This window comes from Xyrauchen texanus, chromosome 8, assembly GCF_025860055.1.
Source record: "Xyrauchen texanus isolate HMW12.3.18 chromosome 8, RBS_HiC_50CHRs, whole genome shotgun sequence".
NCBI lineage: Eukaryota > Metazoa > Chordata > Actinopteri > Cypriniformes > Catostomidae > Xyrauchen > Xyrauchen texanus.
This window is the reverse complement of record NC_068283.1, coordinates 39,690,270-39,750,580: the sequence shown is the minus strand read 5'-3', so window position 1 is coordinate 39,750,580 and position 60,311 is coordinate 39,690,270. Positions and strand designations below refer to the sequence as shown.

The following is a 60,311-nucleotide window of genomic DNA, read 5'->3' as shown; positions in this document are numbered from 1 at the left end:
CGGATGACTGAGCTCCTCACCCTATCTCTAAGGGAGAAGCCCGCCACTCTTCTGAGGAAGCCCATTTCGGCCGCTTGTACTCACGACCTAGTTCTTTCGGTCATGACCCAGCCTTCATGACCATAGGTGAGGGTAGGAACAAAAATTGACCGGTAGATCGAGACCTTTGCCTTTCGGCTCAGCTCTCTTTTCGTGACAACGGTGTGATAGAGCGAGTGCAATACCGCCCCCGCTGCCCCGATTCTCCGGCCAACCTCCCACTCCATTGTCCCCTCACTCGTGAACAAGACCCCGAGGTACTTGAACTCCTTCACTTGGGGAAATACCTCCTTCCCTACCTGGAGTACGCACTCCATCAGTTTCCTGCTGCGGTTACCATATTTATGGTAATTATAATATAAAGTTTTGGTCCGGATCTGGGCCTCATGGGGTCTAGTCTTGGTCATGGTCCTTATTACAACACCGCTCAAAGCCTGCCTTCTCCTGTATCTTATTCAGTAGACCTTCATCCTAGCAGATGTGAACACATTAACCAAAAGTTATCAAACTTACTTTTCACCAATACATTTAAAAATGCATTGTGATATCTCTTTCTCTCTCTCTCTCTCTCTCTCTCTCTCTCTCTCTGACTCATGACTTTCTCCACCACTTCTGGACCTTTCTTTTAAAAGCTGGCGGCCAGCCTGTGCCTTCCAGATGTGGTACACACTGTTGGAGGGGATTTAACAATATTTCACAAATACTTTGTTGTGTGTGAACAGCTATTGTAGATCGTTTGTATCGGGTGTGGCAGAATTTAATACACCTGTTTGTAATTGTTAGTGTCTGTTTTGGAGTGTTTCTTTTAATTACCATGTTTATGGAAAGTTAGTTAGTTTTTATCTCCAAATTTAGGAATGTTGGCTAAAATTAGCACAAGAGCAAGTGCTAGGGTGGGCAGTTACGTATCCACTGCATCCAACTTTATATTTGAATACACTCTCAGAAACTAGGCCCCAACCAACCACTGCTTTGTATAAAAGTCTGTATATATATCTATATAATAAAGTATTCTTGCTGTTCACTTATGTCTTCTAGAAGTTTGTCTTATATAAAATTTATAAGTTTCCATACGTATTCTGACCGAAGATTCAAACTAATCACCTATTCCTTTTGGTTTCCCCACAGATTTCTCTATTCAATAATCCTTTCCGTTTTTTTCAATTCCTTATCGCTCTGGGCACAGCGCTGTCTGGGCTGCAGGTTGAGCTCAAATGAAATGCAGAAATCCCACGGATTTCAGGATCACCTGCTTATCCTCTCCCTCCCTTGTTTTCTGCTTCATCTCCATCAGTTGTCCTCCAAAACAAATGACCAGAGAGATGAGGTGAAAGCCGAATTTGACATGCCAATTGCCATAATCAAGAGCTTAGGGCATTATTATTATTATTGCAGACAGCTTACAATCTTTCAAACAGCCAATCAGCTCCCTGTGAGCACAGAGAAAAGATTGTTGTTCTCTTTTCATACATTCTTCAAACATTCATAAGCACGGAGCAAAGAAATTGTGTTTCAAAATATGTTGATGGATTTTAAACAGAGGGCAGACTCTGACAATATTTAGCCTCTGGCGGGGCCAAGGTCAGACCACCACGGTGTGGTAAGACCCTTGTCTTCCTCTTTCTCCTTTCCCACATTCCATGCCTCACTTGTTACGAGTCGAGCAATTACGCTGCCACACCCCTCCCCTGAATTCCCTGCTTCCTTGCTTTTTTTAAGAGTTCATTGACATGTGGCGGACACTGTCCGACACATCTGATGCAACTGGGTTCTTCTTACTGAGTTGTAGGAAAGCGAGTGCTGGTGGACCAGCATAGCTATGCTTTTCACCAACCAAGATTAGTTGGTGTAACAGGTGGACCAGCACAGTCTCTTTGGTGCAGCATTGTTGACCATGGAAGTCTAGTTGGTTAAGCTGTTGAAGAATCCAGATGAGGACACCAGCACAACAGAATCTCAAGCTGGGGGTCATTATCCAAAACACAACAGTTCCTAATTTTAAGATTGAACCCTGTCCCCATACCTAAACCTAGCCATAAATTGTAGCCCCTTACCCAGTCCCTAAATATAACCATGATAGTAATGTAAAAATCCCTGTTGTGTATGAAGGAAGAAAGAGGGACTTCCATGTTTCGAATGAACTTTGTGATATTTTTCCTAATTGTGACCACTAACCCATACCCCATTCCTACGCCTAACCATAAAGTGCAACCTCTTACCCAGTCCCTAAACATAACCTTGATGGTAATGTAAAATTCTCTGTTGTGTTCAAAGGAAGAAAGCAGACGTTTTGGGTTCTGAGCACGTGTTCGTGATACATTTAGTAAATTTACCCCCATACCTAAACCTAACCATAAATTTCAACCTGTGACCATGATTGTAATTGATAAATACGTGTTGTGTAGGCTACGATGGAAGGAAAATACGAGGGTTTTGAAGGAGACTAGCGAAGCATATGTGATTGGTTGGTAGTTTTGTACAAAGTCATTCGATTTATTATGAATTCACCATCTTGTACTATTCTTACGAATTCTCATGAGACTGTGTTGTCTTTGCCAACATTAACATGATTAATCTTCATAGATTCATCTTGTCAAAGGTTTGGAGTATAAACATAATACTTATGTCGCTAGAAAGTTGAGACTTTCCATTTTACTTTGGTATATAAAACTCAAAATAATGGTGTATGTCTCGTATCCTGGTGACCAGCAACCCAGATATTTTCAGCAGGGATATTGCTGAGTATTCCGAGCATTTGCAGACTGCTAAGACTAACTGGAATTATAGAAAGAATCCTGTACACAACCCTCCTGTGGATCATCCTCACCTCACCTCACCTCTTCAGAGGGCCGTTCTTCAGCCAGACCCGCACCTCAGACCCCCGGTGTCCTGAAAATATATGCTACCTTTCAGGATGAGCTGCCAACACTATAATATAATCATGAAGCCTGGGATTGGAGCATGCATTCCGGCCGATGGGTAGAATACCGTATATACGTATTCCCCTCAAGCAGCGAGGCCCAGGGAAGCCTTCTCAAGAGGAGCCGCCACCCCACGCTCCTCAGAACCTACCAGGGGAGTGCGTGCAGCTTCTGGACCCCTCCCACTAGCACCTGAACCATTCGCACTCTGCACTACCTTTCCTGCACATTGCCCCATGCACCGTGAAGGCCAGATTCCCCTTTGTTTTAGACACTTTCCCCTTTGGACAATTTATTCCCCATTTCTGTTGTTATTATTTTAATAGACACCTCTCCGAGGCCTGAAGCCACACCCACCATGCTTGCCTCTTGCTCACCCTGCAGCCTATTGAAAATCATTCTGTCTTTCTGTCAACTGCTGTGGGACCACAGTGGTATATCAGCGAACCTGCCTGGTGCCTTGCACCACCATCACCTCCCCTATCACTCTTACAAACCAGCTCGCCTGGTCTCTACTCCATACACGTGAGCGGGAAACACAGTTACAGAAGCAAATCCTGCAGTTAATAGGAAGATGCCAGCCAGAAACGTACTTACGCCAGCTCATTTTGTGCCAATACTTTGTGCAAAAGCAATAGTTTCATGCATGAATTCTTTCACTTTGATAGTGTGAATGTGCAAATTGCTGAGTGGAAAAGTGATTGGTTGGACTATGTGGCACGGAGTGGATAGAGGTCAGATTCCTTGGTGGGGTAAAATAATATATCTTTGAACATTTAACTACCTCTCTATAAACTGTGTGTGTTTGTGTTTGCAATACTCTAATGTAAAGTGTTTGTGTTCTGATATTCTGTCAGCTTTAAATCGATCAAATCTGCCGTGTCATCACTAAATGTGTATAGCTGGAGCTCCGCTGGTTTCAACTCAAGGAGAAACTGACAGTAAATGGGCAAGTATCCTTCACCTCTGACTCATACTGTGATTTCATTACAGTCTGACGAGGGTATCAGTTTGTCTGGAGGTTAAGTTCTGTTTTATTTACTGGTTGCATGGTTTGTCCAAATAAAATGTGAAGTTAAAAATAGCCTAACGAGTGGTGGAATGGCAGGGAGGAGGTGCCCACCTCCTACTGTATCTCAAGCAGACAGGGGAGTGTTATGTGCAGTGTGATTACAGTACATCTAAAGCATTTTTAAGATTTATCGGCCTGTCTGTCTTCCAAATTTTCCAGCTTACTTCCAGCTAACTGAACTATGTCATTACATTGGCATTTACATATTTGAAGTTATAATGCAGTCTTTCTTATGCACCTTCAGTCGCTTGTGGAAACAAACAGTCATCTTCTTGTGGAACATATTCCAGTACTGTTTTATGGCTGCATTTACTGCATTCCAGCTTCTGTGAAAGTCTTTATTGAGCATAATGTTGTTAGGAACATACATTTACCAGTGAAACTGCTGTTTAACAGTGTGAGACAGGGAAACCCTCTCAGGTGCCAGACTGCTCACTTTATTCCCTTTCCCTTTACCGTTATTCTAGTCCAATAATAAAGTTTTATACAGCACCTTTCTAAATCCTTAGGTTGCTTTAAAGTGCATAAACTAATGCAAGTGAAACATATCAAGGGAAAACATAAAGACAGGTGTAAAAAAAAAAGCAATACAAAAGACAGTTGATACATGTATAAAAATAACAAAATTAGTTGTCAGGAATTTGTCTTCTCCATTTTTCACTCTTCATGATTTCATTCTGCATTCCCTGTTCCTGTATTGCATCCTTCAAGTTTCATTTCCTCTTATCTCTGACTGTTGTTCCTTCCTCAAGTGATTCTGCTCACTTACTGTGCATCTTACTCTCACCTTCTTCTCGTTTCTCTGCATGAAATATGAGGTAATGAGAAAGTTTTCAGTCTTACATCTGGATTCCAGGATTATTTTCTCACGTCAATTAGAATTCTGAGGAAAGCAGGAGTAAAAATGGAGTACCAATTGTACGATTTCATTACAAATGAAGAAACTTTATGAACATGGGGTTCATTTTTATAGTTTCTTTATAGGGTACAATAAAGCTGAGGGGCCAATCCTTAAGGCCAGAAGGATATGTGCTTTTGCTTCTCTGGTCACTAAGTTTACCAGTATTGAAAACATAAATGTCTTTTTATTTAATTTGTGTGAAAATAATAGCAGAAGAAAGTTTTTATTAAAATGTACATATACTGTATATATACTGTATATATATATTTGACCTCCACACTTAGGGTAAAATGCACTCCGGGATATTATTGTGATATAGTGTAGATCAGACTAATCTCACAGTGAAGTTGGAAACAGTAGGTTGACTTTACTTTAGCTATAATTCATCTTTGCTTACTGAAATTTCAAACACTGCTCCCAGTGACCAAAACAATAAGTGCTGTTGGGCATAAGGCACGTGTGCGCTCGATTTTCCTGGTTTAATATTCATAGAGTGGCACCAAAAGGGAATAGTGAAGCGAATTGTTTTCAGCTTTACAGGCTGTAAAACAGTGAAGAGGAATGCATATTTTAAAAACTGTATCCCCCAAACCCAAACCTAAACCTTACTCTCAGTGGAGTAAGTAAAATAGCATTAGAGGCGTTATTTCATAACATTTCTAGTGTTCTGTAAACAAATTAAAGTTGGTTTAAGCGATTAAATCTTTCACGTGACCGAGCCGTTGAATTAGCCACGCCCCCTCGTTCCAAAACCCCACCCTCCAAAGATAATTTTGGGACCAAATCCGAGCAAAAGAGCAACATTGTTTTTTCCTGTGGCTGTCAAATTCAACAGTGGCACAATAGCGCCCTCAACTGACAAACGTGAATCATAGCCTCAATGATCCACTTCAAATACAACACTATGAGAACGAGCAAAATGATTGACAGGTGAAAAGCCTGTGTCAATGTCTGTGATCTGCAGACACATTCTTGTTTGCTGTTTACAAAATCTACAGCTATCACAGAGACCAGAGAGATATCTCAGGACACTTATTTCATTAATATCTTTAAGGGAGTACAAATATTTTTGCATACTTTTCCATGAAAAAAAAAATCGCTTACAGCACATTTAATCTCCACTGTGATTGGATCAGTAAATGTGAGCCCACAATGAACATTCCTCATAACATATCAATTACCCCAATTAAGAAAATGTGTTTTATGAGGGGCTTTGTTTGTACCCCAAACACTATACTTTCACTTATTGTACTGTTAAATATATTTAATAAAAAAAAAAAATGATTCAAAATGTTGCATCGTAGTATATTTTTGTGTAGCTATATTTTGATCAAATATTATAAAAAGATAGTTCCGGTCCTGGGTGCTGACTGCTAAAGCAAGTCCCATCGCTAACTGTTTTTGTTGCATAGCAATGTCTGTTAAGCAGGGGCGGTTCTGGGTGGAGGAGGGCCTGACCCCCCCATTGAACCCTAGTCAACGAAATATAATCAACGAAATCTTGCCCGCTGTCTTGCTGTCCTTTTCTGCATATCATGGCACCATTTTGTGGCCTGTTCTGCGTAACCTTGCGCCTCATTTCAGCCCATTTCAGGGCAGGCCCACCGGGTAAAGTCCCGGTTCTCCCAATGGCCAGTTTGCCTCTGGATAGTATGCAGATAGTACTGTACACGGAGCCTAATAACGCCATTTAGCTTCGACTACATGCTCACTTTATTGCTTAAAAATATAGTAGGCCTGCATTATGATATAATTGTGAACCTTGCCAAGTGTGAATAGGCAACTTGCAATTATATAAACATTTTGCTTGATAAATAAGTTGTACTGATACCTTTAGACTGTATGTTTTTATGCTTTAATATTATTTTTAATGTTCAAAATCCAATTGTTACCAGGTAAATTGAGTTAATGAGGGAAATTTCAGTCACTGCTTACTCAAAGCTCATTTGTACATTCAAGTGCCACGATGAGGGGTTGAAGGGTTAAATTTCACATAAAGCTCCAGCCAACCGGCTCCTCGAGCGGTGATCGGTGATTACTGGAGCGGGAGGGAGGCGCATATATTCCGCAGATCACACTTGCATGAGACAGCATTCAGTGCACGAACCTCTCTGAACAAGACAAGCCATGAGCGCTTCCCTCCTGCTTTTCCTACCCTCTGTTCAAGGATACTAACCTGGGATTGTACTGTACTACCACTCCATGACGACCTACTTCTTGAAGATACACTCTGAGCTGCATATGCACTCCAATACTGAACTTATGTCAAGTTTATGAAGCTCTAAGAAACTTCAGTCTGGCAGTTGTTATAGCATATATAGATATTAATAATAACTTTATTGCATTGGAATTTCTCATTGAATTTGACTCTTTATGGATTGGATTGTCATGAAGATTTTTTGCACGTTAAATTGCCTTTGAGATTCGGTATACAGGACGCATTGGACCAATACCAGGACTTTGAGTGGATCACTACCAGCTTCCATGAGTTTGGATTGTTCCATGCAGACTTGAGCTGGTGGTGGTTCGGGTGATTTAAAGTGAGATCTTTTCAAGGTATGGTTCTGGACTCATTGCGCTCAGGAGCGACTCCAAGGCTCCTACAGTCTTCATATTTCTTATTGGGTGTAAAACTGACACTGGATGGAGATGAGAACCATATTCTGCTGGTTTCTGGTCTTATTTTCGACCCTTCTGCTGGCAACTGCTGAGGTAATGTGGCAAATATTTTACAAGAGCTTGCTTGGAATAAACAGGAGGCTTTTATAGCCATAAGTTATTGTTTTGGTCACATTGGCGCAGGCCATTTAGGTGAGGTCAGTCCTCATGATTCCTCCAAATTTTGAGATCAGTGTTTTTTTTTTGTGTGCATTTTCCCTCATTCCAGTGTTTGACTATAAGCGCTTAAGACATAAAATACAATTATATTGGTTCAGTTTTAATGCCCAATTTTGAAGGTGAAATGTATTGAGGTTATACTCTAATTTCATGAAATTCCAAACATTTTTAATTATATATATATTTTTTTAATTTATAGCATCAACTCTTAGACAGATTAGCCAGTGCTATTGGTTTAAAACACGATATTCAAGTTGCATTTTTACTGAAATAATTTCAGACGTCCAACTATAAAGAACAATTGTGGCTGCGGATGAAACATTTAAAGCATTTGTTTGGCCTATTTATTTGATTGATTGATCAACATTTGAATACTGTCAGTTTACGGAGTTGGAAATAATTACTGTGTTGCTTTTGCGCTCAGCGCACCGATGCACCTGTGTGAGCGCCGCCCGCGCAGCGACACTTCAAAGTCATAATGCATGTCACTGCGTCATAATGCATGGCGCTACGTCATAAGGTATGTCTTAAATTCCTTTACGTGTTTTCTTGTACCCCTTGTGTGTGTGTGTGTGTGTGTGTGTGTGTGTGTGTGTGTCGCTAGAAGGAATTCCCAATCCCTCAAGATTTCATAGACAGACTGTCGCACAGTGAAATCAACAGCATCAGCGACCTCCAGCGGCTACTGGAGGTAAATTCCCCAGGTAAAGTCTGCTCATTGTCTTCTTGACACCTCTGTGGACTTTGTTCAATAACTTATCTCATGTGGTATATGGCATGGCTGTTTACATGTGTTTATTTTAGTTGCCGTGGTCTAACTTGGTATATCCCACAAAGTAACGAAGCTGCATTTTATGAGTGGCACAAAGGAATTTATAGGTACCCTTTATGCTGTCCAATGGGCTGAGAGTCATAAAGAGTTTTTCACAGATTGTTTTTGTTTTTATAGCACTAGATGTATCTTACGTCACAGCCAACTGGAAGGTTGCTGCTACCAAGGTGTCCTATACTTAAGCTGTCTGCAAGTGGTTTCATTTGCCCACTATAATTTCATTTATAAGCAAATTACCACAAGCAAAAGGTAATTACACAAACAAAACACTCAAGAGAGTATAATTTGGGGTATGAGTGTAACCAGTCTGGTTTCTGTGGTGAGACCATAGGTGTGCAAGGGGACGGGGTGAAAGTGGAAAGAATAATGATAAGAGAGTGTCTGCACATGTCATAAATACTTGCTTCCACAGCCGAATATATGTTTGGGTGAAAGTCCTCAGGGCATTCGATGATGGAACAGAAGTGTTTATGAAAGTGTCTGTCTGTCTGTATGTCTGTCTCTAAATCTCTACCTATCGCTGTACAGATAAAATGTTCAAAGTACAACCTATACAGTCTTCAGACTTTACAGCTTTTAGACATGTTGTTTTCCTTCTTTTGTATCTTCGTCATCCTCTTTTAGTTTGGATAAATGTATTGGGATCACTAACACATGCCATCTCCATGTTGAGCTGATATTTACACAGGCACTCGTAATATATCAAACGCAGGGTTTCCTTTGAAGCTTTCATATGAAATTAACCCAAACAAACTAAAATTTACTGTAACCATTCACCCGCTCAGTGACACTTGCAATTTATTGTTATTTTGTCTTTTTGGCTCTACAATTGGTCATATAATATGTGTACACACCCATATATATTATATACTTATATAAATATGATCATATAATTTATGAAATATTATAGTTTATTTTTTTTATACTATGTGCTCATAAAGGAATTAGCATACATGTGTAAAATAATAAAATGCTTTGATAGTACTGTAGTAATCGAGTTATTATTGGTCTCAACAGACACCAGCAGACTAATCAAACCTGACGTTGCCAGCGATGCTGTATTTTCAGATCATTGTTGCTATAGGCAACAGCACTTGAAAGTCAGGGCAGACTATCAAAATGTCAGTTAAAGAAAATTAAAAGTGAGAGATAGAGGACTTAAAAGTGATGTGTGTACTTTTTTATTGGTCAAAAATAGGCTACTTTCTTATATCCCAGATTAATATGCAGAGACAGCTTTAAGAAAGCATCAAGACTTATCTCAAAATGAAATGAGAAACAGTTGGTTGACTTTTCTTCTTACGAAACTCGAAACACTGCCCCCCCAGTGGCCAAAGTGGTAAGTTTTGTTGGGTGTATTGGCAAGTGTGCGTGTAATGTCCACAGAGGGGCGCTAAAAGCAAGTTGTGGAGCGAGTTGTTTTCAGATGTACAGGGTATAATACAGTGATGACGAATGCATATTTTATAAACTGTACCCCTCAAGACAAACCCCAAACCTAACCATCAGTGGAGTAAAAATGTAATACTAGAGTTAAAATTCAACCTCAGAAGCCTAATCAGTGACCTCCTGGTTTCGATGTGGGATTGGAATCTTGTTTTCTTACGCTGCAGAAGCAGTGCACTTCCAGTCGCACCTCAAGCGAAGGTAAACAAGCTCGAGCCCATGCATTTACATTTACATTTATGCATTTGGCAGACACTTTTATCCAAAGCGACTTACAGTGCATTTATTACAGGGACAATCCCCCCCCAGAGCAACCTGGAGTTAAGTGCCTTGCTCAAGGACACAATGGTGATGGCCGTGGGGCTTGAACCAGCAACCTTCTGATTAACAGTTATGTGCTTTAGCCCACTATGCCACCACCACTCCCATGCAAAAATGATTGAAGGGAGATGTCGCTTGTCAGCCAGCAAGATGTTTCCGATCCTAGATTACTGGAACTCTCGGAAACAACATGCCGACCTCCTGTGTGATCCTACTGACCATTCAAAGGTGATTTGACATAGAAAGTTGACACTTTGCAACCGAATGTTCCAGCACCGAGCCATCAAATCCAATATGCCAAGTTACTGGCAAGAGCTATCTCCCATCAGACATTTCATTAATTCAAACATGTTTAACTTTTTCTGTTGTGCGACTGATGGCGTTTGGCGTCAGCAGCCCTAGAGTCACGAGTTCTGCTCCTGTGGATACCAGGAAGTAATCGCTTTCACATAATCAATAATGAGCACGATTCTGTGGTTGCATTATCCTTTAAAGATTATATGCAGTGTCCCTGATCTTGAATGAGAAACAAGCGACCTGGTCTGGAAAAACAAGCCCAAAATAATCTTCTTGCCTCACCAAAACAAGCGAAAATAAGCGACCCTAACTTTTCAGTATGGGGTCGGACTTATGGTGTCAATTTAAGTGATCAGCATAGATAGATTAACATACAGAATAGGCAGAATATAAAATTATGTCTTTCAATAAATGTACCCTTAGTTTAGCCTATAAACATATCCACAAAACAATTGTATTCATACAACTTGCCATCTAAACTCCAATAATGAATAGCCTTTAATGAATTTTCTATTTTTTTTTCTATATATTTTATGAGTTTGTAAATGCTTATGTGTAGAGTAACTTGCAATCCATAATGATGTCTAAATCGTCAGTGAATCGTTCTTTTGAGTGTGTTATTTTGAATGTGGAAAAACACATGGAAATTTCGATCATTCATTTCAGGTCTGCTTCTCTGCCAAACTCAGGTCGAATCAAATCTGTATTAATGTATTATATCTTTTTAACCAATCAAAGACTTCACTGGATGAAAAAAGTGCGGAATCCCACCACATGGCCGTCTTCCTCTGGCCGCGTGTTTGACACCACTGATGTAGATGGGGTTATTTGGCAGCTGTTATTAGTGGTGGGTTGCAGTATATTGTGCTCTGGGAACCCAAGCAACAAGGACATGGCAACACTGATAGGGCAGTGGTTAAGGCTCTGGGTTACTGACCAGAAGGTCAGGGGTTCAAGCCCCAACACCACCAAGACACCACTGTTGGGCCCTTGAGCAAGGCCCTTGAACCTATCTGCTCCAGGGGCGCCGTATCATGGCTGACCCTGCACTCTGACCCCAGCTTAGTTGGGATATGTGAAAAATAAATAATTTCACCATGTATATGCAGAAATTTATGTATAAATGTATTTTATTTATTTATTTATTAAGTTTCCTCCACTGATGGTTAGGTTTTGGGTTGGGTTTTAGACGGTAGAGTTAATTAAATATGCATTTCTCTTTGCTGTATTAAATAATTTACAACTAAAACAACTCGCGTTACAACTCGCTTTTGGCGCCACCATGTGGAGATTTTACCCAAAAACTGGAACTCACATATTGCCTATACATTCAAAAACACTTCCTGCTTTGGTGACTTGAGAAAGTGGTTAAAATTTCAGTAAGCATAAACTAATTTTCAACATAACGGAAGATTGGGGGGAGTGTTCAGGAGTCATCATTTTTGCAATTGCGTTTGGAGATGATAGTGCTTCAGAAATCACACATTTACATTTACATTTATGCATTTGGCAGATGCTTTTATACAAAGCGACTTACAGTGCACTTATTACAGGGACAATCCCCCCCGGAGCAACCTGGAGTTAAGTGCCTTGCTCAAGGACACAATGGTGGTGGCCGTGGGGATCGAACCAGCAACCTTCTGATTATCAGTTGTGTGCTTTAGCCCACTACGCCACCACCACTCCAGTCCACTTCAGCTTTAACTATTTATTCCTTGTTGTAAATACTTGATTGTGAAAGGTTTTTAGGTCTATATTACTGTTGTCCTAGGACAAGACTGGGAGCCTCTACATAGCCCAGCTGACATCAACATAGTTTTGTGCGATCATTGATATCGTTAGTGATTATGCCATTATCAGTGTTTTCCTGTTTTCCTTTCTGATTAGTCTCATTTGGGAAGCAATAACGGACTGTTATCCCTCAGATCACAGTGCTAACCTTGTCATCTATCTATATGAGGAGAGTATGATGAGAGGAGGAAGGCACAGATATAGATATCCCGCTAATGGACGGATAATTAGAGGTAATGAATGCAGTGACAGTGAATTAGGGAGGAAACGGTGTCTCTCTTTCAGTGAGGTCATTGCACGGACCATCTCCGCTCACCTGGAACAGGCTGCACTTGTTCTACACTGCCCAAACCCTTTTACCTTATCTCCGTCCATCTGTCTGCCTCTCCTGTCGCCCTGCGCTTTCACATCCAAAAGAAAACATCACAGATTGAGGGACCTTCTTTTGTTGAATGAAAGGACAGCTGTCAATCCATGAAGAAGGGCTAATGCTCTGCTTTGTAAGTCGTTCAGAGAAAGCACTCACAGTTAGAGACGAAGGAAAGGTATAGTTGAAAGCAGCTCATGAGTGACATGTCAAATGAGAGTGAATGAGAGTTTTTGATGACGGTGGCCTAGTGGTTATGATCTGCACTGGTAATGCAAAGATTATAAGTTCAGACACCGCAATTTACACAGTTACTGGAAGAATGCTTTCATCAGTATTGTGCAATAGTGAGTTAGGTGTGTAAATCCAGGTAGCTGCAAGTAGAATTGGACCTGTAATTTAATCAGGTAATGTGGATAAAAATCACCTGCCAAATGATACTTAATGTGTCCGTTTCAAAGTGAGCAGAGGAGTTAAAAGAATAGCTCACCCAAAAATGATAAATCTATCATTAATTAACAGTACCTGACTTTCTTTCTTCTGCTGAACACAAAAGGAGATATTTTGCAGAATACTCAAGGCTAGTGTTGTCCCATTAATGAAAGCATACAGTGTAATTATTGACCAATATATCAGCCAGACTGATTAATTGGACGATATTTGGTAATTTTGATAGTGCTGTCATCGACTGATAATAGCAATGCATGCTTGGCCGATTAATAGAAGTGCCAGTTCCCCCTCGTGTCAGATTTGGTTAATAGATAATTTACATTTTCAGTGATTTTATAAAACAACATTATTTAAAGTGAATGTTTCACACAGAAAACTGATTTCCTTCCATGCAATTTTGCCTTGTTTTCCATTGAAACTATCTAAACATTCTTAAAACATGGTACATTTACTTTTAAAAGCAAAATGGCATGACATATTTTGTCTTGCTTATATAGAAATCGAACAAAATTTGGTGGGGTTTATGCTTATATCGTGAAAACAATATTGCCAATTGGTTAAGAAAAAAAAACCTTGATTCATACGTAAAAACAAGTTCATTTTTCTTACCTAATTGGCAAATCGTTTTTTCTTGATTTAAGCATAAAACCCACCAAATTTCGTTAAATTTCTCTGAAAACAAGACTTAATATCTTATGTCATGTCTGCTTCTCAAGTAGACTTGTTTTAAGGATAAATTAAACTGGAAAATAAGAGAAAAATACTCTGCATATCTCTATATTATATGGCCACTAGCCACCCTTATCTCTAGATATAGATGTCGTTCAACCACTAATATTGTGACCAGAGGTTGTCGATCTCCAAAAGGACCAAAAAACATAAAGCACCATAAAAGTTGTCCGTAAATTTCATCCACTGTATTCCAAATCCCAATCTTCCCTTCTGCCGCAGCTATTATAATCTCATTTGTGGTTGCACACACATTACTTTAAGTGCACTTGGACAATAGTACATTTTCCCATCAATTTTCTTGTGTTGTTGAGACATAATAACAAGGGTTGAGTTTTGATCTGAACATGAGATAAGGTGTGTTTTGCGGGATCAAATACTGAACTCTCTCTTTCTCTCTCTCTCTGTCTATGTGGGTCAATGCTTCATCTTTGACTGAGTCTGAAAACAACTTAAAAACAAGGGCTTTCCATTTGGAAGGAAAGATGAGAAGGGCTAGAGACGTAGAACAGAGTAGGGCTTTTGTTTACATGTCACTTGTGTTTCCTGCTTCAGAACTGTGTGTGGTCATGCAGTCTTTTAAGTTCAGCAGTGTGCTTGGGTGCTCTCTCTCTCTCTCTCTCTCTCTGCATTCCTGAATGACCCACCCTCATCATTCAGCAATGGGTGCAGTTCTTCTGGCAAGTTCGATATAGTTTGATGTTTAACTGCGTTAAATGCTTGGTTAAACTAAACGGAACTATAATACCTTACAGAACAATGTCAGATAAAGACTGGAATAGTTGTTGTCACTGTAGTAGCAACTTCTGATTTCCTTCTGTATTTCTCTGGAATTAATTAAGTAATCACACACATCATTTAATTCCTTAATATAGTTTTTTTCTTGCTGTGATAAGTCACCTATTAGTAATGTTTGCTAAGGCAATCGCTATTACCATTGCTCATACTTGAGGCTAGGGTGTACTTTGTTTTTTTGATTGCCGTTACGTCTTGTGCACAGTCGAGCGCTCTAGCCTTTCAAAGGATACATTTACATTTATGCATTTGGCAGACGCTTTTATACAAAGCGATTTACAGTGCACTTATTACAGGGACAATCCCCCCGGAGCAACCTTGAGTTAAGTGCCTTGCTCAAGGACACAATGGTGCTGGCTGTGGGGATTGAACCAGCGACCTTCTGATTAACAGTTATGTGCTTTAGCCCTCTACACCACCACAACTCCCTTGACTGGGAGCCTGTATGGATGCATTCATTCAAAGTATATGGCCTTTGAATGATACCTCAAATTGTGCAGCTTGTGAAAAATGTGATATTCCTTTTGTAAGCAATCAGACTTATGGTTTTCGTCTGGCAGATGATAATACAGGCGAAGAAATTCCATAGATTTACATTGATGGACTTAAATATCGTGGAGACATAATGGTGAGCTTTTGTGACTTGGCGAGTAAACAACCACTAAGCAACAATTTGCAACTGCTTAGCAAAATGCTAAAACCCAATAGCGAACACCTTAGCGATGCCCTGGCAACCACCCTAGCTACGCCCTGGCAATCACCCTAGCTACACACATGGCTGCGATTTTTGCATATGCAAGCACCACTTACATTTTCTACAGAAAATGTAAAAACGTAGTTCTATTATATACTTACCTGGATGCCTACCCACTGTAGTGTGTATTCCAGTCACTACATCTAGTTTTATTTAGAAATAAAAGGAAGTGATGTCTTGTTTCACAGGGAGACTGATAATGGCTTTATTCAAGCACTTTCAAAATGCAAGATGCATACATGATTTTGACATTTAATTACCTTATTAAGGATTGTCTTATTTTGGACTGATGGAAAGCGTGTCATACTTGGATAAATGGATGGCACACACTTCATTATCAGTTATGGAACACTACTAATTAAAATGTTTATGCTAATGTAACTTAACAATTATATGAACTATCGGTTGTTTAAACAGTACATGATAACTAAACTGATTTTGTATAAAGTGACCTACAGCCCATCCTCCTCTTTAAATAGTGCAAAATGGTCTTATTCATTTGTGCCAGTGGCAGAACCATGCTAGAGGTTGTCAGAAGTTCATATTTGTTCTTTGTGCTTGTCTGTTGTACATAATACAATCTTTGCAGCCATATCCAGGCCCAATATGACATAGTTCTTCCAAAAATCCGTCATGGTGAATTTCCAATTAAGCTAGTGAATAAAGCCGCTATTGTTTGTCAAGAAATTAGTTACTGCATATGTCTGAAGATGGAAATTATTTCATGCTTTGGTGAAGCCATCCAGCAGCCACTCACATCAGTGTCATTTCGCCTCTACAGGCTCCAGGGCATCCATTGAAGACTTTGAATAGCTTTATTGTGGATTCATGTTGGCTTTAAAAGGGAAAAAGTGATTTCTAACTTTTTGCTGTGTAACTTGAAAGTAATACGGAGAACCTGTGTTTTGATGAGGTCCTGGAAATGAGGTGATTGAGGAGGTCAAACAGAGACACCATCAGAAGAATCATCACCCATATCAGATGGACTCCTCAGATCTGAAGAGTCACCAGCTGTCTCACAGACGGAAGAGGAGCGTTGGTAAGATTGTCTTATTTAAAACGTTACAATACTCACTGTTTCAAAACTATAGCCACGACATGTATACACCGCCCATGAAGTGTTATCATGAATAACCTGGAATATTCCTTTAAGCATTTAATTGGCAAGTCATTTGTGAACTGTCAAAATATATCAGCTCTGATATTGTGTGTCCTGTATGCACACACAAACCATTTGATACACCCTTCAACTCACCCAATAATAGTATCGTCAAAATTGTATGTTACATAATCAACAGGTTGGTGTAAATCCAATATCGAGTGCTTAAAAAGTAGGGATGTCACTTTTATTTAGGAAATTGCAATGACTGGAGGGCACTTCATTATTTTATTGTACACAAGAGTATTTTTATTGGTGCTACATGCGAGGTCAAAACGAATCTGAGCCAGGAAATTCCAAACATTCAAAGTTCATGTCACAGCTCGTTGAACTCAACACAGTTCAGACAGGCACACAGAGTGCACTGACATTCACTCTTCCTTTCCTTTTCAATCCCTGTGTGCATGTCGGGATATTTGGCCCCTCTGTTTGTTCTGATCGCTCGAGCACTCACAGAAAACTGTTCAGGCCTCAGAATAGCTGTGTGCCATCAACTGTTGCTATCAAAGCATCTAAACTTTGGGATCGAATGGCTATCTCGGCACTGTGGTCTCTCTTATTTTTGGCTAAGTAAATATGGAGGCTCACAAATATTAAAAACCCTCTTTAATATTTGGCACTCATGTAGTTGTTAGGGGCATTTTTATTGGGCTGGGTGGCATCAGCAACAGAGAAGCACATGGACAAAGAGGCAGTTTTGTCTTGCTTAGATTATATAACCCAAAAAGTACTGTGGCAGTGCCATGTGATGTATCAAATGTTACTGAAAAGCCATGATACTGAATGACCACCATGGTTTTGCATGATACTCTAAGGTACTTCAAAGAATACCATGGTACTATCACAGTACTTATTAACAATCATGGTACCCTGTCATTGCAATATTGGCTTGACTAATGGCGTGAGTTTGGGGTGGGACTATCTGTGGTGGGAAAACAGTTTGAAAATAGTCATGGTTTTTGCTATTCCATTTTATTACACTTGTTGTGCAGAAATAATACACTTCATTACCACATCTAATTTGATTTGTAGCTCAAGCTAATTAATTAAGGAATCTCATGAATTTCCAATATTCTATGTCTTTACTTGATTGCAATTTTGTTCTTTTATTTCATGCATAATGACACTCCCTCATTTATTTTGTCCAGTAGAGGAGGCGGTGCCAGCCACGTGCAAGACACGAACAGTGATCTACGAGATCCCCCGCAGTCAAGTGGATCCCACTTCTGCAAACTTCCTAATATGGCCTTCGTGTGTGGAGGTGAAACGCTGTACAGGCTGCTGTAACACCAGCAACATGTGCTGTCACCCCTCCAAAAAACACCACCGCACAGTTAAGGTAGGACCTCTCCATCGATGTTATGTTCCAGTAATGTGATTTAAAGATGCCACAGAGAATGATAAGATTGTATCCCATGCACCAAAACTGAGATGTTTTCACAGTGCTTTCTATTGTCTCATTGTGTCCAGATGAACAACAAACTCTCTCATTTGTTCTCTAAATAAGATTGGATATATATACATATATGGCGGCCAAAACTTTGGAATAATGTTCAGATTTTGCTGTTTCGGAAAGAAATTGGTACTTTTAGTCACCAAAGTGGCATTCAACTGAACACAAAGTATAGTCAGGACATTACTGATGTAAACAACAGCACCATCACTATTTGAAAAAAAAATATTTTTGATAAAATCTTGAGTAATCATGTTAAATTATAGAAAATAGAAAATCACTTGCCATTATATCAAACACAATTGAAAGCTATTTGGTTCGTTAAATGAAGCTTAACATTGTCTTTGTGTTTGTTTTTGAGTTGCTACATTATGCAATAGACTGGAATGTATTAAGGTCAATATTAGGTCAAAAATGGCAAAAAAGAAACGACTCAACACCAGTTTCAAGTACAGCAGTAAAGAGAAGTATGAAGGATTTTAGGAAATCCGTATGGAAAAAACGAATGGGAAAAACGTATGGTTCTTAGTCACGGGTAGACCATGCATACAGAGACTTCACATACTGTGCACAGTATCAATACTATATATTCAGCACACATCGCTTATGCTTTTGTACTGACATAGGGCAGAAGGCTCATCTCTATTAGGTCAGTGTTTAGCTCTCTTGTTTACATCAAGAGTTGCACTGGAAAATGTATATCACAATTGATAAATACTCTATATACTTTCTTAGTCTTTACTGTGGTCTTTCTGACATAGATGCCTTGAGGAACCATAGAGCACTACATTTTATTTCAATACTTATTTGTTTGTTCACTTATTTATATTCCCTTATTTTCTGAATGGTTGTTCAGTATTGTACAGTTTGATGCCATACAATGAATACAAATGTTAGTGTAGTTAGTGAGACCAGAATATATTATGTGTGTTTCTTTCCAACTGTGGTGGTATATATTTGAAAAGATACTATTAAGAGGTTTATTTTCCCTTCTCTGTTTTTCCTTCTCATCCTAAAAAAGAAGCAGGCCAGCACAGGCTACTGCTGTTCTGATGCGTGATGTAAAAAAGACATGACTGTAAATAGGCCTAAATGCACAGGGAATGTGTGTGTGTGTGTGTGTGTGTGTGTGTGTGTGTGTGTGTGTGTTTTGCCAGATCTCTGCTGTACTTTGGTTCATTGCAGTGATAAGCTTGTCTCAAAGGAGACACTGCTGGGTGTGGAACATAACACCGGATAATGAGAATACAGAAAACCAACACTTACTGGAGTATAAGATACTTTACCCTACTTCTCTTTCTTACACACTCTCTGTCTGTCTGTCTGTCTGACTGTCTGTCTGTCTGACTGACTGTCTGTCTAAAGTTACTTTCATTGGTGTAATTCAGATTGATTTCGTTGCTGTTACTATAGATTGTACTTTACAGTAGACTGCATAATCTGCGTATAGAGAACGGCAGAACTGCAACTCTACATATAGTAAATGGATCATTCCTACAATCCGGTGACATTCTGGCTTTTACATTCTTCATGTTCCATCATAATGGATATATTAACGATTGTATTAGTCATACTGGTCAAGCTAAATTACTAAAGAAATCCAGTTAAATGGGCAGCATCAGGGTGGACAATAACAGGGTGGACAATCAGTGGATAAATTAGCCACTACATGGTCTGTGATTGATATGTAGGAAACATATTTGTAAACTAATATTTACAATTTTGTTTCTGTTATCATAAATACTGTATATTGAAATGTTATTCTATTCATTTCCCATATATCTTCCCATAACAGGGTGGACATGCTATGCTTGATTACATATGAGTAACACAACAAAATAAAGGAAAACATAAATAATACAATAGAGTTATAAAGAAAGTAATTTTGCAGAATGTGTGATGCCCACCTCCATAGTGTGTGTGTGTGTGATTTCATAACATATATCTTCAATGAATGGTCATAGTATCATGACATAACAGGGTGCGCAATGAATCAAGGGACACATAAAAAACCTCCATTATCAGTGTTAAAATGACACATTTACCACAAATGAATACATGTTAGTGAGAGACTGTTACACTAATCGATGATGGCAGTGACAACAGTTGTCAGGGTGGGGAATGGTAGAATCAATCAATCAATCAATCAATCAATCAATCAAATCTGTCTGTCTGTCTGTCTGTCTGTCTGTCTGTCTGTCTGTCTGTCTGTCTGTCTGTCTGTCTGTCTGTCTGTCTGTCTGTCTGTCTGTCTGTCTGTCTGTCTGTCTGTCTGTCTGTCTGTCTGTCTGTCTGTCTGTCTGTCTGTCTGTCTACCGGGGAGTGGTGTAGTGGTCTAAAGCACATAACTGTTAATCAGAAAGTCACAGGTTCTAACCCCACAGCCACCACCATTGTGTCCTTGAGTAAGGCACTTAACTCCAGGTTGTTCCGGGGGGGTTGTCCCTGTAATAAGTGGATACTGGATGAACTGTAAAATAATGTTTTGGATAAAAGCATCTGCCAAATGCACAAATGTAAATGTAAATCTATCTGTCATTTCTGTCTATTATCTATCTATCTATCTATCTATCTATCTATATCTCTGTCATTGTATCTATCTATATCTCTGTCATTGTATCTATCTATCTATCTATCTATCTATCTATCTATCTATATCTCTGTCATTGTATCTATCTATATCTCTGTCATTGTATCTATCTATCTATCTATCTATCTATCTATCTATCTATCTATCTATATCTCTGTCATTGTATCTATCTATTATCTATCTATATCTCTGTCATTGTATCTATCTATCTATCTATCTATCTATCTATCTATCTATCTATCTATATCTCTGTCATTCTATCTATCTATCTATCTATCTATCTATCTATCTATCTATCTATCTATCTATCTATCTATCTATATCTCTGTCATTGTATCTATCTATCTATCTATCTATCTATCTATCTATATCTCTGTCATTGTATCTATCTATCTATCTATCTATCTATCTATCTATCTATCTATCTATCTATCTATCTATCTATCTATCTATATCTCTGTCATTGTATCTATCTATCTATCTATCTATCTATCTATCTATCTATCTATCTATCTATCTATCTATCTCTCTCTCTCTCTCTCTCTCTCGGTCGTTGTATCCATCCATCTCCTTGCCTCATGTTTTTCTCTTTTGCAGTCATTACTTTTATATTCATTTTTTTTTTGGTATTTAGTCAAACCCTGTCTACATCTTTCTCTCTCTCTCTCTCTCTCCCTTTCTGTTATTGTAGTGATTGAGCTGTTATGTAAAGTGTAACAGGAGTTAATGGCTGCTCTTCCTTCTTATACACACACAGCATATTCCTCTGAAGGTTTCCGTTCACTTGCCAGCCATCTTGGCAGCACCCCAGGGCAGTTATTTTCTAGTCATGCAAGTAGAGCTCCTATCTAACTGTTAAATGAATAGTTCACCCAAAAATAACAGTTCTTATAATTTTCTCACCCTCAAGCTCATGCCATATGACTCATTTGACTTTCTTTCTTCTGCAGAACACAAAGATTTCTTTAAATGATACATAATATACATCATGCATAAAGGTAATACGTATGACTCGAGTGATTTAATCCATGTCTCCTGAAGTGACACGATTGCTTTCGGGGTGAGAAACAGACCAAAAATGTATTTTCACTATAAATCTAGACACACTCTGCTCGTTTTCAGTGTGGACAGAAATTAAAAATAGCAGGAAACTTAGAAGCAAGTGTTATGACAGTAATGAGACGGATGAGTAATAAGACTGGCCATTGAAAAAGATTGGCTTCCATTGCTGCAGCCACAATATTTAGCGTAGCAATTTCCTCCATTCTTTTTTCAATGAGTGGTCTGTCTCAGTACTGTACAGCACTAATGGTTTTCCCAGAACTGCTGTGCAGCAGAAGGTGTCTGGTTATGAACCATGCTCAAACACACACCCATACACACACTTGCATGCAAACATAATCACATATTACTACAACAACAGGTGCTGGAGTAGAGTGCGGGGGTGGGGAAAGGAGTTGGACCCTAGACAGAATAAACCTCATTTTACAGTTAGGAGTCCCTGATCTGACCTGCAGTGAGTGAGAAAAACAGACACAAAATAGACACTATTTTACAGTTCATCCAGTATCTACGATAGAGAGTTGAAAGGGGTTGAACTGGATTTTCCTTGCTCTTTTGAAATTAAAAACTGTATGTATTATGTAGATATAACGTTCACAATGCAAAGCTACCTCCCAAGTTCACCCAGACAAGCTGCAAAAATGGTATTGACGTCACAACCATAAGCACAAAAACATATGATCCTCTGCATTCATCAATGCTTAGTCAGTATTCAGCACAGTGGTGGGCCGCTTTAATTCACATCACATTTGAAGGGGTTAGCTAATCTTAAAGGTACAGAAGTAAAAAAAGCCTGTTTACATCTAATGGTCAGAGCGAGAGTGGATAATGGTCATGAAAAACTGTATTAAGACTATTGCTCTTGAAACCTTTACTAACATTATGGTTGGACAAATGTGTTGTATATGGCCCATAAAAATAGCTGCGATCCAAACCTACTCTGTAAATGCAATGTAATAGGTACTTTACTTACTTTTTTTTGTATTTTGAAACATAATACACTCTGAATCAGAAATGAATGACATTAAGTGTCTGCAAAGGTTTCTTAATGTGGTGTTGCTTGGATTTGTGGCATCATATCTTTGTCTCGGGCCGAGGTTTAACCCAACCTGAGCAAATGTTTTCCATTTCCTCTGCATCAACAATGAACAAGTCAGCAGTGGTTTCTTCGAAGTAGGAACATCTAGATAAGTCCTTCACTGGCAGCTGAGAGCGTGCGAGTGTCGTTTATTTTACTTTCATCGCTGGTTTAATCGGACTGCTAAAGTTACTAAATCCGGCACACCGCTGTTCATTCCTAATGAGGATACTAACTGAGGATTTTCCAGATTTGAAATGTGTATGCACTATTAAAATAATTCCATTCGTGTGTAAGAATACACCATGTGATGTGGTTTAAAAGGCAAGTGTTTATGTGTTTGGATGTGCCGGATTTGGATTGCTGCTTTAGAGGTCGGTATAAAGGGAAATCAGACATGGTTTACACTGGCACTGGAGGCATGAGGTGTTTTAAGAATGTTGATTTTGGCCATTGAAGGGCCTCGAAAGGCCCAGGCGAGTAAGGACACGGGCCTCGGCTCTGACGCAAACACTGAGGAAATACAAATAGAGCTGAATTGAATGAAAGTGGTTTAATATAGAAAATTAATCTGTAAAGGTATAATGCAGCAAAAGAGCCTGTCGTATTTGAGTGGAAAGGCTGATGTAGTTGACAAAGTGTGAATTAGCTCTGTGTTGTTCAGGGATACTTTTTACAGTAAGTTGTATTAACAATGTCTCGCATATTCGTTTTTTTCTTTCATCTGTCCATAAAGTTGAAAAAGGGATATTGTCTATAAATACATATCAAAGAATCTCTTACATAAAATGCGCACCATCAGACCGAGTTGATAAATAGTATTACCTCTTGTCTTTTCTTAAGCTTGGATACATTGATTTGGCTAGCTCTCTATGAGGGCAGCATTAGTCTTGTCTCTACTGGCTATTTAATTAATTAACGGAAGTCAATTAATATAGTGTAAATGTACAGTTAGTCATTTAGCAGGTGCTTTTATCCAAGCAGCTTACATTTATGAGGAGCTCTACTCTAGCTTATATAATGATAGAAATAATGGTGGAGTTGAGTTGGTGAAGGGATGCAGGATAAATTGTCGCAGTGGTAAGCAGCCGTTTATACAGTGGGTATGCATCCAGAGTGAGCTTTCTGCCACCACGATCACCGCGTTAATGAGTCATTAGCAGATTTAAACCACTAAGGGGCGCTATAACCACAGAATTTCTACACCACCTGGATTGAGGTGAGTCACTACAACCCACCACGAGGACTTAGAGTGGATTGGGAATTGGGCATTCCTGTTTCCTGTCTCCATTCTTAATATTATCTTTTATAAGGACAGATTCATGTTTCAACCCCATTTCATGTCATCGAAGACACATCTTTTAATTTATAAAACGTCCACAAAGTATTTTAAACGTTGAAATAAAATGTCTGAAGGGAGTGAGCTGTTGTTCTCTCAGTGATCGGCGGTTGGGATTGCGGTGGGCGTTTTCTCTGACAGGGGATCTCAGCGTCTTGGTCAAATTAAATTATTATCTTAGACATTGGATGATCAGTAGAGCGCCAGTTTACGGTGCTAATAATGGTTGTGGGGTGGGTTCCAATTCGGCTTTTCCCAAACCACTTTTCATCCCATGTCATGACATCAGCGAAGACAGACTCTTTCTTTGATAAACATGAACATAAAATATGGCTTCAAAATTAAATAAAATCCTTTAAATGCTGAGAATATGTTTTAGCATTTGTTTTGAAAGTTTAATTGACTTTTAAGGCATCTATATCAAATATTAATATTTATTTGAATAAATGCATATATGATGTATGCAATAATGGCATATCACATGACAGTTGGGTACATTTGACTTCAAGTAGAGTTGAGGCGAATCTTTCTAGCAAGTCAGTCCACTGTCGGACATCTTTGGAATGCTCTCGGGAGGCTATTTCCAGTCATGCCAGTGCAGCTCCTATCTACTTGAACGGGGAAAGACAGAAATCTCCAAAAAGATCGGTCAAGATTACAATCAAAGTACATATTTCAAATCAGCAATACAATTTGAAAATATTGGAATAAGAAATTGCGCTTCTTTACCTCATTTTACACTAAAACACGCAATATTCTGAACACGGGTTCAGAGGGGTCCCTTTATTGTGTATGAGTGACAGTAAAGGGATTTTATTGGATTTGACCAAGCCATCACGCACTCATAACACATGCACAAATGGTCAAAACAACTTAATGCGCATTTTAACTAATGCAAATCTCTGCAAAATCCACCTCCTCTTAGCGCATTAAATATTAAGCGAATTTTGAGAATTGATTTGCATATCAAGCATTTCCATTCAGGATTTCTTATGCGCATTTTTAAAATGAGCATAAAAATAGTTGGATAGGAACACAGCTAGTGCCAGCCACATCGCACAATGCATTTATATGAATCTGCTGGATATATTTTACTTACCATGTGCATCTCTCAATCCTGCAATTTGTTACACATGTCATTCTATCGTACCGATCACACTACCACTAGGCTATCAGTCCACATGAGATGACTACAAGATCTTGAGCTTTTCTCAACTACACACCATCCTCTGCAACTTTAAATATAAATCAAATCATATCATATATCATTTTAAAATAATGAGCAATATACTGGCGGCCAAAAGTTTGTAATAATGCACAGATTTTGCTGTTTTGGATTGAAATTGGTACTTTAATTCACAAAAGTGGCATTCAGCTGATCACAATGTATAGTCAGGACATTACTGATTCAAAAAAAGAAACCCCATTTCCAGCAGCCATCACGCCAACACCTTATCCTTGAGTAATCATGCTAAATTGCTAATTTGGTACTAAAAAAAATCACTTGCCATTATATCAAACACAGTTGAAAGCTATTTGGTTCATTAAATGAAGCTTAACATTGTCTTAGTGTTTGGTTTTGACTGGCCTATGTTAAGATTTCAGAGAAAGAAACAGCTTTCTCTAGAAACTCATCAGTCAATCATTGTTTTGAGGAATGAAGGATATACAATGCTTGAAATTGCCCAAAAAACTGAAGATTTCGTACAAAGGTATACACTACAGTCTTCAAAGACAAAGGACAACTTCTCTAACAATGACAGAAAGAGATGTGGAAGACCAGATGTGCAACTAAACAAGAGGATAAGTACATCAGAGTCTCTAGTTTGAGAAATAGACGCCTCACATGTCCTCCGCTGACAGCTTCATTGAATTCTACCCGCTCAACACCAGTTTCATGTACAACAGTAAAGAGAAGACTCAGGAGGTCTTATGGGAAGAATTGCAAAGAAAAAGCCACTTTTGAAACAGAAAAACAAAAAGAAGAGTTTAGAGTGGGCAGAGACACACAGACATTGGACAACAGATAACTGGAAAAGAGTGTTATGGATCTTAAACCCATTGAGCTTTTGTGGGATCAGCTAGACTGTAAGGTGTGTGAGAAGTGCCCGACAAGACAGACACATCTGTGGCAAGTGCTACAGGAAGTGTGGGGTGAAAGGTCACATGAGTATCTGGACAAACTGACAGCTAGAATGACAAGGATATGTAAAGCTGTCATTGCTGCACGTGGAGGATTTTTTGATGAACTCTTAGTTCATCAAAACTAAGCAGTAGTTTTGATGAACTACTACTAAACAAAACTCTAGCAGTAGTTTAAGAAGTTTTAAATTGTAATAGTAATTTTTCACGTTATTAATGTCCTGACTATACATTGTGATATATATATGAGATCACATATTTCGTTGAGTACCCACTGTATATGCCATTACATACAGTAGGTATCTATTGTTAGAACTCCAAGTCTTTGCACCAAATATTGCAGTAACTTAAAGGGATAGTTCACACAAAAATGAAAATTCTCTCATGATTTACTTACATTTAAGCCATCCCAGATGTGTATGACTTTCCTTCTTAAGCAGAACCGAAATGAAGAATTTTATAAGCCCTTTTCAGCTGTGTTTGCCCATACAATGCAAGTAAACAGGTGCCATCAGGCTGCTTGACAGTCTACAATTGCATATTTAGACAACATACAAGTAATCCACAGGACTCCAGTCGATTAATTAATGTCTTCTGAAGCAAACCGATAGGTTGGTGTAAGAAGCAATTAGATAATTAAAACATTTATAACTTAAAATAGTTGCTTCCGGCACTGGATTGCTATTGGAAATGACCTAACTCTCATGTGACGTTCATTCCTCAGTTGTAAACAAAGTGTGTGCTTCCGACTTCTTGTGTGAATGCGCCATTGCGCTATTACCCATGTTGCACCTCTCAGTCTTTGTCTTTAATGTCCCTGATGCCTGTTCTTTCACTCGCCCTTTATTTTTCAGCCTTACTTGTGTGGAAATCCCAATGCCTGTTATCCCAAACCCCGGACAATAGTCCTCACAGAGCGCAAGGCGAGTCATAAGGGGGTTAAGGTGGATTTCTAGAATCAGGTTCTTGCTCTTTCTGTTATGGGGAGCTGGGGCTGGATCAGATGTCACACCATTAGTGCGGTGTGCGTGGATTTCGCAGGGCATTCGTTTTGGCATAAAGTACTGTGGTTTATAAATAGCACTTGCTGGGCCTCCTAAGGAGCACTGGGTTTTTTTTAAATCATATTTGAGTATGTGTGCAACTGTGTGAAGTCCTGCCGCATTCACGCTAGTCAGAAACAGAGCTGCAAAGGCGATGCTAAAATTGAATTTGAATAGAAATATTGGGTCGGGGCAGAAAATGGCCTGGGGCTCTTCTTTCATATTTTGACCCTTTCCTGAACCCCTTACCTCTTATCCTCAGTCGGAGAACATTCTTGCACGCCATGGGCTGTTATAGACTTGGCTCTGTAAATATAGCCAAGTGCAAGAATGTCCAAGAGGAGAGAGAGTTGTGTGGTAGACAGTGGGACAGAGGTAGAAAACAGTGACATGGTGGACAGAGTCCTGCAACTAGCCTGTCACTACTTGCATTTTCACACTCTATATGTTTGCTTAACTGTTTGTGGGAGTTTCCGACTTCGTGTTTCATCATATGCATATGTTTGCTCTCTGTGAGTAATGCACTGGAGTTTGAACTTGTTTTAGATGGGTTTTGGATTTTAAGCATGTGATATCTACTTTGTGTGCTTTGATTTGGGAGTGCGAGGGAAAGTTGTATCAGTGTCATAGCATATAGAGATAATTCATATAGCGATGTTGGCAACCTAAAGAGAACAAAGCATCAATATTAAACTCCTACCTGAACTCTCAACCTCAAACTAAGTGCCTAAACAGATGTTACTCCTTCAAGAATTTCACCATCCTGGTTGGCATAGAAATGTTTTGCTACTGACCTGGTACTAACCTGATCCTACATAAGCTTGAAAGAGTAGATGCATCTTCTTTCAGAAGGGGTACAGTTCCTTGTCCTAGTACAAAGCTTCTCCAGCAACCCACAGGACCCTGCTGAAAAGACCAGCTTATATCAGTATTTACTTCATAGAGTAAGGGGGAAAACAAATGCCTGCATAGCATTAAAATTTAATTTCAGTCAAACCCTGTGTAAGGCTCTATATTTATTTTGAGTTTAGTTTGGTGCAGTGGGCTTGAACATGTAACTGTTTTGGGCTTATGGCCTAGAAATTGTTCAGCTGAGTTTTCCGTTGTTGCATATAATTAAGAAGTTGGCAGTGTTAGCAAGTTAGCTAGCTGAGCTAACTGAGTGTGTGGTACCCTGACATTAAGAAAATTAAGAATCTATGGTGCTACAACACTGTAACAGATGTTCCTATTGGGATCAAAAGGAGGAAGTGGGACACGGTCATTCCAACTCAGGAATGTCGATTTTTCATTAACAGAAAATAAACATGTTCACTTAAAGCACAAAGGTTAAGCTTCAATTTAAACACTCAAACATGGAAACATGGCAGCAGCCAACACAGCTTCTCAGCTGGGCTCTCTCTCTCTTTCGGTGGACTGGGCCGGATTTGATCTCCCCTGACTTTCACTGTGAACATGGAAATGGTAATTAGTCACAATTCTTCTCAGGTGGATGTCCTTACCACTTTCTCTCTCCCCAGATGGGTGCTTGACCATGCCCTCATCTATACAAACACATACTGAATGTTACAATATTCTTGTACCATAATGTACTCCATGGTATTTCGAAGAATGCTATGGCATTATTATGGAACGTATCTAAAAAGCACAGTATTACCATGGTACATGTCGAAAAAGATGGTATTATCACAATTCTTGTCATAAACTTAATTGGCACTTTTTAGTGTAATGAATCACATTTTAAATAAAAATGGGGCCTTTCAGACAAAATGCAATCTTGCAGTTAAATAAGCTAGACCCAAGAAAACAAATGGAACAGAATATAGGTGCCTCGAGGTGTGCTTATTTTTTTTATAGATGAAGTCCTTTTACCTTGATAGGGCATCTTAAAAACATGCTTCAATGGTCGAACACATCTGATTACCCTATGTTTACATTGAATAACAATTTAAAACAGGGCAGACTGCATTCAGTGTGAATGGCCCCTTATGTTGTGTATGGCAGAGGAAACCTTTGCAGTCCCCATTTGACAGACTCTACTGACCAACACCAGGATAAAGACACTCCTTTGGTAACGTGATCTCTCCCTCTCTCTCCAGGTGGCAAAAGTAGAGTTTGCATCACGTAAGAAAACAAAATTGAAAGAGGTGCTCGTCAGGTTAGAAGACCACCTGGAATGCGTGTGCACGTCACAGCATCAAGTCATGGAGCATGTGGAAGCAGACACAGGTATATATCTTTCACACACTTACAGAATGGCCTGATCATTGAATTAATATTTGGCTATTGAGTGTGCACCTAGTGGCATTGTGTGGTCGCCAAAGACAAACACACCTGTTCGCCAGTCTGCTATTGCCAAACGTCAATGCTTGTGTGAGCTCACATTTTGCTGTGTTGTCCATGTTGAAGTAATGATGCAACTTGGTGGATAAGGGAAACCACAGGTTTGTTGCTTTGTGTTTGAGTGTGTTAGAAAGAAATCAAATGATAAAAGATCTGAAAGTTTGTCTGAAAGTTCTTCTTCAGGTTCAATGGGTTTCTGTTCCTCGTGTCAACCTTGTGCCATGATAAAAGGGTTGGAAGCTCATATAAAGCTCAAATATTCCTAAAGTCCAATTGCAGTCAGTTTTATCCCTCCCAGCAGCCATAAAATATTGTTTTTTCTTTCTCTGTCTATCTATCTGTCTGTCTGTCTGTCTATCTATCTATCTATCTGTCCACTGAACCACACTTTGTCTGTCACACATCTGCTTGCACCCTTCCTCATAGCTGTATTTCCAGGCCCACGCAAAGTTAAAAATGGTAAAAAATGGAAACGCAGAAGGCAAGCAGTGGCAGCACAGGTCAACAAGGATATTCAATAAAAGGCAGATATTTCCTAACTCTCAGTGGACCAAAATATCCTGCAGGTAGGAAAGTGGCAGAAAGAGCGTGTCGTCCAATCAGAATCACGCCACACTGAATGAGAGACATTTGCACTGTGCTGTGTTGTCGCTTTGCTGCATGTGCCACGGGAATGTCTGTCTGCTGCAGCTCTTCACAAAATCAAAATGTGCCCACAGCTGTATCGTGTAGCTCTTTTCCAAATCCTAGTGAGCTACCTTGCTGTGTACAGTATACATAAAAGCAGCTGCTGTACCATTTTCTAGGCAGCATCATAATACATAGCACACTAAAAGATTGTGTAAAATAGTCAATTGTAAAGGTGCACTCGGTCATTTTCTTCCTCATTAAGCTACCAAAAAAATTAATAGTCATTTTGAAACATATGTACCATGAGCACTAATATGAGATGAAGACTCCAGTCATATCAGTAACCTTATAAAAGCTGTTTTATTCTACATGGAGAGGGTTCCCACATGGGGGAAGCCATGTTAGCATCACATGACCAGCCCAATACTACTCACTTAATCTCAATAATCACCCTGTTATTTGACACTTTATCTCATGGATTCAATTAATCCTGCTAACAATGAATAGTGAATTTCTACAATGGCATCAGTAACTGAAAACTATTGAGTTTGAAGAATGCTGCATCCAAGCCACTAGGTGTCAGGCTACAGTAAGTCCAAGATGAGATAACCAAAATACTGAGTGCACATTTTAATTATACTGAACTGTTTTATTGACATATGTCTCGAATTATCTGATGACTTGCTGTCTTAAAATTTGGCTAAAATTAGGTATTTTAGTGTGTTCACACTCATAGTTCGATTCTCTTGATACACACCGAACCTAACGTTACAAAACCAAAGGCATCAGGGAAAGTCACGACTTGATTGGACTGCTTTTATGACGTATATTTTTTTGACAGAAATTACCGAACATCCAAAACAATGCTGGGGAAATGCACTCATTGGATGTATATATGTATATATGGTGGTATTTTTACCAGCTGAGAACAAACAAAGAGTTAATAAAATGTGTAAAGGAGTCAAAACAGCGCCAGGAATTCCTGCAACGACAGCTGGCGGGCGGTTCCGACGCCAGTACTGAACTGTAATGGGAAACATAGCTCCTATGATGAGAAGAACCAGGTATTCTTGGGATCAATATTAGGCAAATTACTTCCTGTTTTTGGTCCATGTAGACATCTTTTGTCCATGTTGCGTTCATATATCAATTGAACCGTACCAGAGTACGTTTGGAAGCGGACCGAGACCCACTTTTCAGGCGGTCTCGGTTTGCTTGTTTAGTGCGCACCAAGGTTCGGGTGACAGCATTCACACTTGTTCAAATGAACCGCACTAACAGAGCAATCGCACCAATCCTGCCAAGTGTGAACACACCCTTAGAGGACAGATGTGTAAAATGCGGTGTTAGTTCCCAGCCCACTAGATTTTGTGAAATAACTTGTGTGTTTGCCATAATTATGAGTATACATGTACAGTAAATTAAAATATATGGATTAATTGTTTGGTTAACTTGATCACAGAATGTTCCTTTCACATTATTCTTTCTTTCTGTCTTGTGCGCTCACTCTATGCCCAATAATAGACATTAACATCACTGTGTGGTGGATATGTGCACCTCAAACACAAAAAGCATGTCTTTCTAAAGAAGTAATCATAATCACATTACTTGGAAACAGCACCAAATTCCACAGACAAGTGATCTGGATTGCTTGTTAACATCTATTCTTTTTCTCTCCCTCTAGTGGACATGAGGTGAAACCACATTAAACAAGTCATTAAAGGACAACAGCGGTTTTATAGTGCGCCAACAGCACTGGGACTTTGACCTCTGAACTCTGACCCATTGTTGTTAAAAAAAAAGAGACTGTATCCACAGGGACTTCATACAAACCCAACGCCAAAGGTGCTTTTTACTTTCTCAGAAGTACTCTGTCAAACACTGAAGACAAACAAGATTGGTATTCAGTTAATTATTAAGTGGTAGTACACTGGGCAGAAACAAAACTGAAATGGAAGATGTTTGCTTCGTTTCTCTGTTGTTCATGTATATGATTCTCGTAAAGGTCAAGATGAGGTGAAATCCTTTTGGAGAACACTAAGTTTGTAGAGACTATAAACTTCACATGCTTTGGCTTGGATCTGCTCAAGAAAGACTATAGATGCCTATGAGGAATGGACTTGACAAACTCACAAGGCTCTAGTAATTTAAAACGCGGAAGGATATAAAGGGATGTTTGGGCAAGCACGAATGTGTTGTCAACTTTGCTAAATGGAAGAGGCTATTTTCTGTTTTTCTACAACCCAACCTTGGTCCACTTGTGTCCAAAGTATTTACATTGTTATTTCAATGTGCCTCTAGATGTTTTTGTCCTTCTGAAGAGTTAAGCTGCCTGTCCATGAACAGAGAAAGACTCGAGAATAAAGAAGACAAAGTGTAATGCAGTAATTATGCCAGAATAAAGTATTTATGTATGCAATCTCTTTCTCTCAAGGACTTTTTCTGCATCATTTTCTCAAAATCTTATTTCATTGTTGCTCATATTTTACAGCATATCTCAGAACTAGGTTTTTGTGTATATAATTTCTTTGATAGGAAGATATGTAAGAGACAGTAATGTAAAGATGCTTTATGTTTTGTTAAACTACATACAGTTGAAGTCAGACGTTTACATAACACCTTCCCTGTCTTAGGTCAGTTAGGATCACTACTTTATTTTATGAATGTGAAATATCTTATAGTAGAATAATAGTCGAGAGAATGATTTATTTTTGCTTTTATTTCTTTCATTACATTCCCTGTGGGCCAGAAGTTTACATCTACTTTTTTAGTTTTTAGCTAACAAAGGGAACTGAATTAACAATCAACAAAACTTTAATGAGACACCAACATAAAACTGAAACATAATGACACTCACAGAGTGGCCACATGCATCTCTCTCTCTCTCTGGCTCCTCTTTTTATCTCTCTTCTGCTTATTGGACAACTCAGCGACGGGCGTGCATCCTCTCGGCTACACCCTCCTCCTCGTCACACCCCCACCACCCGATTCAGGCCGGGGAACCTCCAGTCTCACTTAACCACCGCCCCGTTCCTGGACGGGAGGAGTTGCCCCTTTGGATATTCCATCACCGGCTAGTCTTCCCCACCTCCTGGGTACCTGGGTAGGAGGAGGAGATAAAGAAAGAGAGTGAAAAAAAAGAAAACCGGCTCCCGCGGGTATGCCGCCCACCCGGTCCTCAGCCAGTCCTCCGCCCCCTGACGGATGGCAGCGGTTCCTCCACCTCCTGGCGGACGGCAGCATGTCCTCCATCCCCTGGTGGATGGCAACGGCTCTTTAGCTTCCTGGCAGACGGCAGCGGTTCCTCTGGCTCCTGGCAGACGTCAGCGACTCCTCCATCCACTGGTGGACGGCAACAGCTCCTTCTCTTGGCGGATGGCAGTGGACAACTCCAAGACAGCTAGCCCTTCCTCCCTAACCGGGTTTTGGCACCAGTGTAACAGTTCGGGAAAGTATGATGCTGGAACCGAATTAACAATAAACAAAACTTTAATGAGATACCAACATAAAACTGAAAAATAACGACACACACACAGAGCAGCCGCGTGCATCTCTCTCTCTCTCGCTCTCTGGCATCCCCGGCTCCTCCTTTTATTTCTCTCCCTCTGATTGGGCAACTCAGTGCCGGGTGTGCATCCTCTCGTCCCGGCCATGCTCTCCTCCTCCTCATCACAAATTTCCTTAGGTATGAAGCTATGTAATAAATAAAGAGATCTAAACATATAAATAGTACATTTGATCATATTCACATACACTTTTTTTTTCAGGTAAAAATATTTAAACTGTTTTAAAAACAAAAATAATTACTTAATATGAAGGATGACATAACATTTATCCAAAAGTGACTAATACATTCAAGGTATACATTTTGTCCGTTTGTGTTTTTCCTGGGAAGAAAAGATATTACGTTTTGTTTTCAGAGAAATATAAAAGTGGGGTTAATTCTAAAATGTATTTGCTGCTTATTTTACTGAAAAATAAAATAAAAAAAAAATCTATTTTTTTCATTTTCAATTTTATTTAAGTTCAAAAAGACACACATTCACATTGTGTCTAAATCATAAATACATTGAACAAAATAGATTTACAAACATTTTACACTGAAATTTGATTGAGATCCATTTCCTCAAAGCCATTTATATGTTTGTTTAGGCTCTGTCACACTTACCTTTGCACATAAAAATTCCACAGACTAAAAACAGTCATCTCAATGGAAATCTGCCCAATCAGGAATTTCCCAACATGAATTTTGTGTGGAGTTCAAGTTTGGAAAAATTGTATACAAATTTGCAGCGTTGACCAATAGGAAGTTGCATGGTTGGGCAGTGACCTCTGTTTGGGTAATGTTTCGTATCTATGCTGATTATTCTCAGTAGACAAGTTAATAATTTTAGCATTGAGTTTATAACTTAACTCTCCCATATGAAGTGCGGTATAAAAAATATGCTGCTTGACAAGTAGTTTTTGTGGGTTTCACACTCGCTTCACCTCCGCCCTTGCATTTTTTTGCCTGTGAAATCTCGCCATGCACAGGTAAATGTGACCATGCCTTTGTACTGCCTACCGTATACCATTTTATTCAGGTTTATATGTAAAATGCAATTAGATACATACAGGATTCTTTACACAATTGTAGAGGTGTGCACGGGCCTTGTAAATAAAGCCCGAACCCAGCGCGTACCCATGACCCCAACCCAAATCGCTCACTCGGTTTATAACTTTTTCTCCAAGCAAGTAAATTTGTTAGAATAGGATGTATTTTATGTAGGCTACATTTATAACAGTAGAGTAGAAGTAAACATACACTGTTTTAACAAGGCACCGTGGCCCCTCATTGGCTTACCATTTATCAAGCTCTGAAACTTTGCTTGGTGAAGAACAATCTGGAATCATGCGTGACAATGTAACAGTCACTTAAAGTCCTCTTTACAGCCTGAACTTCTTCAGAACATCAAATCTTTGTGACACCTGCACTGAAAAAGCAAGACCGAAAGCATCTAATGCAATAAAATGTCTCGATTACGTATGTAAACTCCGTTCCCTGAGACGAAGTGAACGAGACATTGCGCCACGAAGCTGACGCTATGGGGAGTGTCCTTTTAAATGTCCTATTTGAAGCCCTTCACAATAACGGCAATTCTAATATTGGCTATGGTGTTTAAGCCCCACCCTTTTAGGCGCGAATCTGTCTGGTACAAAAGCAGGCACACAAACACCATTCCTCAGAATTTTCTGATAGAGGGACAAAGAGTCTTGAAGTGTGGCCAGCTTACGCAATGTCTTGTTCCTTTCGTCTCAGGGAACCGAGGTTACATATGTAACCAATACATTCCCTTATGACTCAGTAAACTTGATATTGCGTCACTAAGCTGACACTATGGGGAACAGAGTCCCATCACGCCGCAATACACGACATAACCTGCCAGAGAGGAAACATGATGCCGCAGTCCTGCAGGACACAACCGACATGAGTATGCTGCAAGTGAATGGCACTCATGGTGAACAAGGAGGGAAACACTCAGAACAGATATGAACTATATTTACATACAATTCTGAAAAAGTTGGACAGTATGAAAAATGCTAAAAACAAAAATGAGTGATTTGAAAATTATATTCACCCTTTGCTATATTGAAAGTACTACAACTACACATTATATGATGCTTTAACCTGTGAATTTCATTTGTATAAATGTATACTAATATAATGTATACATATATATGTAATATAATGTACACTCATTTCAAATCAGATTATTGAATCAGAATATATGAAGTCTATGTTGCCGTATTGTGTGCTTCATATTGCACCACACATTCTCAAAAGGAGACAGGTCAGGACTGCAGGCAAGCCAATCTAGCACCCGCACTCTCTGTTTACACAGCCATGCACTTGTAATCCGGGCAGTATGTGGCTTGAAGTTGTCCTGCTGAAAATGCAGGGATGTCCCTGGAAAAGACGGTGCTGGATTGCAGTATATGTTGCTCCAAAATTTTTACATATCTGTCTGCATGGTGTTCTCAAAGATGTGCGAGTTACCCATGCCATGGAAACTGACACACCCCTGGCCCATACAGACACTGGCTTTAGGACCTGATGCTAATAACAGCTTGAATGGTCCTTTTCTTCTTTGGCCTGGTTAACATGACAGCTGTTCCACTCTTACAGTTACTCTGTTCTACTTTCCATCTAAGATGAGAACGAGCCCAGAGAGTTCAGCAGCGCTTCTGGACAGTGTTGATGTATGGCTTCTGCTTTGCAAAGTAAAATCTTAACTTGCATCTGTAAGTGGCAAGTGATGTTGACTAACAAAGATTTACTAAAGTAATCCCAAGCCCATGTTCATGATATCCATTACAGATAAATGATGGTTTTTAAGACAGTGACGTCTGAGGAATCAGAGATCACACGCATTCAGAAGTGGTTTTCGTCTTGCCCTTTACGCACCGAGATTTGACCAGATTTCTTGAATCTTTTAACTGTATTGTGCACTGTAGAGGGTGAAATGTCTCAAATCCTTCCAATTTGTCTTTATGGAACATTGTTCTCAAAGTTCTGGATTATTTGCTGAAGCATCTCTTGGCAAATTGTCTTGAGCAATCCTTGCTCTTGAAGACTAGGCTGTTTTGGAGGCTCCTTATCCAGTATACAGTACTATGACACAATTGCCTCACCTGTTTAACGTCTCCTTTTTCACATCGTCTTGTTATTTCAACTCGTCAAATTGTTTTTAGTCTTAAATGGCCCATTTTTGGAGCATGTTGCAATCAACTGATTTGAAATTACTGTACATTTTCAAAAAACTATGAAATTCACAAGGTAAACATCATATAATGTGTAGTTGTAGAACTTTCAATATAGCAAAGGGTGAATATAATTTACAAGACACTACTTTTTGTTTTTATTCTGCCCAAACTTTTTTGGAATTGGGGTTTTATTATGGATTAACCCCTTCACGAACCCAGTTGGGAAGCAAGTTATTTATAATTAAGTGCTTGTGATGGGAAGTGCTTGGGAACACAACAGTCAGAGTGCAGGCGGTTGTGTAAAATGACAGAGAACCTGTACTTAAAAAGATGGGCATAAATATATGTTTGGCCAATAAAATAGGAAGCGTGTCTGTGAGTGAGAGCGCGTGCATGAAATTATGTAGGCGTATTTATTTTTTCCTTAATTACAAACCCAAACACGAAGTTATTCTTGAAAACTGACTCGAACCCGTCCCAAAACCCAATGGTTTGTTGTGTCCCGTCACGCCTCAACATAATCAGCACTCTTAAGTGACGTTCAAGCAGTGAAAACTCAGAGGGGTGTATTTATTTTCAGTAATTACATAGTGTTGCACTACTTAACCTAGCTAATCTAAAGGGATATTTCACTCCAAAATTAAAAGAAAGTCATAATTTACTCACCCTAATGTCATTCCAGAAACAAACAAAAAAAGTAAAATGAGTTTGGAACAGCATGATGGAGAATAAATTATATCAGAATATAATTTGTTTGGGTGAACTATCCTTTTAAAAGGGATGTAAGGGGAAAGTTACAAGTATAGGGACTTCCAGAGAGTAGTCCAAGTCGTAGATGGTCAAAGGTGTCTGTTCAATTTCATTGAACCAGAAAGAAAGTTGTTAGTCACTCTTCTAACGTCAGCATCTCTACTCTGTTCATCTTAGTCAAACCCTTTTATATTCTTCCAAGTCTGTTGTTGACACTGTCTGTAAGCATGTCTTGCTGCAGGGACTCTGCTGGTTCTTGTCATTTTTGACACATGCCAGACAGATGGGGCAGTCTTGGCACCGCCTCTAACAGAATTCAGAGCACTTTGTTACACTCATGACCCCTAAGTGGCATGACAGGCCATTTAAGAGCCTCTGGACAATCTGTCCTTATGTATGAATCACCATGAATCACAGCGATAGACTGCAGAGATGGATAAAGAGTAAAGTAAAGCTTTGGAGTGTCATGTTACTCTCTTAATGTTTGTTTTGAATTTGTAATTGAGAGTCAGCAACCTGTCTGGGACAACCCGCATTCACTTTGTACAGCATCATGGGTATTTAACTAAAATATATATACAGGTAGTCTAACTGCTATTTTGTGGTTTCAATAACAACACAAACCAACTGTGTTGTAAATACTTTTATGGCTGGTTGTATATTTGTTTGTCTAGCCGTGGGAACTGATTGTGTGTTTGTGATCTGATCTGCAGCTTCTGCTGGTGTAATATTGTTCCCACTTTGGCAGCTTGATTATTTAGGTAGGTGTTGTTTCAATAATGGAATACTTGTAGGTTTCACCAAAGCAGTTCCTTCTAAGAGGGATAGTCCCCCCAAACATGACAATTCTGTTGTCAAAAAAGAAAGTCAGACTAGTCTGAAATGACATGAGGGTGAGTATCATTTCACAGAATTTTCATTTTTGGGTTAACTATCCCGTGGCATTCCCTGGTCCCACATTCTCCTGTTGTACCTAAAGGAAGTGCACATCCTGAAAGTAATCTTTTTCCACCTCTTTTTAAGCACATTCCAACATGACAAATGGTGAATGTTTGGAGTTGTACAATGACAGGAGGTTATGGTTATGACCAATTACATGTGAAATAAGTAAACTTTATCCAAAAAAAGTAATCTGAAGCTGCATTTTGAAGAAGTGTAAGGAAATGCTCAAAAATATAACTATAAACAAGACATTCTGAACCATTCTAATTCAATTAAAATAGTAACATACACTTTCAATAGTGCCATCTTTGCTGTGAGGGATAGACTTACAGTCTCTTCAATGGGCTGTACTGCAGTTTAAAGTATTTTTGGATTGTTCTGCAGACAAAACATTGATAAAATATCTGACTGTGACAGGGCGGAGGGCGGGGCCGTGTCGTGATTATACACACCTGGTCCATTATCAGGCTAATTAAGCCTCCAAGAGGGATAAGGGCTGATTACGGAAGGTGGTGCGAGGAGAGAGAGATAGTTTACGGTCAGCTGACCGTCATGTGTGTGTTTGTGTCTTTTAAGTTTCTCATTAAACTATTATTTATATTGTTAAGCCAGTTCTCGCCTCCTCCTTTCCCTTATATTCCCTGTCACTGTCCAAGAACATTCAGTATACAAAGAACTCCAGACAACATGGATAATGTATAGTTCAAATGCTTTCCATCATTTTGAAAGTCTTCGTTTTTCATTTATTGATTTTTTATTTGGCGGCTGCCAAAAATTAGTTGGAAGCTGGTTTGTAGTGATATTCATCTTGTGTTTAACACTTTTGTAAGTGCTAAATATGTTTCTTATCTGAAATGCGAGTGTCGCGCAAGCCACATGGTAATAAGATAAAAGAAAAAGAGACATGAGCGTGTGGGGATTTGAGGAAAGAGACGGGATGTTCAAAGTGTATTCCACTAGAATAAATAATTAATGAGTATTGATCATTGTTCGGGTGACAAGAATGTAAGATAGTAGTGTCTGTTGTGTTCTTCACATTTCAATGGCAGAATAAACAAGAAAAAGACCAGTAACCTCATCACATAATAAATTACTTACGTAGTTGCATTCGGATAACATTAAAACATTTACACCTTCTTTGTATCTGACAGAATCCGTCCCGACCACCTCCGAATATGGTTTCAGTGAATATGATCCGATCACAATGTGTCTTGGCTGTATTTACACCTCTCATTTAATTTGGTCAAATGCTATTTGAAAGAGATCTGATCACTGAAAACACATGTTAATGCAACGTGTAAATAGGGCTTAGGACAGGGTTGCCCAAAAGAGGGTTTATGTTTAGCTGACAAAAAAAGTTGGTAACCCATGCACACTATAAGACAAGTCTTATTGTTCTACCTTCCATTTTTCTCTTCATTCTTTCCCAACAACTGGGAACCAAGGCCAGCTACCAGTAATCCTATAATTTGTTGGAAGCAGGATAAGGTCTGTAAGTGGAGTCCATTGTGTCTAGAAAATTGTATAGAAATGACTTGCCATGCAACCATGGGTGAGAGCCCAGAGGATAAAGAAGTATCTAGATGGCATTGAAGGAGACATCCTGTAAGACAAAAAGCCTGTCAATTACCTCCAATTTGTCCATGGAACTGTGCAACTAATTTACTCTCTGGCATATCCCCTTTTTGGGAAAATATCGACTAACTATCAGTCCCTGAGAGTAAGTGTTATGGAGGGGTATACTTGGAACTTGGATATTTTATGTTGTCTACATTACTAGCTGCAGCTGTTTCTTTGTGTGGAGGATGAACAACCCATAGACTAATTAATTAGCAAATAAGTAGGTATTCCTTAACACACTGTTCTAGAAGCATTGGAACACACATTAGACAGAACAGACATTAAGAGCACTCTGACCCATTACTGTCATTCACAGTGGAAATTGATGCTTCAAAAACCACCACTGGATGTGTACTGTACTATCTGGTCTGGTGGCCTGGACAAACCACCTTACTGCATTAAAAAAAACTTCCTAGCCACCATAATTGCGATGTGAGGAATTGCTCGCCATGCTCGCCATGAAGGCTGCATTCAAACAGTGGAGGCACTGACAGCTCAAAACACTTTTCTGCTGCTGACAGATCATGGAAACCTTTAGTACATGAAGGCTGTCAGCGGCATCCCACACAAACAAGTGAGCTGTATTTTTACTCATTCTAACATAACTCCAAAAGATTAAATGTGAATAAAAGAATACAAAGGCTTAAAAGAATAGCATTTAAAGGGATATTAAAGTCTGTATGAGTTTCTTTCTTTCATTTAACACAAAAGGGAAAGTCTTCAAGTCTTCAAAAAGACAGCAAAAACACAAAACCACTTTAAAAGTTATTTTCCAAGCCTTCTAAAGAAATATGATTACTTTGTATGGTGAACAGAACAATGTCGAAGGCTTATTCAGTCAAATCAAATCATTGATGAACTGAGTATTTGGCGGCCAAATCTAATATGGTGACTGTGGTGCATTTTGGATATCATTGACATCAAACCTGCACCATAGTCACCATGTTTAATTTGGGCGCTGCATAATCAGCTCATGTTGCCTCAAATCACCAATCTCATTGACAATGAATGACTTCCGATCGCTCTGATGCTGCAAATCACTGTCATTGTAAACATCCCTCTAGGCATTTTCTGGGCAATATGAGGGGACATCTTCAGTCTCTTCAGACTATTTTATCACTGGCCTGCATCCCGTTTCCTAAACATTATAACACCATGTCCTACACAATGGAGATTTTAGGCACAATGTTAGCCTCAGTAACCATTTCATTGTATGGAAAAAGATGCAATGACAATAAATGATGACTGAGACAGAAAATCATATGGGTTTGGAACAACATGGAACAAAAGCAAGGGTAAGTGAATGATAACAGACTTTTACTTTTCTTTGGGTGAACTATACCTTCAAGGATTTGGCCTGGCAACTGAACGACTGCAGGTTCAAACCCTGCAAGGATCTACTATCACCATTGTGGCCTTTAGCAAGACTTGCTCCTGAAGTACTGAACCAGTTAACCATTCTGATGTCATGGAAACAAAATGTGCCTCCTTTCAATGCTCTAAATACCTGTTTTCATTCTGCTGACGCACTTTTTTTTTCTTTCTCTCAGAGGCTGACTTTGGCCTGTCCCAAATAGGAAACAGTGGACAGTGGACATGAGACTCTGGTCAAGACATCCTGGCTCCAGGGCTGGATATCCTGCACAGTCTGAATGAAACCTGGAATGTGAATATGAGTACATGCGTGTTAATGTCTAAGGACACACACAGAGGTATCATTTCCCCAAGACCTCACACAGTGACAACAAGTATTTATTGCCAATAACTCTCCTGGTGCATCTTGAGTATTTTAAATAGTCATTACCTAATTACTTAAGTAATTTTTGTGTGCTGTAAGATCATCAATTACTGGCAATAACATTCTACTCTTTTTGACAGTCATCACTTGTGTTAAATACAATACAAATCTATGGACATGTAATTCAACAGTATACATGCGTTCACATGCAAAGATACACGTTAGCCTTACTTGCAAGAAGACGGCCAGTTTTATCTTAATTAGAGCTGTGTGGATTCTGGAGGCCTCAGTCTGAGCTTTGTTCTCTTGTACTCTCTTTCACCACAAGTTTCTTGAAAAATTTTATAAATTAAAAAAGGATGAGACTGTCAATGAAGAGGAATCCATTAAAATAAAGTTGATGGCAGTCTGGCAACCAGAAATAATTATTTGTGCAGCAAGCAAAGCAGACTCGGTTAAAAATGTCCTGTGGATATCTAAATTCAGAGTGAACATGGGGTGTTTTAAAAGATAAAGGATAAGTGTGTAATTTCTGCACTACTACAGCTGTTATGTATACCCGGTCTTGTTCCACTGTTGCCCTTTTGTTTACCATTTTTGTCACTTTTGTAGCTCCACAGTCTTGTTTTCCCTCGTGTTCACTGTTCATTGTTTTCACCTGCCCTTGTTAATTTGCCTTTGGTTTCTGTTAATCACCTTGTCATCTAGTTTGTGTTCTGTTTGTTCATTGGCCCTTTTGTCCCAGATTCTTGTATTTTCTGTAACGGTTGTGGAAGTAGGAGAAGGCAGACGAAGGTTGAGGATCCAAATGCAGTTATCTTTATTTATTAAACAAACACAAAGGAACACCCACGATGGGGAAACAAACATAAAACTAGAAAACACAGGAACTAGAAACACGGGAACTAGAAACACGGGAACTAGAAACACGGGAACTAGAAACACGGGAACTAGAAACACGGGAACTAGAAACACGGGAACTAGAAACACGGGAACTAGAAACACGGGAACTAGAAACACGGGAACTAGAAACACGGGAACTAGAAACACGGGAACTAGAAACACGGGAACTAGAAACACAGGAACACAGGCTTGGGAGGAACATCCAACCACAATCAAACAACGACTGACAGAGACTGAACAAACAGACAGGGTTTAAATACAAGAATCTGGGACAAAAGGGCCAATGAACAAACAGAACACAAACTAGATGACAAGGTGATTAACAGAAACCAAAGGCAAATTAACAAGGGCAGGTGAAAACAATGAACAGTGAACACGAGGGAAAACAAGACTGTGGAGCTACAAAAGTGACAAAAAATGGTAAACAAAAGGGCAACAGTGGAACAAGACAGGGTATACATAACAACAGCAACCCCAAAGAGATGAAAAAATGAAATGAAAAAATTATCACTGTTTTCAAACAAGTTTAAAAAACTCCCCCATCTTCCATTGTTCAAGCAAGTAACTCACAATATAAATGCTGGAACATTGCTCTACCCATACTTTATATAAAGGAATATGGACAGAGAAACTCTGGATTAAACAAAAGAAGAGGGCATATTAAATTATGTGAACTACATTTGCATTTATGCATTTGGCAGACACTTTTATCCAAAGCGATTTACAATTTATTCAATGTATACATGTTTTCAGTTTATGTGTTCTCTGGGTATTAATCCCATGATCTTGGCATTGCGAGTGCCATACTCTACCAGATGAGCTACAGAAACTAAAGCAATAGCTGATGGCGACAGTAAAAAAAGAAGAAAAAAGTCTCAATAAAAGATGAAATTCTTGAGAAAACAAATGTTGGCATGAGTAGTGCTGAAAAATCTATTATTTCTTAAAAAAAAAAAAAAAAAAAGCACTGAAACCATTTTGTTTTGAAATTGTAATATTTGTAAAATGTTTGTCCACCAAATCAGTCTTATGGTGTAACTTACAAATAGGTTGCCAATTTGTTGTCCCCCCCCAAATAAAAAATACATTAAAAACAAAACAGAGAGGACCCCTTTGGATCCTCATGACTGTGTGAAGTAAAAAAAAAGAAAAGATATTTAGATATTTTTTATGAAAAGGCAATTATTTTAGGTCATTTGATGTAACCCTAAGAAAGCTTTTTAATAATAAAAAATGTAATTCTAATTAATAATTATTTTATATATAAAATTATTGTAATATCTTTTACTTGATGGTTACACCACATTCAATTTAAAGTAATTTAATCAATTTCTTTTTAGATAATTCTAACATTTATGAAACCTAATTGGACTCAAATAATACATTTCTATGAATGTGGCATGTGTGTTTTAAACAAGATTTTAAAATGATTTCTCGTTGTCATCACCTCAGACAACCATATTTGCCAATGACCCCTTATCCTAGCTTATGTGCCGCACAAGCCCACAAAAGTGAAGCCAAAACGTCTCGATCACCCCCGGTGACTGGTCTTAGTATAGGTCATAAACCCCGCCTCCCCATGTTATTCAACGGGACGTGAGACCAACTAAACAATTAAATTACACTTCACATATCTTTTTTCCAAAGATAGTTTCTGTCATTTACTGTCGTTTCTTTCACGTTGATGTAATTTCATGTGTTTGTTTTCAAAATAAGTTTGTTTTTAGTTTGTTATTTGATGCTATAAAAACGGTGCTGTGACATCATGATTGACAGCTGTGATTGACAGGTTCTCTGAGCGAAGGAGTCACTGAAGCACCAACAGACTTTTTTTCGGGATCGTCGGAGGACTGAGGAGATTGGAGCTTTAAATTTAATATATAATTTCTATAATTAATTATTTCACACAGTCAAAAGTGCAGGGGCGTGTGCTTGCGATTGATTCAGCGAGAGTGAGGGCGGGGCCTTGATTTCGCGGCTTTACTCCCTGCTCACTACTGCGCAGGTCTGGTCCCGAAATCGCAACTGCGCAGACTCAAGTCCCAAGATGTCAGCGCCATATCGGGACACTGGCGGCTTCAGTTCTCACCAATGGAAAAGAGCGAAGGGGCGTCGTCCATCTTTTTTTACAGTCTATGGTATGGACCTATTAGTTATTGATCTGTTCCTCATCTTGTCTAAAAACTGTGGATGTTGTGCATCTTGTGATGAGTTTGAGAGGTGCGTGACTAACCCTTCTAAAATTAGAATATCCTGTTGCTGACGATTCATGTCCAGAGTATTATTGTGATTCCCAGTTGTGCAGTATTGCTGGAAGTAAATTGCAAACACATACTGTATACCTGGTTTATGATTGTTCAGCAAGGTGGAATTTCCAGACGCTGCTTCCTTATACTGTCAATACAGACTGTGAAAGTCACTGTGCATGTATCTGGCTGTCTGTGACTCAATGCTGACTCAAAGTTGTGACAATATTCCAAACGCTGTAATCACATGAGTTCAGTTCTGTTTTGGATTAAGATTATATTGTTCTTCATTTAAGAGACATCACAAATGTATACACCTGGTACAAACACACTGGTACAAACAGAATTGTCATATTGTTCCATTCCACAAAATCTTTAGCATTGTAAAGAAATATCCTTATCTTCAGCACAAACTGTAAGCACATTACCCACAGATCACAGGGGTTGTGAGCTCCTCTTTTATTTTGTTTAAAAACTATCTATCAGTATGTCTAAATACACCCACCACACCAACACCCAGCCATATCACTCCGCCAGTCATAAAAACCCATGCCCAACTTGGGTTAGCTTGGGTGAAACTGGATGACCTCTTATGGTGTGTTTACCCTTCCTTACCAGTCCTTCCAATGAGCAGGGTTACCCCTCCTGGAATGTGCCAAACAAATGGGGAAGCAAGGGGTGTCATATATTATTTTGACAGAAAGTATAGCATAATTCTTATTTAGGTGTCTTTATATGTTTTTGAAGCCTTTGATACTTCTCAACTGTACATGGCGCCACCTGACTGCAGAGATATGACCCTCTCCGAACCACAGCCAGTTCAGAGCTGAAAAATATCAAGTTAAAGGAAATCAGTTTAATGCTGTAAAAATACATTATAAAAATACAGTATATTTGGGGAACAACTATGTAAACAGGTCACAAAGAGGCTGTTATGCAGACAGGTCACTGTGGGTACCTGGGAGTGGAGCTCTCTCAGGAAACGGTGAGTCAAGCCGTTTGAAATGTGTCAACAATCCGTCTGTCCGCTCTCTCAACTCAAAGACCGTGTTGTTCTCTCAGGTGGAGCCTGAGGGTCATCCTGGTGTTCCCAGCTCATGGAAAGGTTTAGTCAGCTGGTTTGCAAAAGCTGTTCAAATGAGTCTGGGTATAGAGTCTATAGGCTTTAGAAAACTCGACACTGGCTAATATGACTGGCCTTACAATATGAGAGACTGTTTATTAGACACATTTTGAGGTCTTCATTGCTTTAAAGAGATATGCATTGGCTAAACTATTTAATCAACTTAAATTCAAGACAAAATTACTTCATTACTATTTTAGCATATGACATGCACACAATGTAATTCTAAAATTACTTCATTACTATTTTAGCATATGACATGCACACAATGCAATTAAACATCGATCAGACACAACTTTAAAACCACCTGCCTAATATTGTAAAGGTCCCTCTCGTGCCGCCAAAACAGCACCAACCCGCATCTCAAATTAGCATTCAGAGATGATATTCTTCTCACCACAATTGTACAGAGTGGGTGAGATATCATAGACTTTGTCAGTTCAAACCAATCTGGCCATTCTCTGTTGACCTCTCTCACCAACAAGGCACTCGGCCTGTCCACAGAACTGCCCCTCACTGGATGTTTTTTGTTTTTGGCACCATTCAGAGTAAATTCTAGAGACTGTTGTGTGTGAAAATCCCAGAAATACTCAAACCAGCCCAACTGGAATCAACAATCATCCATGGGATTATCTAATCAGCCAATCGTGCATAAAATCATGCAGATACGGGTCAGGAGCTTCGGTTAACGTTCACATACAACCATCGGAATGGGGAAAAAATTTGATCTCAGTGATTTCGACCGTGGCATGATTGTTGGAGCCAGACGGGCTGGTTTGGGTATTTCTGTAACTACTGATCTCCTGGATTCAACTGGATTAGCTGGTCAACCCTCTAAAACCAACAAACCAGACTAGCCTGAAAACAAGCTTAGTGGCTCGCTAAGACAAACCACCACTGATTTAAAAAACATTTTTTTTGGTTCAAATGTGGCTAAAATATGAAAAGAGAAAGAGAGGTCATCAAAGTCAGGAACATAAAGGAACAAGGTTAACTATGACTACCAAATTGTTGTTTTTAGGCTAGTATCCGCGGCAATTGTCACTATGGAAATCATGGGAATATGTCCTTTAATTAAGGAAATATTAACATGAGGAAAAGTTGGCCTGGAAATTGATGAACATCAGATACTTATTTATTGAAAAACGAACACAAAAATAAGATGAAACTGACCAAAACGTCATTCAATTAGCATTTTTGAATGGACTAAATCGCAAAATATGATTTACCTCACAACCGGCGCTGTCTGCGTAACATCACCAGTCCTCCAACAGGCGGCAGTCACGTGCTTATGTGCTGCTGCTCTGCATCGCAGCAGACGCAGTTAGTTTTAATGAAAACAGAACCTCAACACAAACAACAGGAGAAGCTGTGGAGGTAATAAGATGCTTAATACATCTTTAATAAAGGTGTTCCCGTGAAATCTGTGATTAAATCTGACATTTGTGTCAGTTTGTACACTGAAAACGAAAATAGAACGGGAAAAACATTAACAATTGGAATGCAGAATTATTCATTGTATCCATATACGTCACAGAATGCCGGATGGAATGCCGTAAAGAAACGTTACTGTTAAAAATGGAAGTAGATCGGGGAACTGTAGAAGAGTTTGCCCCTGTATTTTGCACATGCGCAGTGCAGAACTCCGTCTAGTTGAGCATGCCTGGAGGATGTGGTTCTTGGGTATCAATGTTGCTTTTATGTGTATTAAAGATGATTAATTAATAGCTGGCACACATGTGTACGTGAATCACTATTTAACAATATTTTATTTATCAAGAATAAAAAAAAATTATAATTAACTAAATGTTCAATGTATTGTGCTCTTAATGGAATCAGATTATTATTGTTATTATTATTTTTTAATGACCAACGAATTCTAATTCAAACACTTAAAGGGGTAATGACATACTCTCTCTCTCTCTCTCTTTAAAAAAAAAAATATATATTTTATTATCTTCCCTGAGGTACACTTATAATGTCAAAGTTTTTTTGTTTTTGTTTTTAGCACCAAAACAGTCATAATTGAATAATATATGATCTTTTCCCACCTTATCTTTGGCCTTCTTTCTGAAAAGCTTGGTTTAAAACTATCTGTCCTTTTAAGATTTCACTGTAAACACCTACTGTTCTGATTGGCTAACTTCGCGCAGTCCCTCAATTACAGCCATATTTGAAACTCAGTCGAAAGAAAATGAATAAAGTTTGCATTATAGTTTATAAAACTACATTTCAGGGTTAACACACAATGTACAGCCAACATATTTCGTCTGAATATATCAAAATTTTCACTCAAGCACAGAAAATATCAAACAGTCATTATATTTGAAACATTTGTGAATTAAACCGTTTCCTCACAGTTTTGGTAGTGTTTAACTGCTGCATCTTTCAGGAGTTGTGACTGGTTCACAAGCAATCCACTCTGATGTGAGCCAAAAACATACAATCCATGCTCAAATGTTCTGAATACGCAAATGTAATACAGTCCATGGTGATGTTGGGTGCTTCAACCGGCTACAACAGGCCAAAGTAGAGATGCCGGTCTTCACAGGAGCGACATCTCACATCTTTCATGTTTGTTTACACATATTATGGCATGTATTTCTCCCAGTTAGTGGCTGCAGCTGAATCAGACGCATTTTTAAAAGTTGTGCTTGTATCTCTCTTAAAACGCAGCGTTTTAAGACATCTGAATAGTGCATGGCTTGCTTACAAAAAATGCAACTAAATATAGCACAGATGTGTGCAAAAATGGTCCAGGATGCCATCAAAACAACAGGAAACAGCGCAGCTGAATGAAACACAATGGAGGTCTCCTACATAGAGTTTGAACTTGATATTATGACTTTTAAAAGTGGCACAAGATGCATAATAATGGTCAAGGCCGTTCATCTAGTGTAGAAAAACTTTTAAATCCAGATAGGCACATGAAGGTGTCCTGTATAAGTCACCTTTAATTTAGATGAATCTCCCATGACAGGCCCATCTCTCTCCTCTTCACCTGTGTGACTGACTGTGAGCACCAGTGGGAGGGGCCAATGGCACAATGACAAAAAACAGGTGTTTGCAGATGTATTTCGTCCTTGTGACATCACAAGTTCCACAAATTACAAACAGCCCATTTCTGCAGCCTGGTTTAAATAAATGCTTTTTCTATTACATTTACATTTATGTATTTGGCAGACGCTTTTATCCATAGCGACTTACAGTGCACTTATTACAGGGACAATCCCCCCCGGAGCAACCTGGAGTTAAGTGCCTTGCTCAAGGACACAATGGTGGTGGCTGTGGGGATCGAACCAGCAACCTTCTGATTAACATTTATGTGCTTTAGCCCACTACGCAACCACCACTCCATATGAAGGAGGAAGTTTTCAGTTCTGAAACTTAGAGTATGTATTTATAGCACAATGACCTCATATATGTCAAAAGATCAAGGAAAGTTTGATTCCTCATGTCATGACCCCTTTAAAAGGCCAATACACCTGAATTCTGGTTTTGATTAAATTAAATCTCAGTACCTAACAATAATAATTTTCCCCTCACAGTTCCACAGTTTAACATTGCTGAAATATCATCAAGCAGTTGGATTTTTCAATACTTCTAGAGACATAAATATATTATTAGATTACTGTTAATATCTAATTAAAATGTCTTGTATTCTGATAGTATGAAGAAGTCAACGAAACATGCTGATACTTTATTAGACGATTACCTTCTGCTGAATCCTCAGCTCTTACGTGAAATTATGAAAAGTAAGGAGAAAATGAAGCAGGGCTCCCGGCAGTGGAAAAAAAGGTAACAGCTGCTCATCTAACAATTCTTTTTATTAAGTTAGATACAGTGACTGTAAAACCCTGTTCACACCTCCAAGGACATAGTCGCTTGGTGTTGCTAGTCCCAGTACTATGAAGTAGCTAGTGGATGTTCCTACTGATGTCGCTCTAATGTTAATGGTGGACTGTGCGTCTGGTCATAGTAGATTTTGTAATGATTACAGATGATACTGCTGGTAAAAAATTATATATCTTTCAAATTTGAGAAGGAATAAGTTCTCTTCAAGGTTATAGCATTTTATATAACCTGCAGCAATGCTCAATACATCATTGTATGAACAAGACAAACAATCTATCAATGTATGAATCACACTCAGAATGCCGACACGGTTTTCCACGCATCATCATTATTAGCCCATATCCATGTATGTGGTTATAGACAAATGATATAGATCATTGAAATTGCTCTCAGAATCATTTAACATCTCCTCTGTCTTGCCTGCATTTGACTCCAGTATCTCATACTCACAGCATATGGGTGACGTGAGCTCCACTGCCATCTTTCTGATTGGTAGTCGCTCCCAAATGTCACTCATTATTTGCATAAAGTGCAATTTTATTGTGTTGTTTGCCACTCGTATTTAGCGGAGTTGGTGACTGTATTAAAGACCTTTTAAGATTGGTGAGTCTGTAAATATCAATTAATAAATTATAACAGAATTCATGAAGATGGAAGGGGTGTCATTCAAGACTTGAAGATTTGAAATGGTGAAAATGTTATCTGTATGACAAGTGTTAATGAAGGAAAGGGAGAGAGAGATGTTACTGCATACACCCCAAATAACTCAATATACTCACTATTAGGCATCACCCACTTTTGTCTGGGCTCTGTCTGCATACTCCATTTGTGGGTCACTAACTTCTATAGTTCAAGGACATAGCCCTAGGCAAGGGCAATAGAGGAGGGGGACATCTTCCTGTATGCTTCCTACATGCATTTGTAACATTATACCGATCAGCCACAATATTAAAACTACCTGCCTAATATTGTGTAGGTTGCCTTCGTGCCTCCAAAACAGTGAAAAAACCGCATCTCAGAAAAGCATTCTGAGATGTTATTCATCTCACCACAATTGTACAGTGTGGTTTCCTTACGACTCAGTACACTTGACTGCGTTCTTCTAACACATACAGGGAGTGTCCTTCTACTCTACCTTGTTGAAACCTCTCTACAATAATGCCAATTCTAATATTTGCTATGGTGTTTGAGACCTGCCCTTTTAGGCGCAAATCTGTCCGCTATAAAAGCAGGCATGCAAACACTATTCCTCAGAATTTTCTTCTTTCACAACAGCGTTTCATCTCTCATGTAGAAGCCCTCTACTACTTTGCCGTTGGCATATACGAGTCAGCAGGCGAGATCTTCACAGCAACGAGAAGACTCTTCACTCCCCTGCAGTGTTCCGGCGAACATTTACTCTGCATGCTTCGCTTGTGAACGGGCCGCTTCAGCTTCCTGATTCAGGGGTTTTGTATCCTTAAAAGGCTATTGTGTTATTGTGTTTATGTATGTATATACTTACGTATATATTATCATATATACAGTCAGGTCCATAAATATTGGGACATCGACACAATTCTAATCTTTTTGGCTCTATACACCACCACAATGGATTTGAAATGAAACAAACAAGATGTGCTTTAACTGCAGACTTTCAGCTTTAATTTGAGGGTATTTACATCCAAATCAGGTGAACGGTGTAGGAATTACAACAGTTTGTATATGTACCTCCCACTTTTTAAGGGACCAAAAGTAATGGGACAGATTAACAATCATAAATCAAACTTTCACTTTTTAATACTTGGTTGCAAATCCTTTGCAGTCAATTACAGCCTGAAGTCTGGAACGCATAAACATCACCAGACGCTGGGTTTCATCCCTGGTGATGCTCTGTCAGGCCTCTACTGCAACTGTCTTCAGTTCCTGCTTGTTCTTGGGGCATTTTCCTTTCAGTTTTGTGTTCAGCAAGTGAAATGCATGCTCAATCGGATTCGGGTCAGGTGATTGACTTGGCCATTGCATAACATTCCACTTCTTTCCCTTAAAAAACTCTTTGGTTGCTTTCACAGTATGCTTCGGGTCATTGTCCATCTGTACTTTGAAGCGCCATCCAATGAGTTCTGAAGCATTTGGCTGAATATGAGCAGATAATATTGCCCGAAACACTTCAGAATTCATCCTGCTGCTTTTGTCAGCAGTCACATCATCAATAAATACAAGAGAACCAGTTCCATTGGCAGCCATACATGCCCACACCATGACACTACCACCACCATGATTTACTGATGAGGTGGTATGCTTTGGATCATGAGCAGTTCCTTTCCTTCTCCATACTCTTCTCTTCCCATCACTCTGGTACAAGTTGATCTTTGTCTCATCTGTCCATAGGATGTTGTTTTTGAATGTGCTTTCTCTTAAGACCACATCATTGCTGGCTTTGGCCTCAGTAATATGGGTTGGTGATTTGCAAGCACTGTCAGTTGACAATTCATGTCTGGAGTTTCAAAACCACTGTCAAACCCAGAAAAGTCTATGTGCCTAAGGTTATAACTACACCCTACAGAGCGCAGGTGGTTCACCTTCAAGACCTCTTCCCTCCTTCATTTAATACGGATGAGGAACAGTCCTTGGATTTGTTATGCCCTTTGTGAGCGCTACACACATATGTTGAGCGCACACGCTAGTTCAGACTATCTGACCAACTCTTTGTGTGCTGTGGAGGACGCACGAAAGGAATGTCCATCACAAAACAAAGACTTTCTTATGGAAACGTTGATACGGTCACCCTGGCTTACGAGGTGCAGGGTGCAAATTGCCCAGTTGATATTAAAGTACACTCAACTAGAGGCGTGACCTCTTCATGGGCATGGACGAACAGTGTGTCCTTACAAGACATCTGTTTTGCAGCACGATGGTCTTCTCAAAACACATTTGCAAGGTTTTACAACCTAGACGTAATGTCTCTCTCAAAACAAGTCCTCTCTGTCTAGGGCGCTTGCTATTTTATTGGCCATATATATATACTTATGTCCCTCGTTTTAAGTCACTTTACACAACCGCCTGCATTCGGAGCATTGTGTTCCTATTGTGACAAGCACTGTCATTACAAATAAAACTACCTTCCTGACTGGGTCTGTGAAGGGGTTAATTCATACTATATGACTATAGTTCATATATCCATTCTGAGTGTTCCCCTCCTGGCCCAACATGAGGGTCACTCACTTGCAGCATACTCATCATGATATCTTTAGTGTGAGCCAACATTGTGCAATATCAAGCAATATTGTTCTTTTATTTTTTCTCTTTCATTTCTGAAAATATAACAACAATAGGCCCCACGTGAAGGCAGCATCCCACTCCAGACGCCCACTTCAGTCCAAACACACGACCCCTGTATCTGGCACACTGCCATTGATCGATGTCATGTAACATTGAAAGAGGAGAAATTCACAATCAAAGTGGTTGTCATAGCAACGGCCCAGCTGGATCCCACCAATCAATGAACCTCATGAGGCTGAGAGATGCTCAGTGATATGCCAGCATCCTACATAAAGAGTGTGGGACAGGGAGACTGGGCAGCACATATAGAGTGTATTGGAGTGCAAAAAGGCAACCAAAAAGGAGAAATTGAAAACGGAAACAAAACATGGTGAATTCATTTTTAGGGAGCGTTTCTGCCATGATCTATCTAGCAAACCTTTGTGTTGTACTTTGTGTCCAGATGGTATCAGTGGAAGGAGGTAAGATCATGGATTTGTGTTTTGTAGTTGCTGCTGGAATTGTGTTCAAGCGTTTATTTATTTATTTATTTTTTTACATTATTTTGATCTAAAAGTCTTCTTGAATCTGATCAGAGCAATGGGTTTGTTTTACATTTTTTACTAGTGATTTAGAAGTCCACTGTTAAAAATTATGAACGAGTTCTGTTAACAATGAAATGTAACCTTGAATGTTGTGACATCTGTTTTTTTTATGCAAAACATATAGACAATTAGGTTAATTACTAAAGGAAAGTCCCTATCTTTCAATGAATGGTGTAGATTGCAAAGCCTAAAGAATTTAACTACAAAATAGTCTTTCCTGTTATCCTGTTCAATCCTAACTGATTTTGTATTCAGGCTTGAATAGTTTTTTCTTCATTTCCTCCCTTTATAAGCCAGAACTGAACGAATGCTTTTTAACACTGAAAGAGCCTTTGAGAGCTGAAACACCATATAAATGATGTATTTCTTAGTGCATTGAACTTTTTATGATTTTGAAAAGAAAAAAAAAAATTCACAATTGAATCACCCCAAAAAGAACTGTTAACTTGAGAGAAACCTATTTTTTATGTTTTAAAAAAATAAAAGATCTGCTGGATTTACCTAAAATATATATGTAGCATTTTTGGATCACACTTTTTAAATAAAATCCAATTTATGGTCAACATATCTAGAAATCCTTTGTAGATAAATGTTTTGATTTTTAAATACAAATGTATCTAAATGTATTTAAAAAAAGGTATATTACACTTATAAGGTTTAACAAATAATACCACGTTGTTTCAAATGAACTTTACTATTATTGTTTCTAGTTCATTTAATTGGCTCAAAATAAAATAAGGTCAAGGTCAGACGTTAAACAATTGATTCCCCAAAGAAGTGCAGGTAGAGCTGCACGTCCGCTACACACAATCACATGCGCAAAGAAAAAGGAGTGAGAGTGTACTGAATCCAACTTCACCAAAGGGAACACTAATCACCCAAATGGTGACTTCACACGAAACAACTAATTAGAGTAAAACAACAGCAATAATACTAAAAATATCTCAAATATGAATTGTTGATAACAACTACGTAATTAAATGCCCCAATACATTCCTTTTGACCAAACAAAATTGCTTTTTCAAGTGCAAGGCCTTATGGGTATTCCCCACAACTGTAGTTCTGTACTTAATTGAGTTAGTAGTACTTAAAACCTTAAATGTATGGATTTTTAAGCCAAAGAAATTTCACAATTATTATATAAACTTAATGTATCCCAAGTTAATAAATGCAAATGAAGTAAGTTATTTTCTTACAATATGGTTGTTGAGCCAACAAATCTTCAGTGTAGTTCCAACTATATATGTGTTGTTCAAAACCTGTAATACTTTCTGGTGTGACACACAAAAGGAGATGTTAGGCAACATGCTAGCCTCGGTCAGCATTTAGTTTTACTGTACTCTGCCTAACATCTCCTATTTTGTTCAATAGAAGAAAGTCAAATAGGTTTGGATTGAATAGCGTGAGGGTGAGTAAATGATGACAGAATATTCATTGTGGATGTGCTATCCCTTTAAATTGCTGTGCTTATGAATCTCTTCAAGATATTATATTCACAAACACAATAGTCAGAAAGGTGCCATTCAAAATATGTAAAACAAATGAATTAACATTTTAAATCTTAGTAATACCAAGACACATTTTTCTTGTTTTGGAGCAATTAAAATCTTGTTAAACAGTGTGACATAGCTCAAAATAGCTGCTACTGTTACCCTCTTTCTGTCTTCTCTTAAATGCCCCCTTTCTGCAGGTGCACTGAAGCAGGAGATGGTTTTGGAGAGCAGTGCTGCCACACTGAACCATTCAATGGCTTTGGTGCAGCGTATGGAGGCCCTCCTGACCCAGGGAAATGCCAGCGATGTGATCTTACGTGTTCAGACTCTGAACACAGATGAAGTGAAAGTGATCCAGGTCCACTCGCTGGTGTTGATTCTACAGAGCGATGTGTTTGATGAGCTGCTACAGACCCGTAACTCCAGTACAATGGTCCTCAGAGAGCCTGCTGACTGTGCAGCAGTCTTTGATAAGTTCATTAGGTGAGTGATCTTTAAACTAGCGTGTAATACAATTGACTAATTGGTCATTTAACAGACACTTATCTAAAGAGACTTGCGGTACATTTTACAAGAACAATGTGCCATGGAGCAACCTAGTATGATCTGTCTTGCTCAATGGTGATTGCTCATATATTACCCCTTGGTGGATTTGAACCTACATCCTTTCAGTTAGCAGTCTAGATCTTTAATAACTAAGCCATGATGTCACTTAGTGGGAGGAACTAAGTGAGATTCAGGAAAACAGCTGATGATGTAATTTTTTGCCTTTTAGTTGATAGTGATAGTTAGTTGTAGTTCAGTACTTGGCTGTTCTCGTTTTGTTAAATATTTTGGGGTTCACACCCATTACACTTACAATGCCAGTGTCATGGGTTTGAATACCAGTGAATTAATAAACGTATGTACCTTGAATGCATTCTAATTCACCTTGGATAAACGTGTTTGCTAAGTGCATAAATGTAAATGTAGATGCACCATCTCATTCTCAGAATGAAGATGTCGCCTGTGGCGTACATCACGTAATGATTTCACTCAATGCATGTCTAAGCTGATTCAATAAATGTTATGTAATTAGTCATTTAACAGGGACTTGGATACAAAGTGACCAAAAGTAACATTATTACAGGGACAGTCTCTTGCAGTTAGGTGTTTTGCTCAAGGGTGACATGATTCCCAAAATTCCCAGATTTGAACCTAGAACTTGTACTAGTAATATGTCAAATAAATTAAATAAAAAATTCTCCAGTGTTCAATTGTGTTTGCATTTGTGACAAAATGTTGATTGCCACAGAAAATACTTTTGACTTGCCCTTTTCTTTGTTTTGGGGTGGGGGTGGGTTGTCAGCATAATGCTACAATTGCTGTCGATTAAGCTTAATTTATATTGAACCTGGAATATTCTTAAAACTTCTAGGGAAATCTAGATTACCCAAGGTAAAATGTAAATTGTAAGGTCATATTTTACAGACAAACCTCTTTTTTTATGCAGGTACTTATACTGTGGTGACATCACAGTACGTCTGAGCCAAGCCATTCCCTTACACAAGCTTGCCAGCAAGTACCACGTATGGGACCTGCAACAAGGCCTCACCCAATATATGACCCAGCACCTGTCCAGCGATTCCCCTACAGGTCACGTGGTTGACTGGTACCAATATGCTGTGCAGATCGGAGATGTAACCCTGCAGAATAATTGCTTGCAGTACCTCTCTTGGAACCTTTCATCGGTTCTACAGAGTGCCGAATGGAGCTCTGTCGGTGAGGAACTTCTGCTCTCTTTGCTCCATCGTTCAGACCTTGTTCTGCAGAGTGAACTTGAGCTGTACGAAGCTCTGGATGCTTGGATCAACCAGAACCAGCCTTCTAGTGCAACAGCCGAGAATGCACTTAAAGCAATACGTTATGCGATGATATCACCCCAACATCTGTTACATTTGCAGAAGAAGTCATCACTGATGCTGAAATATTCGGAGTCGGTACGTGATCTGCTCTTCCTCGCCTTCCAATTCCACGCAGCCTCACCTGTTCAGCTTGCAAAGTACTTTGACGTTAACTGCAGCCTCTTTACGCCACGTAACTACCTATCACCAGCTTGGGGTTCACCTTGGGTGATCAACAACCCTACACGAGACGACCGCAGCTTCAGTTTTCAGACTCAGCTTGGACCTAGTGGCCACGATGCTAGCAAGCGTGTGACATGGAATGCCCTTTTCTCTCCACGGTGGCTTCCGCTCACTGTGCGATCCGCATTTCCCGAGCATGGATCCATGCAGCCTACTCGTACCGATGGTGGCCGTCCACGAATCATTGTAACACCAGCCACCTCAAGTCCAGATTTTGCTGGCGTCAGCTTTCAAAAAACGGTTATTGTAGCGTCCCGGAAGCAGGGGAAAGTGGTCGTCCGTCATGTCTACAACTTCCACCAGAGCACAGAGGAAGTGGGCGACTTCCTGTTGGATGCGGACCTGCAGCGTAGAGCTTCAGAGTACCTCATTGACAGCTCCCTGTACCTGCATATTATTGTCAAGCCCCTCTACCACAACCTCATTGTAGCAAAAAAATAAAGGTCTAGTTTCACTATTGATGGTTTCTAATGCAATGTTCCTTTCAAGTCAAGTTGTACACTGAATCACTCTTTATATGGACTTTTTGGAAATCAAAATCATTAAGCACTTAATTTTATTGTCTTAATGTCAAATTCTGAGTTCATTCAGTTACGTTGTATTGCAATTAGTGTTAAGTTTCATTAAAATCATATTTCCTGAACCCACAAATTACTGAGTCTATTTATTACCTATCATTTTTAAGCATTTGTATTACTTAACCATGACGTTTGCCATGATATTTATGAAAAAATACATAAAACAGCATATTGCTTTCTAATTTTAGATTTAAGAGAGAAAACATTTGTAGCAATGCACATTGTGCAATGCAGAGATCTGCAATTTTGTAATTATTGAAACATGCCATTTTCAAATTTAATTTATTGTTTAAAGTTTTTGACAAAAATATAAGCAATATAAGCTCTGTTTTAGAGCTTATATTGTATTAAAAAACAAACTGTATTGTGACACCGACTGGTAGTTTTCCATTTTTATACAAGTTTAGAGATTTAGGGTTAGACTAGCATTAGATAGGGGTGATTATATATAATACATACATTTTTTTTTACGAATAAATATATATTTTGTTGCACTTGCACGGCTCCCAGTGGGATGACTTACTACAGATGAGCAATTTTACAAGTATGTCTAATTATACAGATTCAGTATTCCATTATTTTATTGAAAATGTAATTGAATTTTAGGGATTTGTTTGTAATAATTGAATCAATTTAATTAGTCTTTATCGGAAAAATATAGGCCTAATCTGTAGAACAACAGTCTATCAACTGGGAACCTATTTTAATATATTTAATGTATATAACCTATATATATATATATATATATATATATATATATATATATATATATATATATATATATATATATATATATATAAATATAGGTTTCATAAATAAACCAAAGTAGCATGAGGAATAAGCCACAGAGCATGGGAAGAGAGACCGACAACGAACTCAGCGTTCGAGTGCAGAGAATATTGTGAATGCTATTGTCACTAATAAGGGGAATTAAAAAGGCTTACCGTGTCCTGAAGTCTTGCTTCCTGTCGTCCTTGTAGTAGACAGTGCTACACTGGTGCCGAAACCCGGGAAGATTATTAGGAACACCTGTTTTGCCAAAGGATGGAACAGAATCGCCCCATAGAGTCCTCCCAGCTGGCGGAAGTCCTCCAGTCCCTTGCTACACTCCATCAGAGCCACCAACAATCCCTGCTTGAGCTCCGGCAAGACCAGGATCGTCGGTTCTTCGAGATCATGCGGGCTCAAGCAGAGGACCGGCACGCCATCCGGAGCCTCCTCAGCCAGGAGGCCGCTCCAGCCGCAGCCGCGACCCCGGACACCCGCGCCACATTGCCCCCACCCGCGTTACAGAAGATGGGGCCGGCAGATGATCCAGAGGCGTTCATCGATCTGTTTGAACGCTCGGCGGAAATTTGGGGGTGGCCCCAAGACCAGTGGGCAGCCCGTCTAGTCCCACTCTTGTCCGGGGAAGCACAGCTCGCGGCGCAACAGCTGCCGGCAACAAGCCTCCTGGCTTATCCCGATCTGAGGAGAGCCATTTTGCAACGGGTTGGTCGGAGTCCGGAAGAAAGTCGCCAGCTCTTCCGGGCCTTGAAGCTCGATAAATCCGACCGCCCGTTTGCGTTCAGCCCAGCGGCTCCGTGATGCCTGTCGGAGGTGGCTGCTCGCGCGGGACCGCGACGTCGAGGAGCTAGTCGATCAGGTGGTACTGGAGCAGTTTGTCCAGCGTTTGCCCCGGAAGACGGCGGAGTGGGTCCAGTGCCACCGCCCGGCGTCGCTGGAGGAAGCCGTCCGACTCGCGGAGGACCACATGGCGGCGATTCCCAGGGCGGATGAGCCCTCTCTCTCTCTCCCTTCCCCTGTGTCTTCCCCTGTGTTTTTCCCTCCCCTCTTCCCTCTCGCTCTGCTCTCTCCCCAGGGTCCGTTCCTGCCCCCGCAGGCGCGGAGCGTTTGTGAGACCAGCCTCCCGGACTTGGGAACACCCGCCTAGCCCTTCCCCGTCCTTCAGCCGCT

General features: G+C 39.3%; 2 protein-coding genes across 5 annotated transcripts; both read left to right on the top strand.

The window, feature by feature from the left end:
* The first annotated feature begins 7,015 nt into the window (after positions 1-7,015).
* LOC127647804 (platelet-derived growth factor subunit A-like) lies at positions 7,016-32,805 on the top strand. 4 transcript variants are annotated; one of them, XM_052132275.1, is made up of 7 exons: positions 7,016-7,645; positions 8,376-8,475; positions 16,467-16,592; positions 17,864-18,051; positions 29,519-29,648; positions 30,189-30,328; positions 32,077-32,805. In XM_052132275.1, exons 1-6 carry the CDS (start codon positions 7,577-7,579, stop codon positions 30,281-30,283), a joined length of 708 nt encoding a protein of 235 aa, XP_051988235.1. In that variant the 5' UTR covers positions 7,016-7,576; the 3' UTR covers positions 30,284-30,328; positions 32,077-32,805. The 4 variants fall into 4 exon arrangements, with proteins under 4 accessions (XP_051988235.1, XP_051988233.1, XP_051988232.1 ...); XM_052132273.1 differs by having other exon boundaries at positions 7,017-7,645; positions 8,379-8,475; positions 17,861-18,051; XM_052132272.1 differs by having other exon boundaries at positions 7,018-7,645; positions 17,861-18,051.
* A 21,055-nt stretch (positions 32,806-53,860) lies between these two features.
* Positions 53,861-58,411, top strand: LOC127647798 (BTB/POZ domain-containing protein 17-like). Its single transcript, XM_052132267.1, has 3 exons — positions 53,861-54,035; positions 55,849-56,134; positions 57,144-58,411. Exons 1-3 carry the CDS (start codon positions 53,942-53,944, stop codon positions 58,216-58,218), a joined length of 1,455 nt encoding a protein of 484 aa, XP_051988227.1. The 5' UTR covers positions 53,861-53,941; the 3' UTR covers positions 58,219-58,411.
* The last annotated feature ends 1,900 nt before the right edge of the window (positions 58,412-60,311 follow it).

Bases quoted from the DNA above. Each gene is read 5' to 3' on its own strand.
- LOC127647804 (XM_052132272.1), top strand. From the start codon at position 7,577: ATGGAGATGAGAACCATATTCTGCTGGTTTCTGGTCTTATTTTCGACC. The intron at 16,593-17,860 runs GTAAGATTGTCT...TATTTTGTCCAG, and splicing joins CAGACGGAAGAGGAGCGTTG to TAGAGGAGGCGGTGCCAGCC. The intron at 18,052-29,518 runs GTAGGACCTCTC...CTCTCTCTCCAG, and splicing joins AACACCACCGCACAGTTAAG to GTGGCAAAAGTAGAGTTTGC.
- LOC127647798 (XM_052132267.1), top strand. From the start codon at position 53,942: ATGGTGAATTCATTTTTAGGGAGCGTTTCTGCCATGATCTATCTAGCA. The intron at 54,036-55,848 runs GTAAGATCATGG...CCCTTTCTGCAG, and splicing joins GATGGTATCAGTGGAAGGAG to GTGCACTGAAGCAGGAGATG. The intron at 56,135-57,143 runs GTGAGTGATCTT...TTTTTTATGCAG, and splicing joins GTCTTTGATAAGTTCATTAG to GTACTTATACTGTGGTGACA.